The sequence below is a fragment of the Tenrec ecaudatus genome, chromosome 11 (assembly GCF_050624435.1).
Source record: "Tenrec ecaudatus isolate mTenEca1 chromosome 11, mTenEca1.hap1, whole genome shotgun sequence".
In the NCBI taxonomy this organism is placed as follows: Eukaryota; Metazoa; Chordata; class Mammalia; order Afrosoricida; family Tenrecidae; genus Tenrec; species Tenrec ecaudatus.
This window is the reverse complement of record NC_134540.1, coordinates 66,920,743-66,991,284: the sequence shown is the minus strand read 5'-3', so window position 1 is coordinate 66,991,284 and position 70,542 is coordinate 66,920,743. Positions and strand designations below refer to the sequence as shown.

The window sequence follows — 70,542 nt, the reverse complement described above, 5'->3', positions numbered from 1 at the left end:
TTCTTTTTTATATATAAATCATTTTATTGGGGCTCATCCAACTCTTATCACAATCCATACATACATAAATTGAGTAAAGCACCCTTATACATTCATTGCCCTCGTCATTCTCAGAATTCGCCTTCCACTTGGGTTCCTGGAATCAGCTCATTTTCCTTTATTCCCTCCTCCTCCCTTCCTGCTCCCCCCTCCCTCATGAACCCTTAACAATTTATAAATTATTATTTTATCTTATCTTACACTGCCCGGCATTTCCCTTCACCCACTTTCCTGTTGCCCATCCCCCAGAGAGGAGGTTATATGTAGATCCCCGAGATCGGTTCCCCATTTCTACACCCCCTTCCCTCCCGGTATCGCCACTCTCACCATTGGTCCTGAGGGGTTCATCTGTTCTAGATTCCCTGTGTTTCCAGATCCCAACTGTACCGCTGTGCATCCTCTAGTCTAACCAGGTTTGCAGGGTAGAATTGGGTCATGATAGTTGGAGGGGGGGGGGAAGTGTTTAGGTACTAGAGGAAGGTTGTGAGTTTCATTATTGCTACACTGAACACTGAGTGACTCATCTCCTCCCCACTACCCCTCTACAAGGGATGTCCAGTTGTCTACAGATGGGCATTGGGTCCCCATTATGCACTCCCCTCATTCACTATGACATGATTTTTCCCCCGCCTTTGTTGCTTGAAACCTGGTCCTCTCGGCCCTTCATGATCATACATGTTGGTGTGCTGCTTCCATGTGGGCTTTGTTGCTTCTGGGCTAGATGGCCGCTTATTTACTTTCATGCCTCTAAGTCCCCAGATGCTATATCTCTCAATAGCCGGACACCATTAGCCTTCTTCACCACATTCACTTATGCATACATTCATCTTCAGCGTTTATGTGGGGAAGGTGATCACACAATGATGGTTTTTGTTCTTTGGTATCTGCTACCTGATCCCTTCAACACCTCGTGTTCAGTAGCACTCATTCTTTTATGCCAGAAAATTTGGAAGACAGCTGCTTGACCAACTGATTGGAAGAGATCCATATTTGTATCTATTCCAAGTAAAAATGATCCAACAGAATTCCCAAATTATAGAACAATATCATGAATGTTACATACACGTAAACTTTTCCTAAAGATCTTTCAACAATGGTTGCAACAGGACATTGACAGGGAACTGACAGAAATTCAGGATGAATTCAGACGAGAGTGTGGAACAAAGGATATCATTGCTGATGCGATACAGATCTTGACCGAAAACAGCAAGTACCAGAAAGCTGTTTACTTGTGTTTCATTGACTAGGCAACAGCATTCGACTTTGTGAATCATAACAAACTATGACTAGCCTTGAGAAGAATGGGAATTCCAGAACATTCCAGAACTGTGTTCTGGAGCAACCTGTACGTGGATGAAGAGGCAGTTGAGTCACCAGAATACACTGCAGGGTTTCAAATCAGGAACGGTGTGCGTCACGGTTACATCTGCTCACCATACTCATTCAGTCTGTATGCGGAGCAAATCATCACAGAAGTTTGCTTATATGAAAAAGAATGTGGCATCAGGATTGAAGGGTGACTTATGACCAACTTTTAATATGCAGATGGCCCAACCTTGCTTGCTGAAAGTAAGGAGGACTTGAAGCATTGCTGGTGAAGATCAGGAATTGCAGCCCTCAGTATACATTACAACTCAATGTCAAGACCCAAAATCCTCACAAGTGGACCAATAGGCAACAGCATGATAAACGGAGAAAAGCTGGAGGTTGTCAGAGATTTCATCTTGCATGGATACACAGTCAATACTTGTGGAAGCAACCATTAGAGATCAAACAACCAATTACATTCGGGAAATCTGCTGCCCAAGAGCTCTTTAAAGAGTTAAAAAGTAAGCATATTGCTTTGAGAACTAAAATCCCCTGACCGCAAGCCATGGTATTTCCAATCGCCTCCAACGGACACTGAATAAGGAATGTATTTAAGGTACCCGGGACTGCCAAAAGAACTGACAAATCTGTCTTGGAAGAAGTACAGCCAGAGTGCTCCTTAGAAGCAAGGATGGTGAGACTTCATCTCACATGCTTTGGACGTGCTATTCGGAGAGACCAGCCCTGCAAAGGGACATCCTGCTTGATCAAGGAGAGCTGAAGTGAGAAAGCTGAAGGCCTTGACGAGACGGACGGACACCGAGGTTGCCTCGATGGGGTCAAGCATGAGAACCGCTGTGCGGACGGCGCAGGGCCAGGCGGTGGTTCGTTCTGCTGTTCACAGCACCACTGGAAGTCCGAATCAGCGCAAGGCTGCTTACCAACAGCCGGCTCGGTGGGAGAACGGCGACGCTAGCTGTCTCATCCTGTAGAGGTTTGCAGCTGCAGAAAGTCTACGCAGGGTTGCTATGTGTCAGTGTTGACTCAGTGGCAGTGGGATTTCTGGATAAACACGTATTAAGGAGGGAACACAAAAGTGGGCAGTTTCATTCCAGAGGAATGCGAGGAACTGGATTATAAAACGTTTAGTGGATTCGAGGTGCTATATACCACCTATTCTTCAGCAGAGAAAACAAGTTAGTGAACCGAGGTATTCAAACGGCCAATATAAAAGTCTGTAGCTTTCCCACGAGGAAGAAGGACTCACGGATTTGACTTTAGATGGCGTATGCTCTAATGTTGGGGCTTGTTTCATGTTAAGTGTTATAAATAAGCAAATGAAAAGATGTCATAAAAGAAAAATGAATATTTGAACACATTACTAGAGTTTAATTTTAGATAGGTCTTTCATCTCTACTGTTATCCTTAAAAACAGCTTTCCTGTGCTTTGTTACAAATTTCCCAGTAATTTTGTCATAATTGAGCTGCTGGGCAACGCACACTTCCACACTTAAAGAGGATATTGAATCGGGTCTGTTTGAGTCATTCTTGTACACTGAGGGCTTTTTGAGTCCCTCCAGGGATCTAAAAGAAGAAGGCCCTTCGGGGCCTGAGTTGACACAATGGCTGCAGGCAGGAGCGCACGCGCAGGGACCATGTGCGGTGGCCCAGGATCAGGCAGCCTGTCCTTCGTCACCCGTGGTGTTGCTGACTCGATGGCACCTGGCAGCAACTGATGAAATGAAAATGAAATGGGATGAAAATGAGCTTTCTGTTGTGTGGTTTGTTATCATCTAAACTAAGAAGATGCATTCAGCGATTTCAACATTGGGAAGTAGACATGGTCATTTTGTCTTCTGTTGTGGAATAGCACCTGCCATAGGAGTAAACTGTGGCTCTCCTGAATTGGTACACTTAGTTCTCTTGTGAGAATAAAATCCTCACGTGTTTCCTTAATGGCTCGAGTTGGATCCAGTTACCTACCTACTGGGTGAACGTAGCAAGAGTTAAACTTGACAGCCCACCCCAGCTCTTGTTTATTAGAAAGCAATACTATCCCCCCAAGAGACCAGCTGAAATAAGGAGATTCTGTTACCTGGGAGACAGATGTCCATGAAGTGCTCCAGTGGGCGGAGCCTCCTAGCTTAGACCGCCTTGTACCGGGTGCCCGCTTTACCCTGCATGAACTTGGGGTCCAGCAGGCATTCTAACGTGCTGGAGCTACCAATTCTCTTCCACCGAGAGCTTGGTTTTTCTTTTTGTTATTTGCTATTATTATTATTTATTGTTCATTGGGATTTGATACATATCTCATATCATTCCATAGTTCATTCACATTGAGTAGAATTGTACAATTGCTACCACAATCAGTTTCCAAGCATCCTTCTTCTTCCTGGATTCCTTGACATCAGCTCCCTCCCTCCCCCCATCCCAAACACCATGGTTCCCCTCCTCCCCTATTCTGTTTGCTGTCCCTGTAGGTTGATCAATCTTGGGGTTCATAGGAGAGCTTGCTTTTTCTTGTGTCCTGCTGCTTGGCATTTATGGGTCTCGCTTTACACGGTCACTGTCCTTGTTCAATTGATGCCCCAAGCACAGGCTGGCTTTGCTTACTGGGTAGTCTGTCTCTGCTCTGAATACATCCTTCCTTTGGCTTACAGACTTGCTTTAAGCTTCTCCGAAGAGAAGGAACAGGGGCCCTAGTGGCTTACTGGTTACAGCTTGGCTGCGATCGGCAAGGTTGGCTGTTCAAAACCACCTCGGGAGGCTTGCTACTCCCGTAAACAGTTACAGTCTTGGAAACCCACAGGGGCTCACTTTGAGTCAGCATTGACTCAGTGGCCCAGAGTTTGGTTCGGAAGAAAGGAAGAGCTAGCTGTAAGGCCTCTTCACCCAGTGAGAGCATGCACCCGCACTTGCAGGGGTTTCTGTGTTTTGTGCTTTGTGCTGTAGCCAGGTACCTAAAGCACATACCAGGTAAGCTCAATAAATATTTGGTGAATGAATTAATTGGTCACTGATATTCATATTAACGTTGGTTAATTGATGGGACTGACTGTGAGGGAAAGCAGTCCCTAACACATCATCATGGATCTGGTAGGAGCAATTGTACAGTGATAATAAGTAAAGATTATAGTAAAGTCATAGAGAGCATGAGAGATAGAGGAGAGATTGAAATAATGGAGTCACACACATTTCATGGTAGCATGCTCACTTCAGCCTCACTTGGTGGTTCACGTGGAAAGAGAGAGATATTTATTGCTAACCAAGGTATATTCTCTGGGGACATGCAACCCCCCTAATTATAGGTGAGGACATATGTCACAGGAAAGGGTTGTGCTATAGATAATACACTAATGGGAGGTGGGTGGTCTCGGGGCATTCATGTAATAGGAAGGAGAGGTATTGGGCGGGTCCTAGATTCAGGATGGCAGCCTAACCTGGGATGTCACTGAGCTGGTTTGACCTGCTCTCTGGCCCACCATAGAAACCATTATCAGTAGGGTGTAAACCCACCCTGCAGGGACCAAACTGATGACTGCAAGCCCTCAGGGAGAAGGAGCCCATTGTCCCTAACAGCAGGGAGTGGGGCCTACTTGTGGTGGGATCATAAAGTTGTCTGACAACTGACTGCCTTCAGGGAGGTAACTTGACAATCATTTAGCATTAGCTTGAAGAAGTGGCCCAAGTCTAACATATATTTGGGAGAAATCTTTCTGTTTCCCACAACTGACTAGCCAGTGAAAAATCAGGAACTGAGAACTGGGGAGTTTTGAAGACCCACCAGAAGAAGAGAAAGCAGGAGCCTGAGTGATGTGGAAGAGTGAGGCGTCAGTGTGAAGCTGCTTCGGGTAGGGGAATGGTATGGGGAGGGGCTCAAGTCTAAAAGACACCACAGTGAGAGAGTGGGCGGGCATCTAAAGAAATGCCAGGGGTCTTCACACTTAGGATCACAAAATGGTCTTTAAAAAAAGATGTGCATGGACTCCTGCCTTCCAAGCTGTAACTTAGGGGTTCCTTCCTAATTAGCTGCCGGCACTCTGTCCTACTTCCACCAACCTTGGATACATGCGGCTCTGCTCCCAGCAACCCCTGACTCCCAGCTTCGTGCTTCACCTTTCTGCATCATGGACATGCAGCTATAGGGTCTCAAGAGGGTCCTGGCTAACTCCGGACCCATGGGCTTGAGTTGACTGGCTGGGCTGTCTCCTTAACATAAAATTCCTTGATAGGAAGTTTCTTCTTATTACCTATATTGAGTGTCACTGATTTTGTTTCTCTAATAGTTCTTAAAAGTACACCCTAAAACAAATATATTGTGTTCTTCTTCTGAGGACAATCCTGACTTGTTTATCCTTAAACCTGAGAAAATTGAAATAGAGAGGCAAGTAGCCTGGCCCCAATGACCAGTCTGGAAGGTCATTATAAATAAAAGTAGTTCTTGGAATGACCACCAGGGGGCAGCATTTCGCAGGAGATAATTTTATTATCCTGATGTCCCTCCGCTATGGAAACCGCAGTTGGGACTAAGGACTCCCCAGCGTGGAGGAAAAGACTGCTAAGAGAAGATAGGCTCCTCACTCTGAGGGGAGTTCGTTCTCATTCAATCATCAATGGAACTGCAGTGGGCTTCTAAGTTGGGGCTGCTTCCTTCACAATGGCTTTTAACAGAGCGACGACTATGAAGCTGACACAAGACCAGGGAGTGTTTTATTCCATTATCCAGACGGTCCCCGTGAGACGGAGCCTCTCAACAAGTAACGACAACTCACTAACCCTTGCTGTCATGACCAGCGGGACATGTGTGGCACACTTAGACATTTTCCCTCTCTAGTGTCTCGGGATGTTCGTGTTCTATTTATAGTAGGTACTGGCCCCTGGCAGGGACAGGCATCACTTTATAACTGAAGACACATTCGATAGAGCCCTATCAAAATGCGTGTAGTTGTTGTTGTTGTTAGGTGCCCTCCGGTCCGTTCGGACTCAGAGAGACCCCGTGCACAGCGGAAGGAAGCAGTGCCCGATCCCGCACCATCTCCACATGGGGGCTTATCTTTGAGCCTTTGGTTGCAGCCACTGTGCCCTCCACCTCATCGAGGGCCTTTCTTGGTTTCTCCGCCCCTCCACTTTACCAAGCACGATGCCCTTCTCCTAACAACATGTCAAAAGTACCTGGCGGTCCAGCGCTCAGGCTGTACTTCTCCGGAGGAAGATAGATTTGCTTGTTCTTTCAGCAGCCCCTGGTACTTTCAATCTTCTTCCCCAAGATCATTATATCAATGCATCGATTCGTCTTCGGCCTTCTTTATTCCATATCCAACTTCACATGCATATGAGACCATTGAAAATACTATGGCTTGGGTCAGGAGTACCTTAGTCCTCAAAGTAATGGTGGTAGTTTTCTGTTGTCAATCTGAAGTTTAAGAGTGAAGGGGTGGAGCTTAGACCTGTCAATTAGATTGCAGATTGTTGCTCTCATTTGAAGCCACTAAAAAGATAAATAGCTTGCTGGAGGCCAGACACTGACTCACTCCCTGCTAGACATTCCTGTGGACAAGACACATAGAGCTATGCTAGAACCCTGGAGCTGAAAGAGCCATGTGGTGGTGACCACTGTCAGCGCTGAAATGTTTCCACAGCTACTGGATCCACAAGACTTTCCATCCACTGGCCTGTGATCTTCTTGCATTCAGCATCTAGACGAACACAGTAACCATCTTGTTTTTCAGCACATTAAAGAGGTATGTGCAGCAGATTTGCCCAATGCAATGCATCCTTTGATCGCTTGACTGCAGCTTCCACCAAAATTGATTGTGGTGCGAAAACAAGACAAAATCCTTGACAACTTCAATCTTTTCTCTGTTTATCACGATGTTGCCTTTCGGTCAAGTTGTGAGGATTTTGGTTTTCTTTGCATTGAGTTGTATTCTATACTGAAGGCTGTTTAGAGGGCATTAAATATGTGTTGGTCTGGGTTGACTAGAGAAACAAATTCAGAGAGATATTCACATGTGTATAAGAAAGAGCTTTATATACAAGAGCAATTGAATATTGAAAAAACATCTCAGACCAGTCCAATCAAGTCCATACGTTAGATATTAGCCCATATGTCTGATGCCAATCTATAATTTCCTCTTCAGACTCACAAAACACATGCAATGACGGAGAATGCAGGAAGATCACAGGCCAGTGCGTGGGAAGTCTTGTGGATCCAGTGGCAGTGGAAGCATCTCAACGCTGTCAGGGGTCTCCACCTCGCTCCTTCAGCTCCAGGGCTCTAGCACAGCTCCATGTGTCTTGTTCACAGGAATGTCTCCCAGGGAGTGTGTCAGTGAGTGTCCCACCTCCAGCGAGCTATTTATCTCCTTAGTGCTTCCAAATGAAGCCATCATGCTGCGACCTGATTGACAGGCCTAAATTCCACCCCTTCACTCTTAAGTCTCACATTAACAACAAATTGTGTAACAACCACAAAATGAAAGGATGCTTACTAGAGGCAGGAAAGGGTAAAACTTTTAGGGTTTGTGTGTGTGTGTGTGTGTGTGTGTGTGTGTGTGTGTGTGTGGCTTTTCAGTAGCGAGCTATGCCTTGTAAGTGGGTACATGATTTCCTATGTGTTATTTGGACATGGTACTTTGGTGATGGTGTGATTCGCAAGGGTGTAACTTATTTGTGGTGCAATAGCTACACAAATCCCATTCACTTTCTGTGTTTGTTTGTCAGTCACTCGCTGGATCCTGGAGTTGTTTTCTTTTGTGTACAGTCACGTGACAACAGGCAACTGTTACTGGGCTTTCCTTCAGGCTTGCTTTCAAAAGACAGCTCACGGTGAGCCAGGGATACGGAGTCCGTGGTTTCTTGTGAAGACTTAACCAGGAGTATGTGGGGCGCCTCTTGACATAATGCTCCCAGGGCTGGAAGACATCTGCCTGTCAGAGGATCTAGGAGGCGGTGCAGAGAATGCAGCACTAAGAAGTACATTGGAGCAATAATTATCTGTAACTGCTGCGGAGAGCCTGCCTATGTTACCCATGTTTCCAGAAGCTTCAAACAATAAGATAAATTGCATGAGAACAAACAATTTTTTGTCATGCCTCGTCCCTCCTACCCAACCCCCAGGGTCCTGGAAAGCATATATCTCCTGCATACTGTTTGTCCAAAATCCATCTTACCAAACAACATGTTAACATGACTCATATTTCCAGCATGTATGCCATATGGAAAACCCCGTGTCAGCCAAATTTAACAAACATAAAATAATTTGGTTAGGAAGGAGATCAAGTGGGGCCTGGCTCTTGGCCAATGCACCATAAATACAGTGGTTATGCATTGGACTGCTAACCGCAAGGTCCATAGTTTGAAACCACCTTGGGAGGAAGACAAGGCTTTCTACTCCCACACACAGTTGCAGTCTCAGAAACGCAGAGAAGCAGTTCTGCCCTGTCTTCTAGGGTGGCTGTGAGTCAGAGTCGACTCCTGGGTAGTGAGGTGTGGTTTTGCTTTGTTTTGACTGCCAGCGTCTATTCTACAAAAAATGAGACCTCCAGAATTCTCTCCACCCCCGCTTTAAAGCCTACCTTCTGCCTTCTGATTTCCTGCCGAGTCTCTCTCGTGTGAATGATGGGTTGAAATGCCTGGAATATAAATAGAATGAAAGCTAGAAAACAATAGAGGAAGCCTGCCAATCCTCCGGGCTCGGGGGATCAAAGGGGTAAGAGATTAGCAACATGTCAAAACATGGAGAAACAACAGCAGAAATGTGTGTTCAGAAAGGTGCGTGTGTGGGACACACTAGAATAAAGCCGCTAGCAATGCCACCGAGACTCGTTGCCCCTGAAGACCTGCGTTCAAGGGTAAGTAAGCGGAAGAGAACGATTTTCTCAGGCACACCTAGCTGAACTACAGTGCTTTTTTTTTTTTACAGCAACGTAGCTGTATTCCATCTGCTTCTTTAAATATCATTCAAAACAAAACAGCGTTTTTGGTCATCTGAAGCATTCTGTGGTGTACAGCTGTGCATGGGCCACAGGCAAAGATGAGAAGAAGCCAGGAGTGACGACAGAGACATCCGCAGATGTAGCTCACGGAATCTAGCTCCCACTCCAGCTTTTTCAGGTGTAAGTACTTGGTTGTCTGTCAGACCCAGGGAACTTCCCCCAAACTTTTTGAACCCCTTGGTAGTTGGAAGATAGGTCAACTAGACACTCCTGGCTAGGGGTGGAGTCAAGCCTGTCAATCACGTGGTAGCTTGAGGGCACTTCCTTGGAGGCATAGACGTTTCTGTGAGAGTGGGGGACTCTGGGAAATGCCCCCCTCTTCTCCCTGAAGGGGCGGGGTTTCAAAGTGCTGGCTGTACACTTGGCAGCCCAGCATGCAACCACTAACCCACCAGGCTCCTCCTACTACTTCCTTCACCAACTCCACAATTCAGATGCATCTATTCTCCTCTACTCTTCCCTGTTCATTGCTTATCCAATATGCAGATTAAATAAGAGGGCTGACAAAATACAACCTGACCCACCCTCTCCCTGATTTGAAAACATTCCTTATACCCTTGTTCCGTTTGAACAACTCTCACTGCCGCGGAGTCAGTGCTGGTTCGAGAGACCCCTGCAGGTTTACCAGAGAGTAACTGTTTGCAGGAGTCGAAAGCCCAGTCTGTCTCCCATGGAGCTACTGGGGGTTTTGAACTGTCAGTCATGAGGATTGCAGCCACTGCACCGCCAGGGTTCCTCCTTCTGGTTTATGTACAGCGTCCGCATGAGCCCATTCAAATGCTCTGAAATTGTCATTCTGCACAATCAAATGTGTTTGTGTAGCAAATAAAACACAAATAAACACCTTTCTGGTATTCTCGGCTTTCAGCAAGACCCACCTGACGTCAGCAATGGCATCTCTTATTCTACGTCCTCTTCTGCATCCAGCTGGAATTCTTGGCAGCTCCTTGTTAATGTATTGCTGCAAGCATTTTAAATTACCTTCAGCAAAGTTTGACTTGCATGTGATAATAATGATTTTATTCAGTTACGTCTACATTCTGGGGGGCCACCTTTCTTTGGGAGGGGCAGGGATATGGATCTCTTCCCATTGTTTGGCCAGAGAGATCTTCCAAATTTCTTGGCATAGATGAACGAGTGCTTAGCCCATCAGTTCCTGGAGTGATACGTTTTATCAATGCTCTCAGTGAGCTTGTACTTATTCCTTCAACACCATCAGCCCGTACTGACCATATGCCACCTTCTGAAATGGTAGAACATTGATACAATGACTTCTTTTTGATACAATGACTCTGTGTTCTTTTGATGCTTCCAACACCATTCAATATTTTGACATTAGAATCCTTTCACATCCAACTGGGTACTTGAATTTTACTTCAGTTCTTTCAGCTCGGGAAATTCTGGGAGTGGTCTTCCCTGGGGTTTCCCAACTCCAGGACTTTGCACATTTCGTTACCATACTTTCCTTTGTCTTTTGAAACTTTCTGTTCAGCTTATGATGTCATACTTTCTCCCCTCCACTTAGATACTCTTTTCAGGAGCAAGAATCACCGTCTGTTCTATCAACCAATTCTTAAAAGATAATCGTTTGCCCTCTTTGTATATAATGTTGCTGATGTCATTCCACAACTCCTCTGGCCTTTGGTCATTTGGGTTCTGTGTCACATCTATTCTTGAGACGTCCCGAACTCCGGGTGCGATAGTCTCCATGTGGAATATTCAAGGAAGTGCGGGAAGGCCTTAAAGATGCATTCAAGGGAGAAAGGTCAGCGCAGGAGTTTATCGTGACTATTTTCGGGGATTCCAAGGTAATTTCGGAAGTTTTGCAGATTTTCTCAAAGGACCCAGGACAATTTTGGAGGCTTGTTGTGAAGACGCTTTGAGAAAAAGAGAAACGACATTGGTGAGAAAAAGATTGGGAAGATTGAATCAAGGTGTTGTTTGTTTGTTTTTCCATCATAACATAAAAAGGACTGTTTTATGAGCATTTTGTTGGGAAATCTTACCCCATCCACCCTACAGCCCTGACCTTGCTCATTCGGCTCCTTGAAGAGGACATTGAAGAGGACATTGAAGAGGAACAGATGTGTGTCCTCAAGGCTGGCATGGGGCCAGTGGAAGAGTACAGGATTATTGGGGGTATGGTCAGCGAGATGGCAACCTCCCCTGAAGAATTATATAGGCCTAGGTGGAGGATCGGTTGAGAAGCATTCTCATCACATTTGGTATTTTTGTTTAATAACTGTTTCTATAAATTTTTAACAATACCTTTTGTTTTTTAACTTACCTTAGTGAAAGAGAGCGAAACCTTGCCTGGTGCGGCACCATCTTCGTGATTGGCAACGTTTGCACGGAGTCAGCCACCTTGGTGGATTTTCCTTGGACTCAGAGCAGAGGGATGGTCTTGCTCCACACCCTTCCAAGATTCTCCTGCCAAGAGATAGACAGATAGACGGGGCCACTTCCAAGAGTCCAGACACCCTCTTTCTTGAGCCATCCTGGAATTCCATTTGAACGGCCTCCTTCTTTGCTTCTGGGCAGCATTCATGGTCAGTCATGGAAAACTGCTTTGATGTCAATGCGGGCACGGGACTGGGGAAGAGGAAGGTCACGGAGACGTGGACAGGGGCTGGATCCTGCTGTGTCTACTAAAGACCATAGACGTTGTCCATGGCATAAACAGCTCGGTGCCCTTGTCCCTGCCCCCTCCCCATTACACTAGATGCCTCAGTGTGGGGTGCTACCTTTTCCCCCCTCTGGCCCCATCTAATTTCTGCCCAACTTTCAAAGCCAGGTTCTTGAGGACTTTGAACATCATCTACCCAGCCCTCAGGGGCCCACTCCCTGCTAAGCTCCAGGAGAAAGGACCGCTGGGTCTGACTTCCAACTTGCAGGGTCCTGCTGGGCTCTTTGCAGGAGTGTGCTGTTTAACTTCCCCCTAAACACCTTGGGGGTAGGGACCACGGGTGTTCCGTTGCAGCCTCCAGAGCCCCTGGCCCATTTTAAAAACCGATGCACAAATTGTATTATTTCCAATTGCCAAATGTATTATTTCCATATCCGCTTCTCGTTGACTTGTTCCTTTTCCCTGGGATTCTCTATATGGCTAGTTGCCTCTTCTACATTGAGGGCTTTGCCCAAATACCAAATTATCAGTGAATCTTTGTTGTTGTTTTTTAACCACGAACATATCAGTGATTTTGAAGACAGCATGAAACCGGACAACAACAGTCTGCTAATTTTTAAGGTCCCCATGAGTCATAGCGACAAGAACCACCACCTAAAATAGCACTCTGCCTCCCATTCACAGCCCCCTACACCACTTCCTTCACTCGCCAATTGCACCTGGCTCTCCGTCCTAGCACTTCTTGCCTTCTAAGGGTGAGCATTTGCCTATTTGCTGATTTTAGCAAGCTCCATCGCGCAGAGACATTCTCCCTGATAAATGTACCTGACACATATATACGAGAAGGCTTCACAACATTCCTGGAAAACCCCATCACCTTTTAATACTATCTTCCTGGAACTTTTTTTTTTTTAACAATTTATTAGGGACTCATACAACTCTTATCACAATCCATACATATACATACATCAATTGTATAAAGCACATCCGTACATTCTTTGCCCTAATCACTCTCAAAGCATTTGCTCTCCACTTAAGCCCTTTGCATCAGGTCCTCTTTTTTTCCCCTCCCTCCCTTCCTGGAACGTTTTAAAGCTCCCCTTGGAATACTTTGCTGTGCTCTTGTTACAGCAGCAACAACAAAGACCCTCCCACAAAGTCACTGCCCTTGAACTGCTTCTGATCATAAGGGCCTTGTAGAAACGCTGCTGTGGATTTCCTAGGCTGCACATGTTTACAGAGGAGAAAGCCTCATCTTCCCCCCCCCCCCCCAGACTGGCTGGAGGGCTCAAACTGCTGACCTTGAGTTTAGCAGGTGCCACCAATCGACTCTAACTCACGGCCACCCTGTGTGCGTACAACAGAACAAAACACTGCCCAGAGCCGCGCCATCCGCGCAAGCACGCTCGATCCCATTCTCACAGCCACGTTGTCGATCCATCTGGTCGAGGGTCTCCCTCTTTACACATCCTCGCTCCTTTACAAGAACAAGATCCTTCTCCTGGGACAAGTCCTAAGATCTGGAGATGAAGTCCCATCATCGTTGCTTCTAAGGAACATGTTGGCTTGCCCCTCCTCAAAGACGGGTTTGTTTGTTCTTCTGAAGGTCCAGGCTCCTTTCGGTCTTCTTTGCAAGTACTCTAATTTACGTGCAGCAAACTCTTCTCCGGTGTCCTTGTTTGTGTGCAGTTTCCACAGGCAACGAGGGGAGGATGGGAATACCGAGGCCTCAAGGTGACACCTTGTCTTCACCCGTCAACTAGGTCTTGTGTAGCAGATGCACCCGGTTGCGCGTGCGTGCGTGCGTGCGTGCGTGTGTGTGTGTGTGTGTGTGCTATATGGAGGGAGAGAGCATGATTGCCCAATAAGGAAGGCATCTTCCGCATCTGGTGCGGCTCTAACAGAAACTCCACAAGTCGATGGCTTTAAGAAGCAGGAATATTTTCGTCTCACACTTTAGTCCACACCAGGCACCGAATCTAGGGAAAGCCTTTCTCAGCGTGACCATTCAGGGGAGGCCCTTGTCTCTTTCAACATGGGTGCTCCTGCACTCCTTGGAGCGATGGGCCGTGAACTCTCTGTGTCTTTTGGTTCTAGCAAGGATCCTGGGCCCAAAGGCCTTGCGAAGCGCCCAGGTTTCCTTTCTTGGGGTGCTCAGGTCCTTTCTTCTCCACTTGCTTCTCTCCCCTCTTATCTCTTGTAAAATCGCAGGTGATACAGAACACACCCCAGTGAGAGTCTCCTGACATCATTAGAGCAGGACTGAGATGTGGGGAAAGGGGTGGTAGCCTATCTGATTAACACAACAAGCATTACCCAATCCTCTTTTACAGAACCTCATCCTGTCTGATTACCCACAGGTAGACAACACATCACAAAACAGAGGAGAATTATGTCAGGCTACAAAATGAGCGGTGGGGGAATTACACTGCATTGGGAATTAGGGTCTAGCCAATTATACACCGAGTTAGGGGATGGGGAGGGTGAAATTCAGTTAATGACAAGTGGTAAGAACAAGCATACATGTGCTTACTTAATACTTTTGAAAAACAAGATCAAGCCTTCAGGGTGGATGGGGTAAGGTTTCCCAAGGAAATCCTCATAAGACAACACTGGCTGCCCTTGAAGAATGAGTGAGCATTGTGGTGATAGGTCGAGGGCAACTTCTGTAAAAATTCCAGCACCTCCAATTCTCAACGTGTCCAACCAGGAGCCAAGAACTGAAAAGAACGCCTGGTTTCCCAGCTCTGTCACTAGGTAACTCTTGTGTCCTCAGAGAGCACTTTTCATGCTAGATTGTAAGTCCCGAGTCAAAATGTTGACTTGCAATCATTTGTTTCAGTCAGAGACGCATTCCGAAGAAGGAGCAACATTTGCAGGCCCAGGGAAGTCTGATACCGGTTTAGAAAAGAAACACAAAGAGACAAGAGACAGAGATGTGTGTGTCTCTGCTCACAGTTCCATTGCACATTACTGGGGCACAACTTTGTAGGGCTTCTGTGCTTTTTATCACTATTTTTACTTTGCAAATGCAGAATCAAACACCCTAAATCTTTGTCCAGAGCAAAGAAACTACCTGCCCCAAGTGCCTTCCCCAAGTGGTCATCTTTCTCAAGGCAAAACTGCTTTAAAATGACCATTCCCCAATGCAATCATCGACGTTGAATGTTAAAGAGACTATAACTAAGACCAAGCTCTGACTTCCCCCTACGTTAGAAAGCTAGGTGTCCTTCTGCCAGAAATCTCCGTGAGAAGGCTGCTTGCTCAGCAGCCTAGCAGTGCAGATCTAGGAGCAGTTTTATCCTCTACTGGTACTCCTATCGTGCTTTTTCAATGTTCTTTCTCGAGTCAACACAGGGGCGGTAGAATAAATTATACCTATGATCTTCCCTCTATCTCGTGAACAGAGCAAACGATCTGAGAAACTGGGTGTGTTATTCTGGGTTGACTAAAGAAACAAATCCAGCGACACGTATGTGTAAGAGAGAGCTTTATATATATCAAAGAGTAATTGTATATTGAGAAAACATCTCATCCAATCCAAATCAAGTCCCTAAGTCCGAGAGTAGCCCACATGTCCAAGACTAGCCCATAAAGTCCTCTTCATGTTCAAGCAGCACATGCAATTATGCTGAATGCAGGAAGCTCACAGGCTAGCAAGTGGAAGAGCTTGTAGACGCATGCCAGCACTGCCTCGGCTCTCCATGTGGCTCCTCCAGCTCTAGGGCTCTGGCTGCTATCAGCGTGGCTCCATGTGCCTTGTCAACAAAGTGTGAAGCAGAGAAAGAGTGTCTGTCCTGCCTCCAGGGAGAAAGAGAGGAGTTCCCAGAATCCTCAGGAGAAGGCCATGTCCACACAGAGGCACTATTGGCTATGATCTGATTGACAGGCTGGACTCCCTCACTCAAGTTGACAGATGATGTCGCTGCCATAGTGCGTGAACTAATGAGGAACACAGCATCGGGACTAGAGGAAGACGTACTGACTTTGATGTCCAGGTGACCCAAACGGGCTTGCTGAGCGTGAAGAGAACTTGAAGCATTCCTGATGGAGATGAAAGCCCACAGCCCTCAGTGCGGATTACACCTCAACTTACAGAGAGCAAACGCCCTCACAGCTGAATGAATGAGCAACCTCAGGATCCACTAAGACAAGATGGAAGTTGCCTAGGGTTCCATTCCTCTTGGATTCACAATCCAAGCTCAGGGTAGCAACAGTCCAGGAATTAAATGACACATTGCATTGGGCAGATTTGCTACAAAGGGCTTCTTTAAAGTGCTACAGAGCAAAAATGTTACTTGGAGCACTAAGGTGCACTTGACCTGAGCTATCGTATTTTCTATTGTCTCATTGTGTTAGTCCGGGTAGACTAGAGAAACAAATCCATGGACACACATATGTGTATAAGAAAGAGGTTTGTATACAAGAGCAATTGAACATTGAGAAAACATCCCAGCCCAGTCCAGATCAAGTCCATAAGTCTGATATTAGCCCATATTTCCGATATCAGTCTGTAAAGTCCCCTTCAGACTCACAAAACATATGCAATGATGCCAAATGCAGAAGAAGATCAGAGGCCAGTGGGTGGAAAGTCTTTACATCCAGTGTCATTGGAAACATCTCAGTGCTGGCAGGGGTCTCTGTGGCTTCTCTGGCTTCTGAGGTCTGATTGCGTCCATGTGGCTTTTCTTCTGCAATGTCTCCCAGGGAGTAGCAGAGAGAGAGAGTGTGTCTTCTGCCTCCAAAGAGGAAGTACTAGGTTTCCCAGAATTCTCAGGAGAAGGCCATGCCCACAGAAGTGTCATTGGCTATCCCCAGATTGACAGCCTAGACTCCACCCCTACACTCTTAATCCTTAAATTGACACTAGATTAGGTGACAGCCACACTCATATATGTACGAAAGGTGGACAACTGACAGGAAGACCTGAGAAAAAACGATACTTTTGCATGATGGTATTGGCAAAGAATATCGAATGAATTGATGGAAGAACAAACATCCGCCTTGGAATAAGTACAGGCAGAATGCTTGTGAGAAGTGAGATGGCAGCACTCAGTCTCAGAGACTTTGTGACCGCAAGGGAGCTGGAGATGGACGTTGGGCCTGCTGAACTAGAGGGTCAGAGAAGAAGAGGAAGGCCGGCAATGAGAGAGACTGACTCAGCAGCTGCTGCCATGGGTTCAAACAGGACAATTATGGGAACGGGGCAGGCAGCGTTTCCTCCGTGAAGCATAGGAGTCAGGACCCACTCGCTGGCAGTGAAAGCAAACCTTCATGTTCTTCCCGTTGGGTGATTTCTGATAGTTCAGATAAAACCTCTTATATTAAAAGCAGATGAGATTTCTTTTTATCGCTCTTTTCGTATAGTAAGTTCATTTAGTTACCCTGATAAAAGTCTAGAGAGGTTCTCAACCTTCCTTATGCCGCGACCCTTCATACAGCTCCTCACGTGGTGGGGAGCCCCCCCAATCGTGAGATTATTTTCATTGCTACTTCATAGCTGTCATTTTGTTACTGTAATGAATCTGGCGACCCCTGCGAAAGGGTCATTCAATGCCCACGGGGGTCGCGACCCACAGGTTGAGAACCGCTAGTCAAGTATGCTATAAGAAAGAGTGTACGTTCTGAGCAATCACAAACCACCGAAAGTTTCTGAACTGAAGAGTAGACGGATCTGATTAGCATTTTCAAAGCCCTAGAAGGGCATGCGGGCAGCATAGGTACAAACACGCCTGATTCAATTGGTGTGTGGATGGTGACGGGAGTTGTACGAGCCGCAAGAAAATGATTTAAAAAACAACGGGCAAACGTGCGTGCCATATCACGCATCATTAAAATGTCCACTAGGGTGAATGTTCACAAATGCGTTTGCTGGTGGACTGGTCACCTCAGACAAAGTCTAGGGCATTTCATTGTGACCCTCAAGCCGATTCTGGCTGATAGTGACCACGCAGAACTGCTCCCGAGGGTGGTTTGTAACCTCCCCGGCCCCGGCCCTGCCTCCCCAGAGGAGCATTTTGGTTGTCATGGAGGCGCGTGGCCAGGTTTTTCTTTCTCAGTTTGTTTCAACTGCCAACCTTTGGGGTAACAGCTGAGTACAAACTTTCTTGCCACCTAGGGACTACATGTTTCACTCACACTGAGCGTTCTTGTACCCTTTTCTAATCTGTTCCCCCAACGAGCAGTGCCAGGGGCTGGGGTGGGGTGTGTGGATTTTAATAAGGGAATATTATTGGGAACCGCTGTTCTGGTTCTATCTCTGTAGATGAGTTATGTTTCTCACAGCTTCATGTAAATGGAGTCACACCGTGTGTACTTTGTGCCTTCGTTCTTGCAACAAAATGTTGTTAAGATTCATCCAGGTCATTAGGGGAAATAGGCAGATTGTTTCTTTTTATTTATTTATTGTTTATTTATTTACTTTTTCAAATACATAAACATGTGAGTTTTTTTTTTTTTGGCTGACCCATATGAGAAACCAGTATCACAGTACTAGGAGTAGAGACCATGGTAAGTTCTGAAACTTATCATGACCACCACCCCCTTTTCAGCAATAATAATAATCATCAGCAGCAGCAGCAGCACCCTTCTGACCATGAAAACTGTTTGCCATAGTCGCCCATAATTCAGGAGCAAGTGTAGGTATCTGCCTTGGCAGCCCTCTGGATTGTTTGCTTTGATTGACGAGTGCTATTCAAATTTATGAGTGGACCATGACTGCTTACTCACGGGCTTTGACGTTGTTTACACTGTTTGTTTATGATAAATAAAGCAGCAATGAACACCTTTTCTGTAAAAATCTTCTGAGAGGCACTTGTTTTGTTTTTTTTTTTTCCTGTTTGCACTCTGAGGAGTGGAATGTCGGAGTCATATGAGTACCTGCTTGATTTTACAGGACCCTGTCCAGTTATTTTCCAGTGCCGGGACCATTTTCCATTTCTAGTTGCAAACGGTAAAACCCGCTGCTCCACATTCCTGCCAGTATTTTGGGACTGCAGCCCCCGGGTTTTAAATTTTCAGCTACTTTGGGGGAGAGGAAGTAGTATCTCATTAGGGTTTTCACTTGTACTAGTGAGTGCCAACATTGTTGATCATCTAAAACAATTTAAAAATCATTTCTTGTGAACTGTTCTGGCCGTTTGGCTGGTCTTTTTATTATCAATTTGTAGGATTTGAATAGATTCTGTGACTATTGTCCCATGTTTTTGTGAGTAATCTCTCTCAACATGTGGCTTGCTATTGTTTTTCTTAATGGATACTAACAAAATAAAAACAAAACCCCACTTTATTGTCCATTCGGAAGTGGCTTATGTTTCAGATCATCCTTTTTATACTCAACAACGTAAACAATGCTTCCATAGTTCACCCTCTCAGCATCCCCGCCCTTCCCCCCTTTAACCCTCTACTCCCTCTTGTGGGGTATGACCATCTCCCGTCTGGTTAATGCCTGTCTGCATGCTAGCCTCTGGCTTCCCCTCCACCCCTGGGAACCATCAAAGTCCCTTTCTTTTGGTGTAAACAGCCTTTATCTCGATTATTTGCTTGTATAACCATTGAATTGCTGTCCTTCTGAGCCTGACTAAGCTCACTCATCAGAATGTCCTCACGTCTCTCCATGTCGTGAGGGGCTTCGCTGTTTGGTCCTGCTTCTGCGTTCTGTATCCCACGGGGGGTATGCACCGAAGTTCATCTCTCCACTCTTCGGTGGATGGCATTTTGCATATCTCCAGCTCCCTGCTGTTATGAACAGCGCTGGAATGGACGTGGATGTGCAAGTATCGGTTCATGCGCCGGCTCTTCTTCCTTCGGGGCACCGGTGTATACCGAGCAAACGATTGCTGCCCCACATGTAGTGCTAGTTTCCCTTGTTCGAGGGCTTGTCCTGCACTTGCTACAATGTTTGCCAGTGTCACATTCCCTCCAGCAGTGCCTGAGGATCCCACTCTCTCTGGACCCTTTCCAGCTTGGTTATTTTCATGTTTCCAAACTTTTCTACCCAGGCCAGTGTGAGGCTTCTGGTTGTTGGTTGAATTTGCATCTCTCGAACAGCTAGTGATTGAGGTCATCTTAAGGGGCATTTTGGAAAAAAAAAAGAATTAAAAAAAGGGACATTTTGATGAACAGATTAATTTTTTTATGAAATCCAAGTTATGATTTCTTTTTGTTGCCTAGGAAAGCTTGGACTCCTACAAAGTTGTGAGGCTTCTCTCCTGCTTTCTTGTCGATGTTTTGAAGCTTTAGTTTTTATACTTAGATTTAAGATTCATTTTGGAGTTAATTTACAGGTATGGTGTAGAGTAAAGCATAAGGTTCCCTTTTTCTATAAGAGCTGCATTGAAACGAAACCCACGTCACATGCTAGTCAGTCACTTAAACAGCATCACTCAGTGGTTGTTAATATGTTCATTTAACTGTGCAACCATTACCACATCGCTTTTAGAGCATTTTCACCACTTGAAGGGAAACCCATATATTTCAGGAGTCATGCTCCCTTCCCCCCTTCCCAGTCCTAGACAACCTGGAACCTACTTTCTGTCTCTATGGATTTGCCTATTATGAGCATTAAAAAATTAAACCCTAAGACATGTGATCTTTTTTGACTCAAAAAGCTGTGGTCCTTTTTCACTCGGCATGTTTTTAGCTCCCTTGATATTGTAGTCTGTTTCAGCCAGGCTGAATAATTATGTGTTAGCATTGTTATACATCATCAGTTTATAGATTTTATTTCTCCATCAATGGGTAGACATTTGGGTTATTTTCACTCTGAGTTATTATGGATTTGTTGCTATGACCATTCATATACAACTTTTTGTGTGAACATATGTCTGCCTAGAGTATGTACCACAGTGGAATGGCTGGATCATATGATAACTTGAAGTTAAATCTTTTGAAGAGCTGCCTATCTGTTTTCCAAAGCACCATTTGGTGACTCTGCAGCAATGTATGAGAATTTCCACTTTTGCACATCCACACCAAGAGTTGTTATTATTTTTTATCCAGGCCAGTTTGTTGTTGTAAGGTGCCATTGAGCAGATTCTGACCCAAGGCAGCCCCGTGCACAACAGAAGGACACGCTGTGCAGTCATGCGCCAGCCTCACCACTGAGCGCGTTCTTGTAGCCGCGATGTCCATCAATCTCAGTGAGTGCAGTCCTTTCTTCATGGTGTAAAGTCAGGTCACACCGTGGTTTTTATTTTCTTTGGTTACATGTTGTGCTGCTAACTGCAAGGAAGCAGTTTGAGATCTTCAGTCAATGGGCGGGAGAAAGATGAAGCTTTCTACTGTCTTTTTTTTATAATCATTTCATGGGGGCTTGTACAACTCTTATCACAATCCATACATACACTGCATCAAGTACATTTGAACATTTGTTGCCATTATCATTCTCAGGAGCCCTGGTGGAGCAGTGGTAAAAGTGCTTGACTGCTAACCAAAAGGTTGGTGGTTCAAACCGACCCGAGTTCCATGAGAGAAAGATGTGACTGTCTGCTTCTGTAAAGATTTACAGCCTTGGAAAATCTACGAGGAAGCTTTACTCTACGCTATTAGGGCCTCTAAGAGTCAAAATGGTCTCAACAGCAGTGAACTTGGGTTGGTAAATACAACTATTTGACTATATGCATGTCTATTTATATCAAGGACGTAGGGAACACAGTCAGATGCTTCTTAGAAATAAACATCCCACGGGACGGATTTCTGGGTTTGATAGATTAGGACCAGGGCTTTGTGAGACATCTTGGTCAATCAGCATGAAATATTTCATTAAGTTAGGTTCCACATCCCAGATTGGTCAACGGTGTCTGGGTCCTTAAACACTTTTGAGTAGCCATCTAAGAGGAAACTATTAGTCTCTACATGCCTGGAGCAAAAGAAAGAGAAGAAACCAGAGAGTCAAAGAAGAAACTAGTCTGCAGGACTAACAGTTTCCCTGAGACCCTGATGACTAGATAGTGCCCGGCTGCCACGGCTGACCATTCTGACCAAGGCCACAATACGTGAATCCTGATAGAAGGGAGAAAAATATATGGAGCAGAACCTCAAATACCAAAGAAGAATAAGAAGGAGGGGAGGGGGGGAAGGGGTGGACAAGAAGGAAGAGGTGGAGGAGGAGGAGAAGGAAAAGGAGAAGAAAGAACCACACTTACTGAATCGGTTAAATCTGGAGGATTTTCTTAGACAATTGCCCTTAGATACTCTTTAAAGCTTGAACCAAAACTAATCACTGAGGTAATCTTATAGCCAAAGAACAAATTGGATTAAAAATAATGAATTTTACCTGTAAGTATGATGATCCTTTAAAAAATTATCCATATGGGACGAAACCACCAACAATTACTTTCAAACAAAGATGGGAGTGTGAGTGAGCGGGAACAAACCAAACAGAACAATGAGAATATTCACTCACTGTGGAGAGAACATAATCAGTCACTGAGTAATTTGTCTGGAAATTGTTGAATGGTAACCAAAACTCCCAAGTTAACCTTTATTGAAAACACTATAAAATGGGATTTTTAAAAGTTGATAAAGGATTTGAGCAGACTTTTCTCCAAAGAAAGCATATAAATGGCCACTAAGCACATGGAAAGCTACTCAACATCATTAGCCATTCATTCGCTCAACTCACTGCCATCTATTCTGACGCCTAACAGCCTTCTAGGACTCAGTAAAACTGCCCCTGTGGGTTTCCAAGACTGTAAATCTCTAAGACAGTAGAAAGACAATTCTACCTTACAAATCCTACTAGACCAGATGATGTACACAAGTACAGATAAGAGCTGGAAACAAAGGGAATCCAGCACACGAAAACCCCTCAGGACCAATATTGAGAGTAGCCATACCTTGAGGTGAAGGGGAAGGTGGGAGGAGAGAGAGGGAACCAATCACAATGATCTACATATAACCCCCTCTCAGGGGAATGGACAACAGAAATGATTTATTTTTTAAAAAATGACTTTAAAAGGAAAAAGAAACCCAAAACCCAGAGCCTCTGAAACTCACAGGGACATCTCTACCCTGTCCTACAGAGTTGCTATGAGCCTCTGGTGCCAGGTCTCTTGACTCAGGAGGCCTAATTTGCTTACATTTGCATGTGTTGAAGCAGGCTAGAAGGAAGGTTACTCCAGCTCTCAGGCCTGGGAGAGATTGTAAGCGCAGCCATTCGGTTGGAAGGACTAGAGACCTGTCCAAACTAGCTCAACCATAAGCGAAGTTCCTCGAGGACATTCAGGGAATGCACGTTCTAATAAAAGGTCCCAAACAAACAAAAGAGATTTAAAAAGGCAGCATCTACCCAACAAGGAAGTTCAGAGAGGAAAAATGGAGGAACGGAAACAGCAAATGCGAGGTGGGAGTGGGATGCACCGTGGCACATTGAGGAGATGGCAGTGGATGGGTTGTGACATATATATACAAAGTATTGAATGCATGCTGATGATTTGCTCTCTAACTTTTCACAGAATTCACAATAAAAGTTAAAAACTATCAAGCTAGTGTTCTCAAATATCCTATATCCTTATCAAAGTTTTGTGTACTTGCTTTATTAATTATGAAAAGAGAGATATTAAATGCACAACAATAATTGAGGATTTTCTATGGCTTCCTTTGGCTCTATCATTTTCTACTGGGCAGGGCCAGTAGATGTGGGGATGATTTTCTGGGTAGCCCCACAGCCTTCACATCAGAGTTTCCTGGAGGGGCCATCCATGGTCTTCGGGGTGGCAGTGATGGCGTGGAGTATGGTCATAAGTCCCTCCACAATGCTCAAGTTGTCATGGATGACCTTGACCAGGGGGCCCAAGCCGTTGGTGGTGCAGAAGGCCTTGCTGACAATCCTGAGGGAGTTGTCATACTTCTCGTGGTTCACGCCCATCACAAACATGGGGGCATCGGCAGAAGGGGCAGAGATGATCACCCTTTTGGCACCAGCCTCATCCCACGTGATGTTGGCCAGATCTGGCTCCTGGAAGATGGAGATGGCCTTCCCGTTGATGATAAGCTTCCCATTCTCAGCCTTGACGGTGCCATTGAACTTGCCGTGGATGGGATCATACTGGAACACGTAGACCACGTAGTTCAGGTGAATGAAGGAGTCACTGATGGCAACGATGGCCACTTTGCCAGAGTTTGAAAGCAGCCCAGGTGATCAGGCGATCCATGTGGCTGAATCTATGTACTCAGACTTTCGCCACTGTTTCTCCCAGATGCTGCTGGGACGCCATGGGACGATTTGGCTGCCTATCGCACAAGAAGGAGCCGACAGCCTGGTATAAGCCTCTCAATCATGACATTTCATTTGAAACTTCCTTTTAGTATTCTCAGATTTTATTTGTTTGAAAATGCCTTTAATTGGCCGTGCCATTTAAAGAAAACATTTTAAAACTAGGTGTAGACTTTCAAATTAATCATAGTTATCCTTCCTTCTCTCTCTCCTTTCCTCTCCCGCTCCTTCCCTTCTTTCTTCCAGGATTTAAAAAATGGTGTTCATTGTCCCACGTTGCTTCTGATCCGAAGTTGCCTATCATCCTGTATGCAATGTGATTGCTTTTGTGATTTTCCCTGACGTCAGTAAATGTGAAAGGGTCTTAGATTTTTATTCTGCTTAAATGAGAAACAAGCAGGCTCCCCACGTCATCGCTTCCGGCCAAGATTCGAGATAGCGTATTACTCACAGCAACAGCCAGGTCACATTAGTGCGCCGCAGGGTGCTGCGAGCAGAGGCTGCCTGCACACACAGTGACACAGGTTGCAAAATAAAGAGACTGTGTGGTCTTGGATCAGGGAGGCCTGGTGGTACAGTCAATAAGCTTTGGACTGCTAATCACAAGATCAGCAGTTCAAACTCACTCGCTGTTCCACGGGAGAAAGATGAGGCTGTCCAGTCTGTAAAGACTCAGTCTCAGAAGCCATAGGAGCAGTTCTACGTTATCGCATGGGATCAATTTGAGTGGGCAGCAGCCTGACAGCAGGCTTGATTTGGATTTTGTATCGGGACTGCTGAAAGACTCGCTCATCTTTAAATTAAAGCATTTATTTATTTGAGGGGAGTAAGCATTTCTCCCTCGGAAGAGGTAGAGAATTTTGGGAATTGGGTGCTAATGCAACAGGTTTTCAAAAATGGAGTCCAAAGTAAAGGTTTCTGAGCAGGCTGTCGTTCCTTGCTATGGGACGGTGCTTATGGGCCTGGCAGCTAGTTCTTCGAGTTTGAATCTTGTGCCGAGTGTTCTCTGCTTTCATGGGTTTCTGGAGGCCACAGGTCTCCTCCCCTGTCACTAGTTAAGCTAGTTAGATGGGTGAATGCTGCAAAGCCAGGGTGTGGAACTAAAGCACATTATTCGGACAGGGGAGAAAACGCATTATCCTTGCACGGGGAGAAGAAAATTGAAAATGATGGGGGATATTATAAAACGCCACAAGTTAAAATGCTAACTGGATGTGTGGCATGGTTGAGTCCATATGTGTTTATTGGCTTGGGGGATTTCTCAAAGTCATCTGAACTTGAAAAATGGGGTGTGGAAGCATCCAGCCTCTTTCCTAATCTGTTTCAGCTCTTATTTTTTTCTCCAAAGGTTATATTTCTGATGTAATTCCTGATTTCTCCATTCATAAGCTATCTCTACCCCCCAGTATGTTCTTCAGCGTCTTTATCAATTTTTTGGTTGATAATTCTCAGCTTCTGAGTGGATGTGGGCCTGCTTCAGCTGAGCTTTTCTTTGCGTATCTTGTAATTTGTTGATATCGGGTAGACATTGTGAACAATACATTGCAGAGAGTTGAGTCTTATCTTCCTCTAAAAACAAGAGACATGGGAGCCCAAACCCCGGCTGCCGCTGAGTTGATCTGAATCCTAAGACAGAGTGGGGCTGCTCTTGAGGGTCTCCCAGACTTCCCAACTTTACGGAGGAGGCCCCCTCTTTCTCCCTCAGCACAACTGTGGCTGGGCTCGAACCAGGCAACTTTCAATTCACAGCCAAATGCCTCATTCACGGTAGACCCAGGGCTCCTTATCTTCCTCTCAATAGTGCTCAATTTTGTTCTCATATGAAATCAAACTCCTGGAAGATCCCTTTGGTTTTATGGAGGCTCCAGTTCAGACCTTGCATGAATTTTATGCTGATCCTGGAATAAATCCCTGCAGTCTCTCTGTGGTGTGGCCTTTATTCCGTGGGTGTGGACATGGTGAGGTTTCCTTGGGAAGTTTAGGGTGTTTGCCAAAGGACCTCTACAATGGCAGGATTTGAACTCCTGATTCCCCAACCTTGGGCAAATGCCCAAACTCTCTTCAATGAGTGTTTTCCTTTGAGCCACTTGGGTTTTTGCCCCATGCGTCTTTGTTCAGGCATCAACCAAGGACTTGGAAGGGGATGTAGGCAGATGGTGGGCCTGCCCTTCTGTGGCTCCCTCCCTTCCAAGATTTCCCGGGACAGACAGGGAGTTTCCCATACCTGTCACCAGATTACTTAGCGCTCTTGCTAGACTGCAAGCTCTTGGCATGTTTGGTTCATCTGTTTACCCATAGTGCTTATTCAGAGCCTGTCCACGCTGCAGTGGGTGCTAACAGGTTGTCGAAGTGAACTGATAAAGGCTAGGATGGCTGGCCTAGCATCATTCAATGTCCCACCTCAAACAGAGAAAGCCGCTGTGTGGAGCAGTGATTTGGAGCAGGGTCGCTGGGTCCTGACTACCTACCTGTCTTCCGTGAGGTGACTTAATCTCCCTGTGCCTCCCACATGGAGACGAACTTTCTACCTCATCCGATTGTTGTGAGGATTAAATGTGTTCGGACATGTCGACCACTTCTTTTTCTGGCACATGGCTAACACTCTGAAGAAATACGGGGTTCGCGGGGGCTGCTGCTTGGGAGGAGCCTGGCCTGCACAGTTTCAGGCTTAGTTCCGACCCAGAGGGGGACTTCTGTCATAGGTTGTCCGTTCTGTTGCTGAATTGTGGCCGAGGGGACTGGGACTCTTAGTGACTCTGATGAGTGAGCTAGCTGCTCCCCAGGACTCTCAAGGCCTCCTTTTTTGGAAGCGCATCTGAACGCCCCCTCCCCGCGGTCCCCCCAACTTTCAGATGAGTAGTCGAGCGCTTATTCGTTTGCGTTCCCCAGGGGCTGCTCAACTCTCCCCCAAACCAAATTCACCGCCTTGGAGTCAATGTCAAGAGCAGAGTGGGACTGGCCCTTCGGGCTTCCGAGATTTAAATCTTTCCTGGGAAAATAATCCAGAGGCGCTCCCGAGGGCTCGCAGCTCCCAGGAGGAGGAGGGCTTGCAGCCCGCACAGGGCAGGGCGCGCGGGTGCAGGCGCCGGCCGGCAGCCCCAAACGGGCGCAGCGGGGCGCGGCGGTCGGACCGGTCGGACGGCTTCCCGGGCCCCACCCCTCGGCCCAGTGTCCGCCCCGCCCCGCCCCGCCAGGCCCCGCCCTCCCGGCCGGAAACCCGAGCCCCTCGCCGGAGCGCTCCGCGCTGGCCCGGCCCAGCCCCCCGCAGAGCCGCCCCGCAGCCCTGACTGCCCCCGGCCCGCGCCTGGGCGCCGAGCCATGGGGCGCCCGGGCCGGCGGGAGGCCCGAGCCGGAGCCCGGCGGGAACTGGGTAAGGGCACGTGGGGAGGGCGGGTCTGGGGCGTCCCTGTCACCGCGTCCGACTTTTACAGCGTGCAGCAGCGCACCGCTCGCGGCCAGCTGGCGAGCACCTGCGCCGCGCTCCGGCCGCCCGTCGGGCCGGCCCCGGCAGGGCCAGGGGCCTGGAGGCAGGGGCGAAGCTGCCCGAGAGGCGGCCGGCCTTTCTCGGAGTACACACCTTCACCTACCCAGGCCCAGCTAGCTTGCGGGAGAGTGCCCTTGCTGACCGGCTCAGCTACGTCCCCCTGGAGAGCGGGTGGTGGTGACCAGGAGGAGGGTCAGCAGCTCTGCAGGCTCTTCTTGATGGCCTGGATGGATCTTCGTTCCCATCCAGCGGGGAGAACCGGAGGAAGGCTTAGAGCCATCCGGCATGAGAACCTGAATGACACTGAGGTCAGGCCTTCCTCCTGACCCCTACCCCCCACCCGAACCCTGGCGGCTCCTGCTTCCTGAGTGCAGTCCGATGGAGGAGAACCCAGTTCTCTGGCTTGCTGTCCTCCTGGACCCTTCCTGGTGTCTCTGACCTATGCCTGGAAGTTTGTCCGTCTGCTCGGCTGACAAACTCTCTGGCCTCCAAGGTCCCTCGGGCTGTAGAGTTGGCAGCCCTGGTTACTGCAATAGAATGGAGGAGCCAGGGATGGGGTGGGGGGGGGGGCGCGGGTGCTGGCATTTTCCAAGCGGTAGGAGAGATGTTTCTGCTTCTGTCACAGAACCTCAACACAGGTAACTCCAAGCTTCTGCTGGGACCTCGTTGGCCGGCTCCCTCCTGAGTCCCAGAGCAGATGGAATAGCATTAACAAGGAATCGGTGTCCACGAGCCCCTCTAGAGCAGAAACAGCCAAGGAAACGCCTTCAGGCTCCGTCAAGATAGTTCATAGTAGGAAGCCCTGCGTTCTCGTTTTCAGACATAGTATTTCCTCTAGGAGGCAGCGGGTATGAAGATGAGTCATTCCTTCCTTAGTTTGGTTGTTCATACATTCATTAATTCAACACACACTGACTACGTGTCAAATCGGAGTCACCCACGCAGACACTGGGGATCCATTGAGGGCTCTCCTTTACCTCTGAGTTGCAAGAAAGGGAAAATGAAGGAGCCAAGTTGTCACATTTTTTTCAGAGTGGGAAGTCAAACTAGCTCCTCATTCCATGAGGAGTGTGAGGTGAAACACACATGAGAACTTGGCCCTTAACTAGAAGGGGTGGCAAGCCGACTTTTTAAGCCAGGAGGGAAAATGATACCATTTTCAGACCCTGAAGACCTGGGTCATGGGATTGAAGGTCTCCACAGGGCATGGGCTTGGAGGCAGGGCAGTCTTTGTTGTTCTTGGAAGTCCTGAGAGAATTTTGTGGAGAGACTTAAATCCAAGGCAGAGAGCTAAGCTTCCCCAGAAGACATTCTCTGTTCACTTACCTCCTTGTTCATTCCTCCAGCAAATACCTACCAAGGGCCTATATGATCCAGGCACTGTTCCAGGTATTCAGGGGACAAGAGTGAACAAAACAGCTGCCCCCCCTGCCCTCCACTGAGCTTTTTCAGAAGACAGGGATAATGTAACAACCCATTTTCATGTAATGTGAGCTGGTGATAGATGCAGTGAAGAAAATAAAGCAGTTTAAGGATGAGAAGATGATAAAGGAACAAGTGACCTACTCAATAGAATGGCTAAGACAGACCCGAGAAAGGAGGTGGAACTGGAGCAAAGGCCTTGAAGGAGTCAGAATCCTTGCCATTTGATTATCTAGGGGTGAAGCATTGCAGACACTGGGGCAGTAAGTGCAAAGGCCCTGAGGCATGAGTGAAGCATGAGCTTGCTGGGCAGGATGGAGGAGCAGGAAGATTTCAGGGTAGCTCGTGACAGGACCAGGTGTTTCAGTGTCATGTTAGAGGAGGCGACAGGGCTAAGGCCCCACCTGATGTTCGAGGCACCCAGGAAAAGATGCTGTCGGCTGCTGTGAGAGCTAAGCTTTCCCAGAAGACATTCTCTGTTCACTTACCTCCTGTTCATTCATCCAGCAAATACCTACCAAGGGCCTATATGATCCAGGCACTGGGTGTAGCTGGCTGCCCAGTAGACTCAGGAGCGGGCCTGGGTATGGCTCTGAGCAGGGGCAGAGGTGACCAGACAGGGAATGAACTTGTCTCATGGCAAGAGAGGTATCATTTGCTTCCTCAGTCTACGCTCGTATGTCCAGTATCTCCCCAAACAAGGGAGCACGCAAAGAGAACGTGACAGTGGGAACCAAGTTTTCACACTAGAAACTGGCAGTGGGAAGGAACATTTACCCTTGCTGCTTGGGAGAAAGTCCAATAATCTCACTCTTTCATCCTTAATTAGGCGATCTCACTAGGCGGGTTTCACTGAGCATATGCTGGCCTGTGCTCTACTCCTGACAGCCCGTTTGACAGAGTAAAACTGCCCCAGTAGATTTCCAAGACGACAGATCTTTACAGGAGTAGAAAGCATCGGCTTTCTCTCGAGGAGCAGCTGGTAGTTTTGAACTGCTCACCTTGTGGTTAGCAACCCAATGTGTAGCTAATCCACTATAGTGCTAGGGCTTTATATGGGGCACTATGAGTCAGAATTGACTTGATGGCAGTGAGTTTGTTTGTTTCTTTGCTTTTTCTGGACTAGAAGGTTGCTACCCCCATAAAGAGTTACAGTCTTGGAAACCCACAAGGGACATTCTAATTCTACCCTGCCCTACAGAGTCACTATGAATCAGAATTGACTCAGTGGGAGTGAATGTGAGGCACATGCTGTTAGTATATGACATTGCAGGCAAGAAAACTGACCCTGAGGGAGGACGAAAGCTGCCCAACGTTGCACGGCTAATAAGTAAAGAACCAGGATTGCCCTCAGAGGGTCCAGTCTTAGAACCAAGTTCTCTCAACCACTACTCCCCAGAAGTGTTTGAGACACAAACTCAGGCCCAAATGGGTAATAGATTCTATTTGTCAGTATTGAGTTCTGTCCGCACCCCAATTTCTGGAGAAGTCCCCAAACCAAGCCCACTACCATCAAGGCAGTTTTAACTCCTAGTAACCCTGTATAAAGGTGTCCAGGGCATTGGGCTGCTAACTGCTAAGGGTGTGGTTCAGACCCATCAATTACTCCTCCAGAAGATGAGGCTGTCAGCTCCCAAGAAAGATTCACAGCCTTGGAAACACTGTTTAGTGTCACTTTGGGTTGAAATACACTCCACAGCAGTGGGTTTGGGATTAGACCTATAGAGCATTTCTGAGACTAAACCTTTACCGCACCACCCAGCCTCATTGTCCATCTCCCACAACCCTCAGAGAGCAGCTGGGGCTGGTGGGTTTGAGTGGCTCACTTTATGGTGCGCAGCCCAATGCCTCTCCCACAGCTCCCCCAGGACCCCTTCTGGAACAGCACAGAGGCCGACAGATTAAACAAGAGTATTATAAAAATAGTTATACAATTCCTTTCTACAAATCCTGGTCCTAGGTCAAGGTGAGACGTGTACAGCCCGACAATGGCATGGTTGTGAATAGGTCGGGGGCAGGGGGATGTTGTTTCCAGTTAACTTCCCCGTAGTGCTTGTGCCCAGGGTCTGCTTCTCCCGGGACTTTGCAGCTCCAGCTGTCTCATGCCCAGTGGCAATTCTGGGAGATGTTTCTGACACTGAATGCCTGTCTCCTCACATGCCCTTTTCCTGCCACCACCCTTCCCCAGGCCACGCTGGGACTTCTGGGATCATGCGTGTCATTTCCGTTTAGCCCAGGCCTGGGAGCAATGGTCTGGAGGCTGGCATTCCATTTTGTGCTCTTGATTTTTCACACAAAAATGGGGGTGATAGGGGCAGGGAATGGGGACACGTTCAGACTTCTGTCAAAAGAAGCAAGGAGACAGGTGTTTGTGGGAGTGAGTGTGACTTTAAGTGGGGCCACAGGAAGCATAAGAGGGAGGGAGGGAGGGAGGGAGGGAGAGAGAGAGAGAGAGAGAGAGACAGAGAGAGACAGAGAGAGAGAGAGAGGTAACTGAAGGGGTATTAGCTTGGGGAGGTGCTCACTCTATAGTGCTTGGCAATAGGGAGTGTTTAGAGAAGACAGCAGGGGTTGGTATGAGCACATTCCACTTTAAAGAAATATTTTTAAGGTAATACCCTTTAAAGCTTATTTTAAAAACTTTAAAGGTAATAGTTGCACATGTTAAAAACCTTTAAAAATATTTATTCTATCAGTGAAAAATCTTGTCTCTCTCCCTTGTTCTCTGGGCTCAATTCTACTCCTCAGCAGTGATTTCAGGTGACTGGGTCCAGAAACCTAGCTTCTATTTGTAAGCTAATGTATGTGGAAGTGTTCTCTCTCTCTCTCTCTCTCTCTCTCTCTCTCTCTCTCTCTCTCTCTCTCTCTCTCTCTCTCTCCTTCCTCCCTCTCTAATACTCATGTCTATACCTTTTATATTTTTGTTGTATTGTGCTTGGCATATTTAACAATCAATCATTCTGATTCAGAACTTAGAGATCAACTTCATTCTCTTCAGTAAATATAGCTCATTGAATGGACAAGTCATGCATGAGGGAGCTTCAGGGAATTTGTGGAAACAATCTGCTGTCTTTCATTCCATTTCCTCCCAGACTTTTGGAAGCTCTTCCCATATGGGGCCAGTCCTTTGTGGATGTGGAGGTTGGTGCCCCCGTTCAGTTTCATCCAGTTTGTTTGTTGCTTGCTGTGAACGGCAGTCATGCTTTAGCAGACTTACAGACGTGCTCCGTTCTGGGACTGCTTCAGCAGGAAGCACTTCATAAATGTGGAATTACTGGTTCAAAACTTAGGTGTGCTTTAGATTTCCATGATGTTCACTAGCAGACTGATTCCAAAGATATGTGAGGATTTTATACATCCCAAACCAAACTCCCTGCCATCGAGTTTATCCTGACTCATAGCGACCCTTGGACAAGGTCCTACTGCCCCTGTGGGTGTCCAATAATGTAACTCTTTATGGGAGTAAACAGCCTCCTCTTTCTTCCTTGGAGCAGCTGGTGGTTTTGAACCGCTAACCTTGGATAACCCGTAGCACCACCAGGGCTCAAGGCTTTACAAGAGCATTTGTCCTACGTGCCCCCACTCATTTAGTGCACTGTTCACTTTTGGTTCTTGCCAAGTTGGCAGATAGAAGGAAATGTCACTGCGTTGTAGTCTTAGTTATTGTAGCCTCTTTATCTTTTTCTGTGTATTGCTGATGCCCTTGCCTATGGTTGAAATTGGAATTTGGTCCTGTTGGTTACTGACGTAGAATGGATCTTATGATGATTTCCTCTTCATTGCCACCCTTTGTCCCACTGCCTGGCCTTCTACCTGTGCCCTTCCCCTTCGTCGAATCGTACCCTCAGATGGGTCCACATTTTAGAGCAGCGTGTGATGCTGATTTATACATGCAGGCATTTGAAACGGACATCATTTTTATTGTAAATGCTTCCAGCTATAAATCATGACCTGTTTCTTACTTGCCAAACCTAATGTGGATCACCATGGGTACATTTGGGTTCCGTGTTTCAGAGTGCTACACAGTCACCCATGGCTATAACCATGGATTACGATTGGATTCGTCTGGAGAGGTGGGAGGGAGGAAGAGGGCGGGGAAGGGGAAGCCAGAGCTGACTGAGAGCAGTCTGAGAGCAACGCCAGTGTGGCGGGAACGTTTGGGGAAGGGGCCGTGGACTGCTGGGGTTAAGACTAGGGTGCTAGTGTGTGTGAGGCTGTTGGTGGGGCTTGTCTCTGATGGCAAGAGGGGTGGGCTACTGTGGGGGAAAGCTGGCTGGTAAGATTGTCAAGGTCCAGAGAGAGGAGAAACAGAGTGGGCGGTGAATGAGGGGCATGAGGACCGAAAGCCCCCAGTCCCTACAGTCCTCTAGGGGAGACCCTGAGAGGGCTGGGGAGTCCAGAGGGATGGTGTCCAAGCTTGCCACAAGACTGCTAAGGTGGGAAAGGGAGTGGAGGTGATGCGGGTCCCTAAGAGGACACAGGCAGACCCGCGATGGGTGCTCAGGGGTCAGTGAGCCTTCTCAGCAACTGTGGTCCTGCTGAGCATGTCTTCTGAGTGTAGCTAGGTCACACACCCACACACCCAGTTGGAATCCCGGGATGGTGCTCACGGTTAATGTGTTCAGCTGCTGAGAGCTAAGAGGTGTAAGGCTCCTCTGAGCTGCCTGGGACGAGAGGTGGGGTGCTCTGTTTCCGAAGAAACAGTCGCCGAAAACACTACAGTGCACACTTCTACTCTGACACATATTCGGTTGACCCCGTTGGCATCTGGCTAGAAAGTAGGCGGGAGGTGATTGCATGAGAGTGAATGAGATCACACGGTAAAGGGTGCCTGGGGCAGATGCAGGGAGAAGCCGATGGACAGGTCGGGCCGGCCAGGCAGATGTGGTGTGCACTCTTGAGTTCTGTCTTCCTCTGGCGTTTCTCAGCTGGACAGCATCAGGGGAGCTTACCTTCCTGTGGCTCCCATGCCCCACGTAGAGGCTGGGCCAATCCTGTGCAGAATTAACCAGGAGCAGCCCCTGCCTTTCTGAAGGTGACCGTCTGCTATGGGCCCTTGGGACACTCCTGAAGAGTGAGTAGAGAGAAAGGAAATGACCCGGGAAGCTCAGAGCCCCCCTGAGTGGTTCTAGCCAGGAACCCTGATCCTGCCCAGTGCCTTTGGTGACTACAGGCAAGATTCAGTGTGAGCACGTCCAGGGGGTGGCCGCTGAGAGAGCCCTGCTCGGGTTCATCTTCCTCCTTGTGCGGGGCAAAACAGACCTGTTCTCAGGTTATAACCCACAAGCCTGGCCTGCCTGCTAATTGGATGCCTGAATTCTTCTTCCTGGCTGAATGACCAATTGTGGATAGCAATGAGCATCATAGAACTTTCAATCCCGTTCCTTAAAGGACCTCGTGCTGGGAAGGTCCCATTGGGCCATTCGAAGTTTCTGTCCACTTGCCTATTCCTATCATGATTTTTGGACTAAGAGTTTTCCACCTATCCTCCCCAAATCCAGACTCACAGCGACCCTGTAGGCCAGGGTAGAACTGCCCCTGTGGGTTTCTGAGACGGAAACTCTTTTACGGGAGTAGAAAGCCTCGTCTTTCTCCCGAAGAGTGGATGGTGGTTTCCAACTGCAGATTCTGGGGTGAGCAGTCCACCTTGTCAGCCACTAGGGCCCTGACTGAGCATTCTTCTTTGAGCCAGCACACGTGAACAGACACCCTTAAATCAGGCCTTCGTGTCTACTCTAACGTGGCCCTGTGCCATAGCATCTTTGAAGTCACAGGGTTCCTGCACAGATGATGAATCTTTCTAACCCATTTTCAAGTGAATGTTCAATTGTCAACAACATTCACTGCTCTTGCCTCTCACTCCTCCTGGGGGAGAAATTTGGGAGCCCTGGTGGCAGAGTGGTTGTTCTTTGGGCTGCTAACCACAGGGCAGCAGTTTGAAACCACCAGCTGTTGGGAGTGAGAAAAGATGAGGAAGAATTTCTAATCCCTTTAAGAGTTACAATCTCGGAGACCCATAGGGACAGTTCTACTCTGTCCTACTGGGTCACAGTGAGTCGGAATCGACTCAATGGCCGTGAAGGAGGAAGGGAGGGAGTCTCCCAGGTTGAGGACAGTGAAGGAACAGGAACACCTGCCCAGGCCCTCCCAGACCCTTGTCCTCCATGGACAATGTGGCTACAGGTTGACACTGACCTCCCAGTCTTTAAAGAGAGCAGAGGAATACATGCACATGCATTTCCCAGTCGATATTCATAGCTTTATGATTTTTGCCAGTGACGCGCATGCCACTTACTTACTTTTAAAAATGAAAAGCATGTAGACCGTTACTTCCCACTGCTACTATCTGCATTTTGGAATTTCGTTGCTGGAAGATAGACATTTTTTAGATCGAATGAATCTATAAGCAGTGTCTTCACACAGCGACATCCCTCAGGAGGCTTTGGGCTTCATTTGCCACTGTTCAGAAGTAAGAGGTCTGCGGGCGGCCTGCTTGCTTTGCCACCTGTGGCCGCCCGGTCCCTTCTGACTCGTGTCCACCCGTGGGTGCAGAACAGAACTGTGGTCCCCCGTGTTTTCAAGGTTGTGACCTCTGGGGCGCAGATCACCACTTCAGAAATGCCTCTGGGTGAGTTCAAACCTCTTACCTTGTTGGCCAGCAGTTGATGGCTGACCTGTTTGTACCACCCAGGAGGCTCGTCACTAACTTATTTGTCCAATTCCCTCTTGCGGGCACTGAGCTTTCGAGCTTTTTTGTCATTATGAAAGCAGATGGTGCCTGGCGATCAGAAGGAATAGGGGTCTTAACTGTTTGTCTTCCAGCAAGCAGCCATCTAAGTGAGGCATCAACTAAGTACACATGGAAGAAGCACACTAGCCTCTGTGATCCAAGGATTGTAAAGAGCAAAATCCAGATCTGAAGAAGGGAATGGTATCTGAGGTTAAATTGTGAAGCCCCGTTTGCAGAAAGCAATGGCTGTGAGGGGAAGCCCAAACTCCAATTTGCAGGGTCCACACGCGGATTAAACCCCTGGCGAATTTCCTCCGAACATGGTCCTTGCTGTCAGACACAGAGCATTGTGAAGCTGACTATGGCGACTATAGTTGGGTTAAAATGTAATAGCTAATCGCTGGATCTTCCTCCGGACCTAGTTTAAAGTTGTTTTTGGTTTTTAATATTTTCTGCTTTCTGTCTGATTGTTTGCTATGGTTTGTTTAGCCAATATTACTTATTTGTGTTTTGTATCATTTTCTGTATGTGAGATGCAGGATAGGTAAATAGAGACAGCGAGCGGATTAATAATTCACTAGGGGCATGGAGGATGGGCAGCGGCGGCAAGGCAGCTAACAACAGAAAGCACGAGCAGAAAATGACCTGCAATTGGTGGTGGCGATCATTGCACAACTCCTCTGGAGATGACTGAACGATTCAACTGTGCGATAGGCTAAAGTATATTCAGATGAAACTATTTTTAAAAAAACCAAACAAAGTAAGTGAGTACATGCACATGTGTGTCAGCAGATGGCTTTGGGTACCTCCTGGCACTTCCTCAGGGGACTGAGGAAGAGAAAGTGACTGGCTAGAGATCCCTTCTCAGTGCTCACTTGAAAGGACAGACCGATGGCCCCAGCGGCAGGGAAAGGCTGACTACAGAATGGTGTGGCAAGGGGAGCAGGAGGCCCTGGGAGGGCAAGGCTGGGGCGGCCATTAGCCGTGGGACAAGAGAGCCAGTGCGCTGTGGCCTGGGCTGCCCTCCCGGGGCCTCTGTCCATGGACACAGGATGTTTTCACTTGCCTGGCCACAGGCTGGGTGGGAATGACCTTCAGAGGTCACTGTGCCCATGCCATGGGCCTGGGCAGCCACATTCAAGTGACAAAAGTGTCATTCATTTTCAAATCACTTTCCCTGGAACCTAAGGGTGGCATTAGGTGTGTGTGTGTGTGTGTGTGTGTGTGTGTGTGTGACGTGTATTAGGAGATGAGGTGGTGGTGATCATGCTGAGTGGCTCTCCGAATCCTCTCAGTTCGACTGTGAAGGGTTTGCTCGGTCCCATTCTAAGACAGTGGACACTGGGGAGACCTGGCTCCTGCCAGGTGCTTGGTCTTTGGAAGCCTTCATTTTATTTGTCTTGGAATCCCCTTTTCAAGAAAAAAAAAAATTCAGTGGCATTTAAAATGTTAGTACTATCCCCCTACTTCAGGATAAACTGTAGGTATGTGCTTTGGCAGCACCCCTAGATTGTTCCAGGGGCCCCCAGGGGATGACATCGCCACTGTGGGAAGCCTGACTTCCAGCCCTAGTCCTCCCTTCAACTTGCTTCTTCATTCCTTCAAGAGCCCACAGTCCAGCTTGCCACCGGACGGTAAACATCGCACTGGGCAGAGGAACTCAGAGAGAGGCAGATACGCTTCTGTGTGCCCACCCACCCTGAAGCCCCACCAATAGGGGTTCCGGGAGCAGGAGAGAGGAGTCTGCATAGGTTCGAGGGGCCACAGGACTCCCAGGCTTTGTCAGGGGGGAGAATCTTTGTGGAACGAGTTCCAGAGGCTCATGGAGCCGCGCCAGGCTTCCTCTCTCACCCAAGTGTGTTACGGTCAGGCTTTGAGATGGGAGAAATGAGGTCAGGCCGAAGTGGTCAGTGCCACCGTTGAGCTGGACAGAAGGCCTTTTTGTGGCGCAGTTCCTACTCTGCAGTCAGTAACAGTTATAACAGGAAGACCATGTGTTGCAGTTCCACAGTCCTTGGTGCAAATCCCAGCTGGACCATTTCCTGCCTCTGAGCCTAAACAACTACTCTCACTCTCATCAGTGGAATGGGGCTACTAATACTCCAGCCCTGCCTCAGACCTGTAAGGAGCCCAAGCGGTGCTGTTGGGTAAGCGTTGAAGTGCTAACACCAAGATCGGTGGTTCAGACCCACCAGCTGCTCCTCAGGAGAGAGATGAGGTTGTTTGCTACCATAAAGGCTAACAAGCTTGGAAACCCTACAGAGAGTCTGTGTGAGTTTGACATGCTCAAGGACCGTGGGCTTAGGTTTTCCACGTGACCTGTAGGGATTGGCGGTCATGCTGTGAAAGGGCCTGGTGAGTAGGCCCACTGTCAAGGGTGGCTGTACATCAGGGACCCCTGCCTTCCTGAGCTGTCTCCTGCTCTGTCTCCTGTTGCCCAGGAGAGGCAAACTCGATGCTGAAATGCCCAGAACTTGTCTCCTGGAGGGTGGGCTACACTCCCAATTCCATGTTCAGTTGGTGAGCAGGCACCTGTGGGCAAACAGGAAGTCGCTCACCTTGGGGAAGGCAGGGAGGGGCTGCCTGGTGGTGTGGCGTGCCTGTGGGTTTGGTGTCTGCCTACCACGTGGTCCGGGCAGGAAGTTGTATTTCTGGTACCAGCAGGTCTTTGGGAGTATGAAGAGGGGGGTTGACAGTTGCCCAGGTGGGCAGTTTCTGGCTGGGAGGTGGACAGAGTTACACTCTTGCTGAGGCTCAGGAGGCAGGAATAGCTTCTTTCCCTGTCTTTGTTCCCAAGCCACAATATCCTCCAAGCTGGAGGCTCTTCTTGCTCGCACCCACTCAGAGCTTTGTGTATGTGGTCTTGGAGACGTTTCTGCACATAGCATGGGATAGACTAGAACTAGAGACCCCAGAGGCCTGGGAGGTTCTTCTTAAAGTTTTGTTTAAGCAGGAACATACCTAGCCACATACCTTCACCAATCCCCACCCCCAGCCCATGTACAGTGTACAAAACCGGCTCGGTGGCTGGAAGGAAGAGACCAGGCTCCACTTTCTGTAGTACTGTCACTCATTCACCAAATACCGACTGACTGAGGACGAGGCACGCACCGGCTCCACAGCTGGAGTAGGTAGGTAGTCTTTGCTCTTGAGAGATTCGTGGTGAGGTGGAAGGTTGTCCTTGTTGTTGTTCGTGCCGCCCAGTTAGCTCTGACCCATCGTTCCACCCAAACCACTCTTGTCGGCAACTTCTGTGCAGCCTCCTTCCATGGTCGCCCTTTCCCCTCCTCTTACCTGATTTCTCAACAGCATCCGACACAGCTGACCACGTCCTGCTTCTGAAAGCATCTTTCTTGTCTTGGCGTGCACCGCACTCTGTCCACGTGGTTCTCACCTCCTTGACCACCCCTCACCAGACTCCTTGGCTGACATCTCCGTCTCCGCTCCCATGGGACCTCTCTGTGTTACAGCATCGCAAGGCCAACCCTGGGCACGCTCCCCCTGATAGAGCGCTGCCGAGGCTGCAGCGCTGGGCATCTGCGGGAAAGAGAAACCACAGGCCCGGGCAGGGAGGGGACCCCGACTTTCCCGGGAACAGACTGTGGGATCCAGAGGGTCCAGAGGGTGGCCGAGAAAGGGCATGTGCAGGCTTTGGGTAGGCAACTCCCTGTGGCTCCCTGGATGGCTCAGCCTGGGGGGAGGGTGCAGATGGCGTCCAGCTGGAGCCGCAGCAAATCCGTCCATCAGTCCATCTATCAATCAGCACGCTGCCGTGGAGTGGGTTTTACGGTCACAGCTCCAGAGAGGGCCTGCGCTCCATTGGGTGTGCACAATTTTGTTGTTGTGGGGACTCCACGCCGAGTCTTTCTTTCAACTTCTCTCTAGGTGTGTTTGAACTGCCCACCTTTCAGAAGGTAGCTAAAACATTCCCTTCTAAAAGGCGGGGCTTGGGTTACCTGTCTGTAAACTCGTGTTTCCTGAAGTGGGTAATATAGCACCTTGGGGTGGGCGGGATGCTGGAATAATCCAGGACATACTGCAAAAGCAGACGCCTGCATTGTATCCTGACTGCGCTTTCGACCCCTGTGAGGTTGACCTTCTCAGATGCTGCCCCAGAGGGTGGCTGGGAGCCAGAATCGACCCCAGGCAGTGAGTTATGGGCTCTAGTACAGAGGTTGTCATTGCCTGGGGGCACTGAGTAATGTGTTTTTGTTGTTGTTGTTTTCTGGGAGGCCAGGCAAGTTAGGGAACTTGTGATGTACAGGCACTGCTACTAGGAGCCCTGGCGCGAGCTCCTGGGCCATAGACGAGAGCCGCCGGGCGGGGAGATAGAGCTGGGAGAGCAGAGTGGAACAGTAAGTGTGCCTCCTCACCCGCACTCCCACCCCTGTGTATCCCTTGACCCGGGTCCCCTGGAGTCTGTTGACTTGAATGAGCAGAGGTTCTGAGTGTTTACCCAGCTTTGCGACTTCCCAGGTGCACCAGTCCAATCAGAGAGCCCCTTCCCCTCACAGAGCCGCCTCACCATCCATGGCTCTACTGAGGCTTCGTAGTAGCGTTCCTGGGGCGTTGTTGGGTCAGCATTGGACGGCTCACCACCAAGTCAGTGGTTCAAACCAAGTAGCCGCTCCTCGGGAGAAAGACGAAGTTATCTGTTCGCATTAAGATCGAAACCTTGTATTGGAATCGACTGGCTGGCAGTGGGCCTGGGTTTCAATTGCTTTTGAAAGGAGGTGAGGAGTGCTTGCGATGCTCCTGGTGGCCAGGTGTAAGCTCCAGAGCCGCCGTCGAGGGGCCGTTGATACGGAGGCGCAAACACACAAAAATGGAGCTGCGCGGTGCTAATAACTCAGAAGGAACAGCCACCTGCTGGCAGCCCTCCTGTCTCCCCCCTGCTGCCCTGCAAGGAGCAGAGATGAGAGGTCAGGAACCGCAGGGAGGAAGGAGGTGGGGCCTGCTCTCAGGCCGGGGTGCTGCCGCCACCTTCCCCTTTCTCTGGCCCCTCCACTGTGGGAGGACAGTCGGAGGAGGATCCTTCCTGGGCCTGGAGATGGAGGCCCCCCAGGGAGCAAGGGCATGAGGAAGGGGACCCGGAGGTGTTGGGCCTGAAGTGGAGACCCCTGCCTGCGGGCAGGGAGCTGAGGTGCGGAGCGGCCGGGAGCCTGGGAGCAGGGAGGGTGTGAGTCCTGGGGTGGGTGGGAGGGGGGTTGTGGTAGCGGAAGTTGAAAGCATGAGCCTCCGTGAGCCTCCGCATTCGCTAGGCAGACTGGCTGTGCCGTACCGGCTGCTCTGGGGGCTCCCAGGCCAGCTCATTAATTCTTGGATTTTTCAGAGGTAAGTCGGATGGGTCTGCTGGGGTGGGGACGGGGAGACAGCCTTTGGAAGGCCACATATGGGCCTGGGGCAGGTGGTCAGGAAAGGTGGCCAAGGTTCTGTAGGCCATGGTAGGTGCACCTACTACAGGTGTAGAGTCTGTGAGCCTGGCCTTGCGTGAAACCTTCTCCCTTCCTTTTCCTTCCCTCCGTCCCCCTACCTGCTTCCCATCTCTCCTTCCCAATGGGATCCTTTCTCAGGTTCCCTCCCTTCCCTGAGGCCTTCCGTTGGTTGGAAGGGTGCCGGGCTCCTGTGGGCCTCCCTAGCTCCCCAAAGGCTACTGAGGCTGAGTACCTGTGGGGGCTTTCATGCCAGAGGCTCCTCAAGAGCCATCACCCAGATACAGGAGGGAGGGAGGCCTGGATGGCCAGGGATTCCCGGGCAGGGGTCGGGGGAGTGGGGTGGGCTGGAGGGCTAGTGTGGGTGTCATGGCTAGAAGCAAGCATTTTGACTCAGGCTCAGCCCCTGTGGGGCTCCCACTTCCACTTTACCTTTTGCACCCCACCCGGCAGCTCAGTACAGGGGCAGGCAGCCTTGCTTGGCTGTCCTTCTTAGCATCCGTGCACTTACTAATGACCCCATATCACAAGTGAAGGGAACCAAGCCGGAGAAAGCTCCCTCCCTGCTCCAAAGACCCCTTTATTCGGGGCCTGACATCTAAAATCCTCCCATTACAGTCACTACGTTAAAACTCCGGGCGGTGGGTCCTGCCATCACAGAACAACGGTGTCCCCGGGACTGTGGTACCATCCCCAGGCTTACAGGGATGGACCCCAAGCTTGCCTGTCTCCCTCAGCTCCTGGGGTGTCAGCATCACACCGCTCCTTCTTCTGCAGATAGGGAGGTCACAGAGCCTAGAAATAAGAAAGACGCTGGCTGCTGAGCTCTCTGTGGCAGGAAGGGGAAAGGCCCCAGGAAGCGGGGAGGGGGCAGTGTGAGGATGGAGGGTGAGCCCTCCTGACGGCCCATGGCCTTTGTCCTTCACCCACCGTCACAGACCCCCTTGCTTGGCACCCATACGTCCATCCTCTCAGCCCTGCCCTTTAGTCCTCCCTGTGTAAGGCCTGGTTCCCCTCCCCCTCCACCACAGGGCCAGAGCACCACCGGCTTCTCTCTGCACATTTACGTGAAATCGACTTCCGGTGTGGGCAGGATGTGGGGCCTCTCATATTCATTTCTCTCTGTGTGCTCCGGGCCCAGGTTCAGGCCGGGTGCTAGTGTCCTAGGACCCTAGTGGGGCGGAGGGGAGTTGATCTACGTGTGGTTCCTGCCCTCAGAGACCGGCACCTCTCACCGCTCTCCTGCCCAGCCGGAGCAGGACACGACCAGCTATGTCCCTGGACAGGCTAGACGCTTTCAAACTTTTTCCACAAGAAGGAAAAAAAATAAGGATAAAAGGAAGTGCTGTTTGTGGTTGAGTCTGGAAGCTTAAAGAGGGTGTGGAGGAGACACATGGAGGGAACAAGAGACAGACAGAATCAGAGACACGGGCACCCTGAGTAAACGGCCGAGAGCAGCTTCCTCATGGGCTGAGGCCGCTGAGTGGGCTGAGGGAGAGTGGAGGGCTTAGGGTTTGGCAGGTTGTTTATTTTGGCTTCTCTGAACCGACCTGCCAAGCAGCAGACTTAGGAGAACATCATACTTTTTGCGCACCTACCAAGGGCTGAGGCCCTGGGAGGCATAGTATGTTGCCCATTGAGCTGCTGACTCTAAGGTCAGTCGTTCGAACCCACCTGCTGCCTGACAGGAGACAGATGAGGCTGTCTATTCCCATAAAGATGTACAGTCTCAGCAGCTTAAAGGGACCATTTCTACCCTGTCCTATAGGGTTGCTATGAATCAGAATTGACTCAGTGACAGTGAGTTTGGATTCTTGGTTTCCACGGGCCAGCGTGAACACTCACAGACCCATTCCTACTTACAGCAAACCTACAGAGTTGTTTTGTGGCCCTAGGATCCGTGCCTCTAGGATTGGAGTCTCGTCTAGGAGCCCCCAAGTCTGTGTCTTAACCATCACCCCAAAGAGGACTTCGGAGGGGAGGGCTAGAGGGACCCCTGAATGAAAGAAGTCAGAAACAAAAGAACAGATACTATATGGATCACAGGAGAGCTAAGTGGACCTAGAGGAACCACCCACCTTAGGGAGGACCCTGGAAGGGAGGACCCTGGAAGGGAGGAGTGCGCTTGCCAAGCAAGGGGCCCAGCTCTCCTGGTCTTCGGCAACAGGATATAAGACTGCCTCCCCAAGGGTCCAGCAAGGCTATCAAACAAGGGCCATTTCTAAAGCATAATCCATGTGTCAGCTGGGGTCCTCCTTGTCCCGTAGGGTGGAAGAGACTGCCCTGATGCCCCAGGGTGGGTGTGGCATGAGTGCGGAAGACACTCGTGTCTTCTAGGCACCCCAGACCTCCGTTTCAGGGCCCTGCATGTGACCTCCAACTGAGGGACAAAGAGGAGACTTTCTAGTCCCCTACAAAGTAACAGGCTCAGAGACCCACGGGGGCAGTTCTGCCCTGCCCTTTGGGGTCACTGTGAGTCAGAAACAACGCATGGCAGTGAGTCACCTCCCCAGTGGCTCAGATGCAAAGCCCAGCCTGGGCAGTCTGCACCACGAGGAACCCCCGCAGAGTAGACTTGTTCTGAGAAGTGGTCTGGCTACTCATAGAGTGGCCTGGTGTTCCCCAGGGCAAGTCCCGCGTGGAAGTCACCTACCACCTCTCCCCAGGCCCTCAGCGCCCTCCCCTACTCTCCGCTGGAGTTCCCAATCCCGTTTCTGGGTTACACACAGCCCTGGCACTTGGCTCAGAGCTTCACCGTCTACTCGCCTAGCCCTGTGGAAGGACCACTGTATTCTAGAATTGTGACATTTGATGGCTGGTTCTCTCCTGGGCTTTCATTGTGGTGAGGCCAGAGGTCTGAGGCGACCACCCACCAGCTGCCATCCATCCAGCAAGCTCCACTCTCGGGGACCTTGTGTGTGTCAGCGGAGGAGGGTCCTGCAAAACGTTCCTGGAGAAAATGAACTGAGATCATTGCGTTTCCCCTACAAACTAAGCAGAAATGTGCTTCGTACTTCGTAGGGGCCTCAACAGCTAATAGGAGCCTTCGGGTAGACTCAAGCCCCCAACTTTTCCGTTAGCAGCCGACCACCTGACTGTTGGTGGCTCATAGGGAGGGAAGTCTAGAGGCATAGTCCTGAGCTCTGCTTCCAGGTTCTTGGGAAGGTAACTCCTTGAAACAGGCTCCACCCTGTAACCCTCCTCAGAGCAGGTTCCCGCTACCCAGGCGGCCACCGGGACATCATCACACTCTTCACTCCCCAGATGTCACCTTGGGGTGTCATGGGGACCATACCTCTGGGCTTCTGAGAAGGAAGAAGTGGTGAGCTGCTAAACGGGTCTTCAGAAGGCTACGATGAAGTAAAGTCTTCTTCCCCAAGCCTCTGTCTTCTTAGCCCCCTAGGCAGGTTGTCGAGAAGGGGATGCAACGTCCCACTCATATCCATTCACTCATTCCTCCCTTCTCTTCGTTTTCAAACTTTTCTTGAATGTCAACTTTAAACAAGCATACAAACCTCAATCAAAGAGAAAGCAGAAAACATTAAAGCAGTAGAAAAAAACTTCAGTGGATCATAAGGGAGGTGAAATGATAGGGTGCTAACTTTTAACTTCATGACATCTGCAACACCCCACTTTCCAATGCAGTCTTCATGGTAGAAGGCTCTTCATGGGCTGTTCACTGGCTGGGACTGTGGTCGGAGGGGATTTATCAGAGGCTTAATCCAGGTGTGTGTGTGCGTCTCATGGAAACAGCTTTAAAATGGGTCAAAGAGGAGATCAGATGCTAGGATAATGCATCTTAGTGCTTGCCCTAACAGACTTTACAATGTTCTCCGATAGCAGAGTCATTCACACCCTCAACTGCGCCCAGAGGGTGTCCGCTGGAGGCTTACCACGGGCTTGGCTCTTGCAAATGGATGTTGGGTTTCCATTGCCATCCAAAGTCTTCTGCAAACCAGGGGTTCACAATTTAAGCTCTGATACCATCCCCTTCTTTAGATTTGGATTCTATTATTTACAATCCTTGGATCACACAGTTGTTGTTCTTATACCATGTGGGCTTAGTTGACACCTCACTCAGATGGCTGCTTGTTTGAAAAGACACTTTTAAGACCCCAGATGCTATTCTTCCTGATGGCCGGGCACCCTCTAGTTTCTTCACGCGCTTTGCTCTACCACCTATGTTCTTCAGTGATCTCTACATGAGGGCAAGCATTGAGCAGGGCTATGTCATAAGAACTTATTGTTTGTAGGTTTGGGCTAGAATTAATTACAAGCCCAAACTCTATTCATGCAACTATGGTTTACATATATATCTGATTCACCTTACAGAGTCATTGCAAATTGATGTTAGAGAATATTATCAATCATCCCCTGGGCACCACTTCCCCTGCCATTGAGTCAATGCTGAGTTATTGGGCAGGGTAGAACTGCCCCTGCGAGTCTCAGAGCCTGCAAATCTTCACAGGAGGAGAAAGTCTCCCCCTGCCCCTGTGGAGTGGGTGGTGGTTTCGAACTGCTGACATTGCGATTAGCAGCCCAATGCATTGTGCCTATCAGTACTTGTACTGAGAGAGTGCATTAGTTTAGCCAGTGGTACAGAACTTAAAACACTGCTGAGAAAAGGAAATTATATGGGTATAAGCTAGTTGTGAACTTCATGCATAAACTGTTGACTTTCACAGATTCCATATACTCTTAAGCGACTGGACACTATTTACACAAACATTAGGATTGGTGATGGGGAAAATCTTCCTATGGAATTCATTTTATTCACAACAGCAGAGCCATGCCTACTAGATTAATACCTGACAGTTGTCTGCTTTGTGGGGTGTTTGGCAAGTTCCATTGACTCAGATCCGCATAGTAAATTCTAGAGCTGGCATATGGCAGGGAAAAGCTTTCGCATTGTGTAAACCTCCATGGGACTGGGTTGCTATGTAATATATAGACCCAGTTAAATTAGAATTTCCGACACAATGTATAAATATTTAGTGTGTTTCCCCAATTACGCTCCCTCCCCCATGAAAAAAAAATTCAAACTCATTGCTCGCTGTGGGTTTCTGAGCCTGAGAATCTGTATAAGAGCAGACAGCCTCAGCTTTCTCCCGTGGAGACGCTGCTGGGTTTGAACAGTTGACCTTGGAGTGAGCAGCCCACTGTGTAACTCACCACACCACCGGGGCGCTCATCCCAAATACCAGGCGCTTTGTGTATATATTGGCTACATTTGGTTCTTATAACAATTTACTGCCTTGGGAACAGCAGAGAGCACTTCTACTTTTCCCACAGCGTGTCTGTGAGTCAGAATGGATTTGATGGCAGCGGGTGGGACCCTGAAGTGGTTAGCAAAGTACAGAGTCCAGGAGCCCTGGGGGCACAGAGGTCACACGTCTGGCTGCTAACCGCAAGGTCCGGAGCTCGAAACCACCCACTACCTCACAGGAGAAAGACCAGGCTTCTTTTCCCGTAAAGGTTACAGTCTTGGAAACTCACAGGGGCAGTTCCACCTTGTCCTATAGGGTTGCTTCAAGTTGACACTGACCTGTTGACAGTGATGTTTTTTGTTTGTTTCACCTAAAACTGGGGCTCTCTCCTAGCAGGCTTTGTAGCTGCAGGTGTCTCGCAGGTGGTCCTGAATGCCTCAAGGAAACTTTTTTTTGTTTGTTTGTTTTGTTTTTTGTTTTTTTTTTCAAGGAAACTTTTAATGCACTCAACTTACAGCATGACCATACGCTTGCCAGGGTTCCATAGGTCATCTTGGGGACAACAATATTAGTCACATGGAGTGATTGCACCACTTCTTATTTACTTAGTGAGACACAGCAGTGAAGGAGAACCCCAAAGAACTGTCTCCCTAGTATCTACAGTCTGGTGTGTGTGTGTGTGTGTGTGTGTGTGTGTGTGTAGATGATTACACGTTCCGATAAATGCTCTGAAATAGGAGTGAGGGATGGAATGCAGTCAGGTTGAGTCTAATTGGTCCCTGTACCACTGCATACTTTGGTCCCCATCAAATGCTGCCAGTCTCTGCCCCTCTCTCTCCTCCCAGGGGCTGGGGCAGGCACCTTGCCACTTCCCTGTCCCCACCCTCCCCCTTCATTCCCCTCTCAGGTGCTTCCGACTTCACTATTATTCCTACTGATGGCCACCCAGTGTTTGTCTGAGTAGTTCTGTGCTTTCCAGTGGCTGTGTTCTCAGAAGGAGATTGCCAGGCCTTTCTTCTGAGGCACCCCGTGGGACGGGTACCCTCCAACCTCCAGCCATTCGATTAGCAGCCCCTCTGTGTTAATCGCTTGCACCAGCCAGGGGTTCCTCAGAGTTCTCAGGCCTCTGCAGTCTGCTTCGTCCTCTTTGATCTCGGAAGAGGCCTCAGGATTTCAGGTACCCCCACCCCCACCCTCCTGATGAATCTGGCAAGGAATCTCCGGGGTCTCCTGAGAAGGTAAACCCGATTGATATTCCCTGTCCAGTAGGGAGGTTAGCATCTGTCTGCATCCCTGCATGCTTTAAATCCAAACTCTCTGCCATTGAGTGGAGGCCGAATCACCCTGCAGGACAGGTGACACTGCCCCCCCGAGAGTTTCTGAGATAGTGATTGTTGCTGGGCGAAGGAGACCCTGTCTTTCTCCTGAGCAGCGGTGGGTGGGTGGTTTCGTACTGCCGATAGGATAGTTAGCAGCTCGGCACCTAACCACTGCGCCACCAGGGTTCCTACTGCTTGATTTATGTCCACACATTTTTTCATAAGCTTCCATTTGCACAGAGAGAGAGCCCTGAGCTCCGGGCTTACATATTATATAAAAATAAACGTTTTTTTTAAAGCAGGATGGCAGGTCCACCAGGACCCCAGCCCCTTCCACTCTCCCAGTCTCATTATGGGCAGGTGAGCGGTTGACTGTCTGAGCCAGGGAGTTGGCGTGCCCCTGAAAATATCCTGACATCCACAGAAGCGTGCTCTGGAGGTGGGCACATCCTCACATACACGGAGTGGCAATGTGGGAAGGAGGCCCCGGGGGCGGGGGGGTCACGGAAGGGGAAGTCACAGCGTATACACTGGCAGCTGGAAGCCGCCCAGGGAAGTGGAGCCTGAGGTCTGGGAATGGAGGCTGTCAGGGTGGGGCCTGGGCTGCTTCAGGCTCCGACATGGCTGCTGCCCAGGCTGTGCCTACCCCCCCCCCCTCCCGCTCGCCTCCAGCTCCGCCTGGACGGTTCTTGTGTTTTATGGGCTGGTGAGGCGTCCTCGTGGCCCGCTGGGTACAGCTTGGCTGCTAATGACAGGTTGGCTGTTTGAATCCACCCAGTGCATCCTTGGGGGGTAAAGATCTGCTCCCTTCAAGGAGCAGGCCTGGGACACCCCGCGGGGCAGCGCTCCTGTGCCCTAGAGCGTGGCTCAGAGTCACAGTGCCGTCAGCGTGGTGGCACAGGACAGCGGCTATGTGGGCTGCTGACTGGAGACGCTGGGTGACATGTTTGATCTCCTTCCTGGCTCAGGGGAGGGTGGTTTGGGACCCATTGGGGTCACAGCCCAGAGAGTTACATCACAGGATCCACCCAGGGACCCTGGAATTCCTCCTGGACCTGCCTCTCGGCAGAAGGCGCAGGACAAAGCTGCGGTTTCGAGGTGACTTTGGGCAGTGAAGGAGTCCTGGTAGCACGGTGGGTACGCGTTGGGCTTGGACCCGCAAAGGCGGCAGTTCCAAACCACCAGCCGCTCCTCGCGAGAAAGGCGGCGCTTTCTACTCCCGTAAAGAGTTCCAGTCTCAGACCCTCAGAGGGCAGTTCTCCCCCGTCCCACAGTGTTGCTGTGGGTCAGCATGGACGGGGGGACGTCAGGGAGTTTGGTTAAACAGCAGCTGACACTAACCAAATGCTGGTGTGGGAAGCTGTGTGCCTCAGTTACCATATATTCAGTTGTAAAGGCATGTGCTATTCAGGGTAGACTAGAGAAACAAATTCATAGGCACTCATATGGGTATAGGAAAGAGCTTTATTAAAAAAAATCATTTTATTGAGGGCTCGTAGAACTCTTCACAATCCATACATCCATCCATTGAGTCAAGCACATTTGTACATTTTTTGCCATCTTCATTTTCAAAACATTTTCTTTCTACTGCAGCCTTTGGTATCAGCTTCTCATTTTTCCCCTCCCTCCCCTATGAACCCTTGATAATTTATAAATTTTCTTTTTTCCTGTCTTACACTGACAAATGTCTCCCTTCACCCACTTTTCTGTTGTCCACTCCTCTGGGAGGGGGTTATAGTAGATTATTGTGATCGGTTCCAAAAGAGCTTTATAGAAAGAGTCATTGAATGTTAAAGAAGCATCCCAGTCCAGTCCTTATCAAGTCCTTAAATCCGATATTAGCCCATATGTCCTGTATCAGTCTGTAAATCCCTCTTCAGACTCGCACAACACATGACACTGAGTGCAGGAAGATCACAGGCCAGTGGGTGGGAAGTCTTGTGGATCTAGTGGTGGTGGAAACATCTCAGCACTGGCATGGGTCTTCACATGGCTCCTCCAGCTCCAAGGCTCTGGCTGCCATCAGCTTAGTTCCATGTGACTTGTCAACAGGAATGTCTTGCAGGGGGTGAGTGTGTGTCCCACCTCCAGCGAGCTATTTATCCCCATAGCACCTCTAAATGAGGTCATCACGCTGAGATCTAATTGACAGGCTGTACTCCAGCCCTTCACTCTTAATAGTCTCAAATTGACAACAGATTATGTAACTACCACAAGGAGTGTAAAGCCTGGGCTGAATGCTGGACCCAAGTTATTTCTGCTGACCCATCTTTGGGGCTGGGCTCCTAGAGGCAAGGTAACTTCTCAGGTGAACTCCCTCATGCAGTGCTGGCAGGTGAGGGGTGAGCTCAGGCCCATGTGCCCATTCACTCAGCCACATGCATGCTCTTTACTGCGGAACCAGCTGCTGCTGCTCTGCCATGCCTCCAATGTCCGAGCTGTCTTCTCGGATCCAGGAGGCTCATGGTGCTGTGATCGTGGGGTCCAGGGATGCACTCCACTCCAGGTTCTTGCTAGGAGTGAGATCTCCCTTATTGACGCGGCTCACTTTATCCCCGGCAAGATGGCAGTCACTCACAGTTGAATCGCGCAATACAACCACCTTCTTACCCAGACCCATCAAGAAAATGAGGGGCAAAAAAACCTATGGCAGAAGAGCTATATTAAGTAATTCTCTACGTTGCAGCCTTGGAAGCCATTGTCCAATGAATGCTGAATGCTTAGTGGCAATAACCTATCAGCTTCTTTATCTGCTTTAGATGGGGTCCCACTCAGAGTGAGGCAGCTCTAAGCCAATATGATGCAGTGATGCTGCTCCTGGCAGACATGGTACCCTGCCACCAGTCCCCCTCCTCATCTCCAGGGGACAGAGCTCTCTTCCCTCTGGGGCAGATGGTCTGCTCACTGGGGAGGAAGTAGGGGCTGACGTGCCACGGCAGGAGGCCTCCTCCTGCCGGGTTACTCTGCTGGAGCCCCCGCTTCTAGCCTGGTCAAACTGCTCAACTGTTACTTGCCTTTAAGAAAAAGAGGCGAGCTAGCTGGCTCTGTGAACGGGGCTTGTCCCAGGACCTCAGCACTGGGAAGTGGTGGGCAGGAGGCACGTAGCCCTTCTTTTCTGGGTGCCTGCTTCTCCTGTGTGTCTGTCCCATTCGTTTCTGCCCCTTGTCTGTCTTTTGCAACCCCCCACGTGTTTTAGTCCGTAGGTCATTTTTGGCCTGCCACTACGGTCACATAGATAGCAGTGAGGCATTTTCGCCAACACTCCCCCCCCCCCAACTAACCTTCAGAATCCTTGAATCGACCTCGTCCAGCAAGCGATCTGATTGGGCTAGTCTACTACCAACAGCCACTCCACCCAACAGATGACTCTCTTTGGGGAAGGTGCTGTCATGGTAAGTCATTGAGATGACAGCACCGGTGACCTTGTGGCACAGGACCGAAGGGGGAAGAATGTCTGAGCAAAGTTCATGGGTGCGGAAGACGCTCCACAGCGTGTGTAATGCACTAGACGTGTGATCCGCCGGCGGGGCAGGCTCCCTGTCTTGACAGCGCCCTGACCTGACTTGCTTTGTGCGTTTCCAGGCTAGCTATGGACTTCTAGTGACGGCCCCGGCCAGCGCACCTGGTCTCCTGCGCAATGGGATTGTGAAGGTGGATGCTTCTAGGGGCTCCTGCCCAGCTTTGGATTTGTGGATGATGGGTGACGACGCACTCTCTGACCACCCTGAACCCACGGACTTTCTCAACATCTTTTTGGGGGACAGCCTGCAGCCCAGCCCAGAAGTACCCCTGAGGGAATGGAGCCACCAACCTGAATCTACTGGACCTAGCAGGGAACAGGCTTGGGCCTTTGGCCCTCCAGATCCCAGCAGGCAAGATGCCCTGGGGGGTCAGGTCAAAGAGCCCACCCACCTGGAGAGCTGCTCTTCCCAAGGGGAGCTCAGCAAGAGCACAACACCCCCTGGGTCGCCTGGAGGCAACCCCCAGCGTAGCCAAAGCACATCGGCCCAGGTCATGTTCTGGGCTGGCATCCTTCAGGCCCAGATGTGCGTGCTGGACCTTGAGGAGGAGCTAGAGAAGACAGAAGGAGGACTCAGGGCCGAGCTGAGATGCTGCATCCCCAAAGCCCCAGGGGACCTCCCCACCTTCCCCTCCAGCTCAGCCAGTCCTGGAGACTTGGGCCTCCACCCGAGACCCCCACCCATGGAGGAAGACACGGGGGACGACAGCAGTGGGCCCGAGGAGCAGAGCCAGGGGTGGCCAAGGGAGGGGATAGCAGGGTTGTGCCCTGAGTGGGGTCCCGAGGAGGAAAGCCTGTTCTTCGACAACCCTCTCTTTCTGGAGAGCCCTTGCTCCGAGACTTCTGGAGAGCTTTTTCCCTGGGGGTTCCCAAACCCCCTTACGGAAGGGAAGTCCGGACCTGAGAGCTTGCAGATGCAGGAAGCCCCTTTCCCAGGAGGTGGAGTCTCCTGGGAGATGGAACGGGAGCTGGATTTGGAGGATGGCGCCGCTGGGTCCAGTGGGCACAGCACCCCTCCGTTCCCTATGCCCATCTACAGAGTTCACTCCCTCTCCTGGCCCACAGAGGGCGCCACCGAGGGAGCACCCAGGATACTCCCTGGACAGGCAGAGAATGAGGTAAGCAGAGACAGGGGGCCTGGGAACCTGCTTGGGCTGTGCAGAGAAATGCCTGGCAGTGGCGGGGCGGGGTGCCTTCTGAGGTCTCAGGCCCACATGCCCTTTCCAGATGCTGGGGGTCTTTGGGAGCAGAAAATAAGGACTGGCTTAGCCTTCAGAATTCTGGGAAATATGATCGATGACCTGATGTAACCTGCATAGCGTGGAAATTAAGTCCACAAATGTCCTCAGCCAGCCAGCTCCAAAGGGCCGTGTCGGGTATTTGGAGAACAAACAGCTCCTCCAATTGCAGCCTGTTCCAGTCCCTTCTGAGACCCTGCCCCGCCCACCCCCAGGCATTCCCTAACCATGCCAGGGCAGGGCAGGGGTCAGCTGTCGTGGGTGACCTCATTCCCTAGTGGGGAGATGTTTCTTGAGAGATGTTTTTGGTTGTCACTTTGGGCTCACCGTCTGTCCTTCTCCCCCACCCCAAGGCCCTCATTAGGGGAGCTCCCCCCCACACATGACCACGCCAGGGAACCTTTCTAGCTAGGGATGGGGGCACCAGGGTCACAGTTTTCCCAGAGAGGCCTCTGCTTAAAGAGATAAGGCTGCAGCTAGAAGATGGCAGAGGGCACGCTGTAACTTCCCAACCTCCCTAATCCCATAGAACAACTGGGGACTGTTAGCTGAAGCAGCTCTCATACCAGAGCACTGAGATCAGGGGGGCTCCCTGAGGACTGATAAAAGGCCCCCAGCATCGGGCAGTCACTGCTGTGTCTTATGGAAATATATTCTCTCAGGACCTTCTTGGTCTCCAGGCCTTTCATGGTGGCCTTGGGAGCTGGGCTGGAGCTGGAGTTCGGGAGTGGCAGAGCCTAGCCCAGGTCCTGTGGGCTGCTGCCTCCCTGTAACCACCAGGCACACCTTGGGTGGGGCCCACTGGAGGAGAGTTGGGGTACAGAAGCCACGAGGCCTGGTGGCCAAATCTCTCTCTCCTTTTGCTTTCTCCCTAAGCATCCCTCTGGAGAGAGAGCTGGTCCTGCATCACCGACATCATCCTGGGATTACAGTGCATCAGCCTGGGAGTCAGGATGCTTAGGATCTGGCTTCAGCCCTGTCACTCACCCTGCACAGCCGTTGGCAAGTCCCTTCCTGCTCTCTGGGGGCCACCTCTCATCTCTAAAAAGCAGAGCAGGAGCCAGTGGTTCCCAGAGCCTAGGGCCAATATGTCCAAAGTGTAGTGTTTCTCCCAGGAGCCCTGGTAGGGTCTTTCTTACTCGTTGGGTTGCTAAGCACAAGGTCCACAAGGTCCGCAGTTCGAAACCACCAGCCGCTCTTCAGGAGAAAGATGGGCTTTCTATTCCCTTAAAGAGTGACAGTCTTGGAACCCCCCGGGGGCAGTTCTGGCCTGTCCTATAGGATCGCTGTGAGTCAGTGCTCAGTGGCAGGGCTTTTGGATTTGAGTGCTTTCCCAGGGAAGGAGGATGTAGGGGGAGGGGTGAATCAGTGGGGTGGGAGTATTCTGTATACTTGATAGTCAGTCTTTCATCCTGACCACCCACCCTTGTCTCCCCTCTTTCTCCTTTGAGGGTTGTCTGGGCTTAAGGAACCCTCTCTGCTTTCTTCCACAGGCCGGGCCCTGCCCTGAGGGCTGGCAGGCTGAAGAGGATTCTTCCTGGCCCCACGTGCCTCTCTGCTTCCCAGACAGAGGTGAGACCCAGTCTGCTGGGAGGAGAAGAGTCACCTGAGATAGGGAGGGACAAGGCTTTGGATTCTGCAGGGATGACAAAGATAACTCATGGGTCCTCCGCTGTCACAAAGAGGCCCCCTCATAGTGTTCTGGAGCCAGACAGACTTGGGGGGAGTCCTGCCTCTCACTCATAAAGCAGGTATAAGAATACTAATCTTATAGAGAACGTATCCACATAGATACCAAAGAACCAGCATCTTTGATGCCCGGCTCTCCACTGAGAGTCACCAAAAGCCATGCACCCCTGGTTTCCATGGGCTGGAGCCCGGTGTGTGGGAGAGGCCACTGGACAAGGGACAGACTGGCCGAGCTGCCCAGCTCCAGGGGAGGAGCCCCAGGGAGGAAGTCTGGCCTGGCTCAGACTCTGCCAGGTCCCCTGACTCATGGCCACTCTCCCTCCCCTGTGTGTGCCTCACCCCGTGTTCCTCCTCAGGGGATGGTGAGGACGAGGGTCTGCAGGTGTCTGCCGACCCTTGCTTCTGCGGGAGCCCGGCCTCTTCCCCTGAATATAGCCTCCCAGAGTCCGAGAGTGGAGGTCTTGGCCCCTGGCCCAGCCCAGTGGCCTCCCAGGAGGGGAGCCCGGAGCTTCCACACCAGCACCTAGATGGTGTTTTCCCCAAGTGGACGCTGGATGCTTCACACCTTCCATGCCTGGAGGCAGGGGGTGCAGAGCCACCTTCCCTGGAGAGAGGGGAGGCAAGGGAGCCCCTGTGCCCAGAGGAGGCAGTGAAGAATGAAGACACAGCCAGGGGTGAAGAGTCCAGCGCTGTCCAGCCAGACGCTCGCTCGGCTTCCACAGAAGGGTAAGTACCAGGCGCCCTGGCCCTTGGGCTCCTAGTGATGGGTGCGTGGCAGGTTCCCCCGATGTGGGTGGAGAATGGGAAGAGCATTCTGGGAGTTACCTAAGCGCCAGTCAGCAGGAGTCCCTGGTCAGCCTCGCTCTCCACACCTTGGAAAGGTCGATGCTACCCAGAGGTGTCTCGGAAGCAATGCTGACAGTCGCTTTCTGAACGCTCAAAGCCTCGGCAATCATGAGAACCGCAAAGGATTGCACGAGCCACCATCAGCTCCGTGTCGTTGGCTCGGTCAGCATCGGTGGACAGGGCGTCCACAGAGTTCCGAAAGAGAGCGGAGGCTTCAACAGGACAAGCAATGACAGAGCAGATGCCGGTTGGGAGCGCTCTGGGCTGGGGTCCTGTGAGAAGGGCACACGGCAGAAAGGGGACCAGGAGAGGAGGAGGTGGGGGGGGGCTCCGGGAAGTAGACCAGGGCCTGTGCCTGGGGAATTGGTGTTCGGCAGGTATCAGAAGTGGAGGTGGCAGGCAGAGTTTATGAGGCGAGAGAAAGGATTGGGAGGGGGATTTATGGACTGCTTTGAAGTTGAGCAGGTCTCTGGGGAAATTCTCCGAAGGGCCTAGGGTCAGGGTGCCATCTCTGATCCGAGGGTAGCACGGAGGGAGTTTTGTTGGCCAGAGACAGGAATATGCCAACTTAGAAGCCAACCTTGAATTCTTTCTGGGATTCCTATCCTGGGAAAGGCAGGAGTCCTGCTGGTCTAGGGGTTACTAAATGTTGGGCTGTGATCCCAAAGGTCTGCAGTTCAAAACCACCAGCCCTCCTAGGGAAAACAATGGGGCTTTCTAATTCTGTAGCCATTTATAGTCTTGGAAACTCATGGGGGCAGTTCCACCCTGTCCTGTAGGGTCACTGGGAGTCAGCATAGACTCGATGACAGTGAGTTTGTTTTGGAGGGAGGGGGTTATTCCAGGAAATGGGGTTTTCTTCTCTGGTTGGTCAAATAGGGGTATTAAGAAGACCAGGAAGAACCAGGATGATTCAAGTCATGGGACCTAATGATGCAGTACCTGGAGGGTTAACCTCTCCCATCCCGTCACCCCTGGGTGATGGCGAGCCAACTTGTCAGATCCAGAAACCAAGGAGCCACCTCCCTCATCATGTGGAAGCCATGCCATCCCTGGAGCTGTGCAGACAGAGGACGGGCCATGGTGGGGAGCCTCTGAGAATTTGAAAAGACAGTATTCATTATACCAAACATGAAAATCAATCCAACTTAAAACACCCACTCCAACGCCATCAAGTCGATCCCAACTCTTAGAGACCCTATAGGAGAGAGTAGAACTGTCCTTGTGGTTTCCCGAGTAATCTGTATCAATCTTTATGGGAGTCGAAAGCCTTCTGTTTCTCACACAGAGTGGCAGGTGGGCGCGAACTGCTGACCTTGTGGTTCCCAGCCCAAAGTAAAAGCACCTAAAGTCAGAACCGTACTTTCATGATCACGGAAAGTGGCTTCATTGGGGTTTTGCTGTTGTTTGTGCTGTTGTGTTGGGGCTGGCGCATAGGGAACCAATGGGGCAGGAGCTTAGCATTACCTGAGAGATAATAGTCATGGCATCTGATTGGCTGGTCTTTCTGTCATGGAGCTTCCAGGTGGGTTTGAACCGCTGACCTTGCAGCCACTGACTACTTAACTATGGTCAGTTGGGCCCCATGTTGCAGCACCACGTTCGTGGACTTGGTGACATTCTACGCTTTGTTTGCAAGCTTTGCATTTCCACCTTCCGTTCGCCTGGCGTTGGGAGCCATGAGATGTGATCAGTGATGACCAGGTTGAAAGGACCGTTGAGTGATATATGATTTTATAAGCAGTCTGGCTATTCGAATAAATCCTCTAACTGCGGTCACTTGGGGAATGGATATTCAAATAAATAGGACATACTGGACCTCAGAGTCAGATTACCCAATAAACAAGGTCAGCACAAGGAAGCCTTGCTTACCGTGCTCACGGGGCGCTCCTTCCCTGCCCAACCCAAACTCACTGCCAGGACGTCCGCTCTGACTCGTAGGGACCCTGTCGGTCAGGGATTGTAAATCAGAAAAGAGGCTTTGATTCTGTAGGAATGTGGTGTGTGTGTGGGAGAGAGAGAGAGAGAGAGAGAGAGAGAGAGAGAGAGAGAGAGAGAGAGAGAGAGAGAGAGAGAGAGAGAGAGAGAGAGAGAGATCTCAGCCATACCTTGAAGCAGAATCTTTGATGTTTTTCTGGTTTTTTATTTTAAACATAAACTTGCTAAGGACTAGTCAGTAAGCACACGTACACCTGTGCTTACCTTGCTTATTGGCCGGTCCAAAGCTGCCAGACCTGGTGGCAGGGAAAACTCAAACGAGAGTCCGGTGGAGGCTGGACCCCATGATTACTGGGAGTTCCAGCGTCTTCTGTATCTGCGGGCGGTGCCTTGAGCCTGTTTGCAGTCATAACTGGTCACCATCCAATCCCCTGTGGGAAGGGGGTATTGGACTGCAGAGCTAAGGCCTGTGAGGGTGGAAAGCCCTCTCTGGGCTCTCCAGTGGTCCCCATTCCCCAAGCCACTCTAGCTTGCTGCTCTCAGCCTGTCCTTACACCTGTCTTAGCTCCAGGTCTGGGGGTACAGACTGGAGTCAGAGGGGGGCGATGGCACAAGGAGTCGTCCTGAGGGTGGCAGGGCAGGTGAGGGAGAAGGGTCTGCTGAGGTTTGGGGAGATGATCCCACCCCATTTGGGGCCACAATAAACACCAGTTGGGTCTCCAAAGAGCTGACTGCATCTTCTTCCTGGGGGAGATAAGTTGAGAGGACCCCTGTGGTTTACCTGAGAAAGGGCTGGGTACCAAGCTCCGCTCTGGCTTCTCCTGGCTCCCAGGCCAGGCTGGGTCAGGCTGCCTGTGTGTCTGCTTTTTCTCTGCATAAGGCCCTGGGTTCAGGTCCTCTTCTACCTGCCTAGGCCTGGAGCTCCAGCTCTGATCCTGAGCTAGGGATGCGCTCTCCGGGATGCCCCTGCCGTGACAGGCCTACAAGGAGACTTGACCCAGAACCCCGTGACGTCTGTCCTGAGTGGTTCGGGGGACCTGGAGGAGTCTGAGGACACCCATGGACTTTTCCAGGTTTTCTGAGAGCCCCACACCCCCAGCCCAGACTCTCGAGGAAGGCCAGAGGCCGCAGACTGGAGACAAGCTAGCTAATGGTGTCAGGACGGACAAGGTGGCCTGGAACTTGGCCTCACGCCTCTATCATCTGGAGGGATTCCGGAAGTCGGAAGTGGCTGCCTACTTGCAGAAGAAGTAAGAGCCCCTGGACCCGAGTGAGGCTGGATCGGGTAGGGCTGCAGTAAGCGCCCACCCCCCACCCCGCCATCGTGCCCCTTCCCAGCTTCTTGACAGCCCCATCACTGACCCCTCACCCCATTAGCCTCAGCCAATCTCTTCCCACCCTATCCCTTTCCTCCCTCCCCTGCCCCTCCTCCGACACACTTTGGTCGCCTCTTCTCCATATCCGTGGTCCTTGCTAAGGGCTCTTGGACCTGCCCACCTTGTCCGCCTCATAGTCCCCATGTCCTGCTCACTTGTATTAGCTGGACGCCCCAGCTGCAGACCTGGCCCTGACTGGCCCGCCCCTGGCCCTCCTGGAACCCCTGCCCCGTCTAGTCTGACCGTCAGGCCTGCGCCCTGTGAAGCCCAACTCCTGTCTCCAGGCCTCACCCCTTTCTCCTCCGCAGCAACGACTTCAGCAGAGCTGTGGCCGAGGAGTACTTGTCCTTCTTCCAGTTTGGAGGCCAGAGCCTGGATCGCGCCCTCCGGTGACAACCCTGGGCCCCCTCCAGGAGGAGATGGGGGCTGTAGGGCAGTGGTACCAGGCCTGAGGCTGCAGGGAGCTTGCAGCCTGGGCTCTGTTGACTTTGGCCCTCCTTCTCAGGGGCTTCCTGCAGGCCCTGGTGCTCAGCGGAGAGACTCAGGAGCGGGAGCGAATCCTCTACCAGTTCTCCAAGCGTTTCCACCACTGCAATCCTGCGGTCTTCTCCTCAGTGGGTAGGAAGGGGCACCTCTGGGGGCCGGGCAAGGGGCTCCGAGGCTCCTGGGAGGAGGATGGCACCCAAGTGGTCCCACAAGTGGGGTCTGCTCAGGAGATCAGTGGTAGTGTGTGTAGGGGGGCTGGTAGAGGGAGGCATAAAGGTTCTATGAGTCACCCAGCCTGGGGACAGAGGGGACAGGGGTCTGCAGTTCAAATATGCCTCTGTCCCCTGGCCTCCCTCTGGGGCAGATTCTGTGCACACCTTGACCTGCGCCATCATGCTCCTTAACACGGACCTGCACGGACAGGTAAGAGGGTAGGGGGTCCGCTCTGGGGCCCGGGACTCTTCAAGGGCAGCTGTAGGGGGCAGTTGAAGATCTGTGGGTTGGGGAGAGGGGGATAGAAGACCAGAGGTCTGGGAGGAGGTCAGGGAAGGACCCTGGGGTTGGGGGCACAGCAAACAGGTGAAGGCTGCTGAGACATCAGGGGGTTACCTGGTTGAGATGGGGTGTGTGTGTGTGTGTGTGTGTGTGTGTGTGTGTGTGACTGTGGCCTCTTCTCTCTGTGACCACAGAACCTTGGGAAAAGCATGAGCTGCCAAGCATTCATCACCAACCTGAACGGCCTGCAGGACGGAGGCAACTTTCCCAAAGAACTGCTCAAGGTAGGGTGGGCTCCCAGGGGGGTGATCCGGCATCTTCACTCCTTGTCCCTAGTGGATGCTGCGCTCTGCCGGACCCGGCCAAGTCGCTCATGAGAGGATGCTGCTGTGGAGTTGCCCGTGCATAGTGACCCTCACGAAGGATTGAAACGCTGCCCAGCCCCGTGCCATTCTCTGATTGGCTGAGAAGAGTGCAGCTGTGAGCCTTACAGCTTCCACTGGCCGGCTCTTCCTTTCTTCCTAGTCCACATAAGTCTTGACGCCCCACTGAGACCCGTGCATACCCGTGGATATCCTGACAAGATGCAGGCCTCCACTGATAATGGGGGCTGGCTTTGCATGAGGGACACCGACCTTGTTAAAGGATCCCTCTCTGGCAGCACCAGCCACTGTGCAAGTGATTAAACCAAGCCGAACCTACTCCCATCCAATTCATTCTGACTCAGAGAGTCCATAGGACAGACTAGAACCCCTTTGGGTTCTGAGGCTGCAAGTCTTTGCAGGATTAGAAAGCCTCATTGTTCTCTCTCGGAGCAGCTGCGGGTTTCAAACTGCCGACCTTCGGGTTTGCAGTCCAATACATAACCCACTATGCCACTAGGGCTCCTGGTGTGGAGTTGGTTAGTACTGTATATCCATGGAAGGAGCCCTGCTGGTGTCGTGGGTATGCATTGGGCCGCTATCCACATGGTTGGCAGTTTGAAACCACCAGCGGCTCTTCCGGACCAAGGCTGGGCTTCTACTCTGTAAACAGTGACGGTCTCAGACACCCACAGGCAGCCGTGATGAGTCAGCGCTGACCCCATGGCAGTGAGTTTGGTTTGTTTGTTTGGGTTTTGGTGTATTCATGGAGCTACTGAGTCAGAAGCGCTGAGGCCCTGAATCCACCTAGCCTTGCTGAAAAGATGCAGCTGTTTCTGCCCGTCAAGAGTTGCAGTCCCAGAAACGTGAGAGAGCAGTTCCACTCTGTCCTAATGAGGGGACTCGATGGCGCAGGGTCTGGCTCCCTGTGGCCAGGCTTGTTAAGACTGAGAAACGCTAGTTTGCTGGCCTTCTGCACGAGCAAGGGACGAAGCCTTTGGAGTCAGTACAAGCCTCGTGTTCCCGGGTTTGAATTCTTGTCTTGGCCACAACCCCCGCGCTCCATGGGGCCTCCGACTTCTCACAGTGTTGCTAGTGAGAGTCGTTGGCGGAATGCTTAGCACTGTGTCTGGAAAACAGCATCCTCATCAAGTGCCAGGAGCTCATTTTTTAAAGCAAACCAGGTGCCCTGGCTCAGGGCGCCTCCATGTGTGTCAGAGCGGAACTGCACTCCCCAGGGTTTCCAAGGCGGGTTTCTCTAAAGTCAGCTGTTTGAGTTAGGATGAGCTCAAAGCTTTGGGTTAGCAGCCGGGGTATGCAGCCCGTGTGCACCCTCGGGGACCCTTCTCTGAACACCTCCTTTGTGCCAGGCACCGTGCTGGGTCCCATGAAGGCCATCACAACCAGGGCTTGGAACCCGTTCCCTCTGGATGTTTGCATGCCCCCCACAGACCTAGATGGAGATTCTGGTTCAGTTTACCTGGGCTACAAATGCCCAGCAGGGCCAAACTGCCCCACAGCCCTGGCCAAAGCAAGCAGCATACCTCTGGATTGTGGCAAAGATTGAACAACCTGTCTTGATTCAATCGAACTATTGAATTGTATACTATGTGGGAGAAGTGATAAAACTGTTAAAAACAATAAGCGTTTCAGAATCCCACAAGGCCAGTTCTTCCCTGTCTATTGTGTTGCTCGGAATCAGAATCGACCTGACAGCAGTGAGGGTTTTTGTTTGGTTGGTTTTTTACTTAGCATGAGGTTCCATTCAATGACGCCATTGTAAGTTGTCTCTGAAGAAGAACATCTCTCTCTCTCTCTCTTGTTATCTCATTTTCACTAACATTATCTTTTATCAATACCTTTATAAATATAATGTTTATTTTTCATACATTAGAAATGCTACATATATACATATATATAAAGCTATGTCTACATACATTAAAAATACAAATCATAAACAATGTTCCTTTGATGATGAAGAAACGTTACGGAACATTGGCATTTTGTCGGCTGAGGCACTAACTCCACTTGTGGAAGGTTCTGGATCACATGGGTTATCCTAAGACTTGGCATCACAGTCCTGTTCAGAAAACACATGAGAGTCGTCCCCGAGACCTCTCCCCCTTATATACGCTGCGGTAGCATCTTGTTGCTTCCCCAGTCTGCCTTACCAGTTTAAGAAAAGTGATCAGTGTATGGGCCCATGGCTCAAGCAACTGCAGCTTAAAAACTATATCTGAATGGCAGTGTTTTTACACAATAAATCATGAACTTTGAACATCTGCGAAGGAATATCTAAGCATGATAACATCAGCGTATTATGCATGTTGTAGGTAACACGTGTATTGGGAGGAAAAGAAGAAGGCAGTCCTGACAGTGCAGTGGGTTAGACATGGTGCTGGTCACCCGAGTCCGGCCGTTCACAGACCCTTGTCGCTCCTCGGGAGAAAGCCAGGACATTCTACTCCTGTGAAGAGTTAAAGTCTCGGAAACACAGGGGCGGTTCGACCCTGTCCTGCAGGGTTCCTATGAGTTAGAATCAACTCAATGGCAGGGAGGGAGAGCTTGATTCGGGGTTGGGACTGTGTGCCTGGGAACTTGGAGACATTGTAGGGCAGGGACTCTCTGTAGCTCAGGTCTTGTGCTCAGCACCCAGCCCAGTGCCTGGCACATTGCACCAAAACACCCTCATCCGCCGTCATCACGTGATTTCCCTGGCAAACAACTGCACAGAACTGTTCTTTAGGGTCTCCGAGACTAAATCATGGTGGAAGTAGAGGGCCAGATAGTGTCAGCTTTCTCCCACAGAGTGGCTAGTGGGTTTGAACTGCTGACCTTGTGTTGTCAGCAGCCTAATGTCTATCCCACAACCCCACCAGAGCTCCTTGACACGCGGCAGTACTCCATAAATAATCTGTTGTATAGGTGGCTGGAAGAGCTGCTTCCCTGGCTCAAGGCAGGTGGATAGCTATGTTGCAGTCTGGGTCTGGAGAAGGTGGCCGCAGACAGAAGGGCCCACAGGCCCTGAGGCTCACTGACCACCTGTGTACTTCTGTTCCAGGCCTTCTACTGGTCTATCCGAAGTGAGAAGCTCGAGTGGGCCGTGTAAGTCAGAGCCCTGCCCTTTCCTTCTGGGCCTGCCATCCCTCTGCCTGCCCACTGGGGAGCTGGAGAAGTTTAGAGCCCTGGGCCAGACGTTCCATTGGGGGTGGTCTGGGCTTGGATCTAGTTGCTGGTCGGATTGAAGGAGCCCAACTAGGCAGGAGATGGGTCAGGGAACGGATGGGTTAACTTGGAGATGTGACCTCTTTTGCGGGGAGTGTCCTGAGCTATGTGTCCCCAGCAAACGAAGGGTGCTGAGTCCCTGGGGGTCATTGATCATTGCCCAGTCATCCTCCCAACCTGATTCTCATGTCCAGGGACGAAGAAGATGCAGCCAGACCTGAGAAGGCCAAGCTCTCTTCCCTAGCTGGCAAGATGAGCAGCCCCTTCCTCCAGCTCGCCCAGGACCCCACGGTGCCCACCTACAAGCAGGGCATCCTGGCTCGGAAGATGCATCATGACGCGGACGGCAAGAAGAGTGAGTGTCTGCTGCCCTGCGGCAGGGCAGGAATGTGCACAGCAAGACTCTGCTCAGGGGCACGTGTGACTGCGTGGGTATGTGTGGCTGTGGGGGGGGGCATATATGTGGGGCACGTGTGGCGGTAGGGGACATATTTGGCTGCGTGGGGCGCTTGTGGCTGCGTGGGGCTGCGTGGTGCGCGTGTGGCTGCGTGGGGCGCGTGGGGCTGCGTGGGGCAGAGGGAGAGGCGGCACATGTGCAGGGCAGGCAGTGCGAGGCCCCGTCTCAGCGTGCACAGCATGTACTGCACGGCAGCGCTGCTCCGGGCGCAGGGAGGAGGGCGGGAGAGCAGAGATAAAACAGCCCAGTTCCCCCTATCCTCAGAGAGCCCAAGGACAGAGCAGACGTTAGAGACATACATCAGTGCCTGCAATGAAAGGGAGAGAGCGGTGAGCTGTGTAGGAGAGACAGATCAAGCACAGGGCTCTGGAGGCAGGCGAGATTTGGGTTTTAGTTTGGAGGGTGAGGTGTGGGAGCAGGGGTAGGAAGCCTTCTGGGAAATGCTGGTGTCCGAGTTGAACACTGGAGGGCGCATGGAATGGACATTTGAAGTTGGACAGGGGGCATGCCCCTAAGAGCACAGAATTTTCTCAGAACACGGGTGTCAGAGAGGCTGGTGGGGAGATGCATTTGAGACCAAAATGCCAGGTTTTGAATTTGGGTCACATTCCACAAGGAGCGGAAGGCTTTTGAGCAGGGCGGCAACCTAACCAGAGTGATGCTCTAGGCAAGCAGTCATGGGGAAAATAGATCGAATGGGGCTTAGCAGTCATTGGCAAGGAACTACAGGAGGTGAGCCAAGCCCAGGTGATGTGGTTCCAGGGCCTCCAGGCTTTTGTCAACAGAGCTGAGAGTTCAGGAGCAGGACTGAGTCTCCTCAGACAAGACCGGGGTGCAAAGGAACGAGGAAACCAGCAATTGGTGCCCAGAGTGGGGTCTTCCCGACAAGGAAGCCCGCCTGGATGGATACATGAAGAAGGAGCCTGTGAAATGTCTGGGTGGAACTGGGCTCATGGGTGGTGTGTTTGCCTGTGGGCTTGTGGGGGGCAGGGTGGTCTGTAGGAACATCTTCATTTGTACCTGAAGGTTCTCTGCTTTTGTTCCCAAGAGCCATTGCTTGTGTGTGGGGAGAGTGTGCCCATATGTGATTGGGCGAGCTGGTCGTCTTTGTATGTGTGTACACGTGGGTAGGAAGGATCAGGGGGTGGAGGGCGAGAATAGGGAGCAGTACTGGGGAGTAGAGGCTTAGGGACTGTGTTTACCAAACTATGTTTACCAAACGGACCATGTGTTCTGCTCCCGGAGCAGCACCTTGGGGCAAGCGCGGCTGGAAGATGTTCCACACTTTACTGCGAGGAATGGTGCTCTACTTCCTGAAGGTAGGAAGTGGTGGACACCCCTGATCGGACAGAGTGGGGAACAGGAAGGATGGGGAACTGATCACCTCTTCTGAGCTCCTGTGTCCTATGCCAGGGAGAAGACCACTGCCTGGATGGGGAGAGTTTGGTGGGACAGATGGTGGATGAGCCCGTGGGGGTGCACCATTCACTGGCCACCCCTGCCTCCCATTACACCAAGAAGCCACACGTCTTCCAGCTGCGTACCGCCGACTGGCGCCTCTACCTCTTCCAGGCACCGTAAGTCCCCGGCGTGGGAAACCAGCAGTGAGGGCTCCGGCCCTCCCTGCCCACCTGCCTACCTCTCCTCTGACTTGCTCCACACACGTCTGACACCTGCTTGTACTAGGACCACGTTTGTTCTCACCAAACCTCACTGCCATCGAGTGGATGCCCACTCATGGCAGCTCTCTAGATACAGGGTAGAACTGCCCCTGTGGGTTTCCGGGTCTGTAGGTCTTTATGGTTTCAAACTGCTGACCTTGCAGCTAGCCGCCCAATGTGTGACCACTGTGCCTCCAGGACTCAACTCATGTTGCTCGGAGACATCAAGTTGGTTCCAACTCCCAGGGGCCCTGTGTCCAAACAACAAAAACTCTCCTCCACCCTCACCAGTGTCGCTGTGCTCCAGCCCACCGCTGCAGCCACAGGGTCCATCTATGTCTTTGAGAGTCTTCCTCTTTGGCACTGCCCGTTCCTGTACCAGGCATGATGCCTTTCTTCCAGGGCTGGTCCTTCCTGATGGCACGTCCAGCAGAGGTGCGATGACGGGTTCCTTCTTTGCTTCTCAGGAGCCTTCGGGCTGTACTTTTTCCAAGACTGATGTCCTCATTCTTCTGGCCGTCAATGGCATATTCATTTCTCCCTTCTCCATACCACCAAGCTTCATAAGTCGAGGAAGTCACTGACAACCGATCCTTTGGCGCTTCATAGAAAATCTGTTGCCTTCCCGTGGGTCTGTCACATGGTGCCTGGGGGAGAGCGTCTACATTTGTGGTGTTGTGAGCTGACTGGGTCCCCAGGGCCTGGATGGCTGTGCGGACCACAGGAGCTTGGGGTGGTGGTGGCAGGTAACAGGACCAGCCATGTGGCCCAGGGGCTGCTAAGACCACCTCTGTCTTCAGCACCGCCAAGGAGATGAGTTCCTGGATCGCGCGCATCAACCTGGCGGCCGCCACGCACTCGGCGCCACCCTTCCCGGCTGCAGTGGGCTCCCAGCGCCGATTCGTGCGGCCCATCCTCCCCATGGGCCCGGCCCAGAGCTCCCTGGTATGATCTCTAGGGATGGGCCTTAGGGGCGGGGGCGTTGCACGCTTGGTTCCAGGGATGGTGGAGAGAGAATCAAGGGGAGGGGGCTGCCGGGCTGGCCTGACATCGGTGGGGCGAAGGGGGCTGCCATGGACATGCTGGACCTGGGGACCGCTGACCCCGCTGCTGCCTCTGGCTGTCAGGAGGAGCAGCATCGGTCCCATGAGAGCTGCCTGGACGCTGCCTCGGACGACCTGCTGGATCTGCAGAGAAACTTACCCGAGCGGCGGGGCCGCAGCCGCGAGCTGGAGGATTACCGTTTGCGGAAGGAGTACCTGGAGTACGAGGTGAGCGCCAACTCTCCCAGCCCCCAGCTCCTACCTGGCGGCGCAGCCCCTCCCGGCCCTCTCGTGGCCGCGCCGGTCATTGCAGCCTTCACGTCCCTCCTGGGGATGCTCAGATCTGGGTTGGAAATGCTTGCAGAACAAAAGCCTCAGGACCTGCGGGGGCTGTCTGTATGCCTGCCTGCCTACATACATGCAGACCCTGCCGCCAGTGCGTGCATGCACGTGTGCCCAACCACCCCTAGCTTGTCCCGGGGGTACAGAGCTGCTGTTTGTCCGGAAAGGAACAAAGGGTACAAGGTGTGATTTATTTCCCCATTGTTTATTGGACTTGTCACTGGTCCTAAATAGAAAGACAATAATCAGATCTGATCGGAATTATTCTTCACCATGTGATCACTGTCCGAGTAATAGAACAATCACGTTCCAGACTGGTGGGACGGGCACATCCCACCCTGGTTTAGAGCGGGGTGGGCAGGCTGCTAACAGAAAAGTTGGTGAATTCGCAGGCCAGTGCTCTGCGGGTTAAGGATCCCAGCATGGCTTTCCTAGAGATTCCTGTCCAGTTTACCTACAGAACAGTTCTGTTCTGAACCCCAAATCCATGTGACACATTGCATGGGCTGTCCCATTAATGAGCTAACAACTCAGGGCTTGGTTCTTATTGTGCGAGGAAACTGAGGCACAGTGTAGTGTGATGGTCCCACCACGGGCCCAGGGAATGCTCGTCCTGTGATCTTGGTGTCTCTGGCCGGGGTCCTGTACGTTTTGCCCCTACCCCTTCCAAAAACAGGCCCAAGTACTCGCCTGTCTTCACTCACTGTGACTGGGCTGGCGCTGTGTGGAGTGGGGTGGAGCCAGCGGGGCAGTAGGGGTAGGTGAGGCACCTGCCGTGTGAAGACAGAGCGGATCAGAGGCCATGGGCGGCAGAGACCAGAGACAGACCGTCATCATCGCTCCTCGCCGCTGGCTGCCCGCCAGACCCTCTTGGCCCCCCTCCCTCTCTTCCTGGCTTGCCAGAAAGCACCTTACCTATGCCATTGTAGCCAAAAGGACCTGCTTCTGCCCTCGGAATTCCAACCTTTCCCTGCAGTGACCGGCGTGACCTTTGGCAAGCCTGGGATCCTCTCTCCAACCTAAGCTTCTTCATAAAGCAGGGACTATGGTTTGTGCCCAGCCACACTGGGCTGCGATGTGTACCCGGTGGCAGGGAAATACCTTGCACATGCGGGGTGGGGGGTGTCTCCAGACTGCTAGTTAGTTACTAAACTTCAGCCCAGATGCCTGAGGAGCATGAAACAGACGCGGGGTCTTTGAATCCCGTGCTGCAGATGCCAATTATTAAAATGCCATTTCGACTCCATTAGCATTCAGTACAGCTGAAAGCTATTTCTGTCTAGCGCCACACTGATCTTGGGTCTAGTGGGCTGTGGTTCTCTTGGTGTGTCCGAGATATATCCTGTTACAGAAATGTTCGTTACAGGACTGGTGATAAGAACGGGGCTGGACCGATGCGTAGTACGCTGATCCATGCAGAGCACTGCAGGGTTATAATCGGCTAGCACTGGGCTCTAAGGCTGGGTGCCCGAGCTCCAGGGAGGCACAGACACAGCGTTGGGCCCAGCCCTCTGCAGAGGGCTCTATGGCCATGCCATCCTCCATCACACTCGCCTAGAGACAGGCGCGTGCTAAGGGGGAGGCCTGTGTGTTGCAGAAAACCCGCTACGAGACCTACGTGCAGCTGCTGGTAGCCCGTCTGCACTGCCCCACTGAGGACCTGGAGCCGTGGGAGGAGCAGCTGGAGAAGGAGGACGGAGGCCCCCAGGAGCCCAAGCCCAGCCTGAAGAAGTCCCACTCGAGCCCCTCGCTGCACCAGGACGAGGCCCCCACCACGGCCAAGGTGAAGCGCAATATCTCAGAGCGCAGAACTTACCGGAAGATCATCCCCAAGCGGAACCGTAATCAGCTGTGAAGGGGGCAGCACAGAACACAGGCAGTGTCGCCTCTCAGACCCGGGCCACTGCTCTGGCGTCTGCAGGAGGGGGAACCTGAAGGAGACTTATTGCAATGAGTTCATGCCTTGGGGTGAGGTGCCTCCCCTTCCCAGCCAGGGAGGGGGCCATGGGACGGCCACCCTCATTCTCCTGGGGCCTTCCTTCCTAATGCTGTTGGGCCCACTCTCCTGCAGAGTCTCGCCGCACTCGGCCAGGCCCTAGGCTCTCGTGAGCAGGGATGAGACCTTGACCCTGCTTCCCAGAGGCCTTCGAGCTGCTGCCTCCTTACACCAGATCCAGAGCCGCCCACTTTCCGGGCCTGGGGAAGAGCTCAGTCCTTTTTTGGGAATCAGCATCAGTAGACCCCTGGGCTTCTGGGAGATAGACAGGAGCAGCAGAGGCCTCTGGGAAGTCAAAGGAGGGGAGCTGGAGCCCTGACCATGGTCTTGCTTTAGGAACAAGGAGCCCTGTTGGAGGAGGAGCCACAGGGGAAACTGTCCTGCAGCCACCAAGAGGGCATTCTCTGGGCAGGGGCAGGGCCTGTGACAAACTCCCAACTCCAGGAGGCTGACTCTGGGCCTTATGTCTTGGTCTCCTGCCTCTTTTTCTTTCCTCCTTCCGCCATCAAATGATTGAGGGCCTGAACTCACGCTCCCAGTTCTAAGGCACGGAGCAGAGCAGAGAGCTGGGAGTGAGGGCCGGAAGAGGTGGCGGGTTGGCAGAGCCCAGGGCCCTGAGAACAAGGGGCCTTTGTTCCCTGAGAGCAGGGAAGAAGGTTATCTAGGTTCATACTCCTAGGGGGGGATGGTCAAAGGCGGCAACAGTTGGGGGTAGGGTTAGGGTCCCCCCAGGCTGGAGCCACAGCTGAGGAGCTTTGTGAAGGTTGAAGTGGTGGGGGGAGGGGGGTTGGCATGTGTGGAAGCAGGTTGGTCTAGGCTACCAGGTGAGACTCAGGTCAGGCCCTGTGGTTCAGCTGGTTTGGGAAAACACCACCATGCCCACCCACCCACCCCTCCTCCCCTGCCCTTGTTACAGACTCCATTATCCTTAGAAGTGCCATTCCTGTGAGGTACTAAGCCTCCCTCTGCTCCCTGCCTACCCCCTTGGCCAGCCCACAGGAAGGTTAGCTGAGAAATCCCAGGGCACTGCCCCAGCTGGGCCTGTTCCCTGGGGGAGGTTCTGAGGCTCAAGGACCGGAGGCTCGGCCTGTGGGCAGGAGGCTGGGCTGGAGGAGTAGCCACCATTGTCTCTGGTCAGCCAAGTGTGTGACCAGAGCCGCCTGCTGGCTGCTGCCGTGCCTGTCCAGCCTTCCTGCTGGGACCTCCCCTCCCCTCCCCTCCGATGCCTGTTCCCCGGCCCTCAGCTGCACCTGTGCGGGTCTGACTGGGCCATACACCCAATGGGTGCGCAATAAATGTAAGTCAACTAAACGGTGTGTGCAGGTGTGTGAGGAGCTGAGGGCGGGATCGCCGGGTCCACCTGGAGTGTGGGAGGCTGCTTCCCCTCTTTCCTGCGTGCCTGTGGGTGCCTGCGTGTGCACAGGTGTGTCTGTGTGGGTGTGAATTCTACACACTGTGTGTTGCAGTTCTCCCAGTCTCAGACTGTCAAAGCTGGAGGGGGTGTTGGCTTTGGCATCCTGGAGGGGATGAATGAAGGCGATGATCCTTCATTCATTCATTCACTTGTTCATCCATTCATTTCACCCATCTACACTGAGCACTTCGGATGGGCCAGTACTGAGGGCAGCACTGTAGTCCTGCCCACGGGCTCCCAGCCATCAGCCTAGACGTGCACTTCACCATGCTGGGAAGCAGGCTGAGAGGACATGTCACCTCACACCCAGGAGTTTTATTCAGTAGGTCTTCACTGGTGATGGATAGACATAAATGTATGGAATATAATAAACTGAAACTCACTGCCATCAGTCAGTGCTGACTCTTAGCGATCCCCTGTGGATTTCTAAGTTGCAGTTACTCCTATAACTGTTTCCAGGAGTAGAAAGCCCAGTCTTCCTCCCCCTGAAGTGCTGGTGGTTTCAAACTGCCGACCATGTAGGTCACAACCCAATGAGTAACCACCTCCAGGGCTATAATACAATATAATATAGACTATACTATACTATAATAATATAAAATATATAATATGTCTGGTATATTATGTACAATGTCATATAAAATATATAACGTGCATTATACATAATATTAAG

The 70,542-nt window shown here is 51.0% G+C and overlaps 1 protein-coding gene and 1 pseudogene across 1 annotated transcript; one reads left to right on the top strand and one right to left on the bottom strand.

The window, feature by feature from the left end:
- Window positions 1–23,587: 23,587 nt before the first annotated feature.
- LOC142460956 (glyceraldehyde-3-phosphate dehydrogenase-like) lies at window positions 23,588–24,091 on the bottom strand (annotated as a pseudogene).
- A 3,318-nt stretch (window positions 24,092–27,409) lies between these two features.
- Window positions 27,410–69,738, top strand: PSD4 (pleckstrin and Sec7 domain containing 4). Its single transcript, XM_075563124.1, has 17 exons — window positions 27,410–27,557; window positions 51,364–52,419; window positions 53,416–53,541; window positions 54,033–54,111; window positions 54,585–54,954; window positions 58,086–58,262; window positions 58,697–58,777; window positions 58,894–59,006; window positions 59,239–59,297; window positions 59,564–59,653; window positions 62,793–62,836; window positions 63,151–63,311; window positions 64,662–64,732; window positions 64,827–64,990; window positions 65,875–66,019; window positions 66,202–66,345; window positions 68,057–69,738. The coding sequence occupies exons 2-17, from the start codon at window positions 51,475–51,477 to the stop codon at window positions 68,312–68,314; spliced, it is 3,027 nt and encodes a 1,008-aa protein (XP_075419239.1). The 5' UTR covers window positions 27,410–27,557; window positions 51,364–51,474; the 3' UTR covers window positions 68,315–69,738.
- The last annotated feature ends 804 nt before the right edge of the window (window positions 69,739–70,542 follow it).

Excerpts from the sequence above, each read along its gene's own strand:
- PSD4 (XM_075563124.1), top strand. The coding sequence starts at position 51,475 with ATGATGGGTGACGACGCACTCTCTGACCACCCTGAACCCACGGACTTT. Across the intron at positions 64,733-64,826 it reads TGGTGCTCTACTTCCTGAAG|GGAGAAGACCACTGCCTGGA; the intron begins GTAGGAAGTGGT and ends GTCCTATGCCAG. Across the intron at positions 64,991-65,874 it reads CTCTACCTCTTCCAGGCACC|CACCGCCAAGGAGATGAGTT; the intron begins GTAAGTCCCCGG and ends CTCTGTCTTCAG.